This window comes from Petaurus breviceps, unplaced genomic scaffold, assembly GCF_028583685.1.
Source record: "Petaurus breviceps papuanus isolate PSGF00001 unplaced genomic scaffold, PetGlider_PUasm1.0 181, whole genome shotgun sequence".
In the NCBI taxonomy this organism is placed as follows: domain Eukaryota; kingdom Metazoa; phylum Chordata; class Mammalia; order Diprotodontia; family Petauridae; genus Petaurus; species Petaurus breviceps.
The window spans coordinates 10,228,067-10,300,155 of record NW_027185784.1 but is presented as its reverse complement, the minus strand read 5'-3'; the positions used below and the strand labels follow the sequence as shown (position 1 = coordinate 10,300,155).

The window sequence follows — 72,089 nt, the reverse complement described above, 5'->3', positions numbered from 1 at the left end:
TCACACCTTTACAATAACACAATTGACTAAATGGTGCAGCAAATGTGGGATCCTGCTGTATTTATCCATTTGTTGACTATAAAAAAAGTATTTAATTTGGCAAAGCATAATGTCACCTTAACAACTGTCCTTCAAGATGACTCTCCTTCAAGGGGAACAGAACATGCAAGGAAAGCTTCAAGATGATGTGTCATATTTTTTTAAAATTAATTTGTTTGTTTACTTTTAGTTTACAAGATTCAATTCCACAATTCCTTGAGTTTCACATTTTGTCCCCCTCCTTCCCCTCCCCACCATGGTGGCATATAGTCAAGTATAGGATCTGTAAATACTTTCACATTATACATTAGTCAGGTTATAAAGACTGATTGTATCAAATGGAATGAAAAATGGTAAAGAGGACATAAAACCAAACAAGAGAAGGAAAAAGATCAGGTATTTTGCTTCCACCTGGATATAAACTCAGTTCTTTCTAGTTCTTTCTCTGGCTGCACATATTTCTCTCCATCCTGAGTCTTTTGGGATTGACTTATATCACTGCATTGCTGAAAGAGTCCAGTCTATCAAAGTTGGCCATCACACATACATTGTGTCTGTAATTGTGTACAAATTTCTCCTAGTTCTACTCTTCTCACTCAGCATCAGTTCATATAAGCCTCTCCAGGTAAACATGAAGTCCATCTGCTCCTCATTATTATAGCACAATAGTATTCCATAACATGCATATACCACAACTTGTTCAGCCACTCCCCAATTGATGGGCACCCCCTTACTTTCCAATTCCTTGCCACCACAAAAAGAGCTGCTATAAACATTTTTGTACATATGGGTCTTCCTCCCACTTCTATGATCTCTTTGGGATATAACCCTAGGAGTGGTATTGTTAGGTCAAAGGATATGGAATTATTTCCTTTGGGCATAATTCCAGATTGCTCTCCAGAAAGGCTGGATCAGTTCACAACTCCACCAGCAGTGCATTAGTGTTCCAATTTGTCCACATCCTCTCCAGCATTTGTCATTTTCCTGCTTTGTCATCTTAGCCAATCTGACTGGTGAGATGTGATACCTCAGAGTTGTTTTGATTTGCATTTCTCTAATCAATAGTGATTTAGAGCATTTCTTCATGTGCTTATAGATATCTTTGATTTCTTTCTCTGAAAATTGCCTGTTCATATCCTTTGACCATTCATCAATTGGGGAATGACTTGTATTCTTATAGATTTGACTCAATTCTCTGTATATTTTAGAAATGAGTCCTTTGTCAGAGACATAGGTTGTAAAAATTCTTTCCCAATTTCCCACCTCCCTCTTAATCTTGGTTACATTGGCTTTGTTTGTACAGAAGCTTTTCAATTTCATGTAGTCAAAATTATCCATTTTACATTTTATAATGTTCTCTAATTCTTGTTTAGTCATAAAGTCTTTCTCCACAAATCTGACAGGTAAACTATTCCTTGTTTTCTGAGACTGCTTACAGTATCAACCTTTATACCTAGATCATGCACCCATTTAGACTTGATTTTGGTATATGGTGTTAGATAATGGTCTATGCCCAGTTTCTGCCATACTATATTCCAGTTTTCCCAGCAGTTTTTGTCAAATAGTGAGTTCTTATCCCCAAAACCAGGGTCTGGGGGTTTATCAAACAATAGATTACTATAGTCATTGACTTCTGAATCTCGTGTACCTAATCTATTCCATTGATTCACTCCTCTATTCCTCAGCCAGTACCAAGTAGTTTTAATGATTGCTGCTTTATAATACAGATTGAAATCTGGTGTAGCTAGTCCACCTTCCCTAGCATTTCTTTTCATTAATTCCCTCGATATTCTGGACCGTTTATTCTTCCAAATGAATTTTGTTACTATTTTTTCTGGCTCTATAAAGTAGTTTTTTGGTAAATTAATTTATATGGCACTAAATATATAATTTAATTTAGGTAAAATTGTCATTTTTATTATATTATCTCGACCCAGCCATGAGCAATTGATATTTTTCCAATTAGTGAGATCTGACTTTATTTGTGTGAAACGTGTTTTGTAGTTATGGTCATATAGGTCCTGGGTTTGTTTTGGCAGGTAGATTCCCAAATATTTTATAATGTCTAAAGTAACTTTAAATGGGATTTCTCTTTCTATCTCTTGCTGTTGAATTTTATGTGGGTTTATTTTACATCCTGCAACTTTGCCAAATTTACTTATTGTCTCAAGTAGTTTTTTACTTGATTCTCTAGGATTCTCTAAGTATATCATCATATCATCTGCAAAGAGTGATAGCTTGGTCTCTTCTTTGCCTAATTTGATTCCTTTGATTTCTTTTTCTTCTCTAATTGCTACTGCTAACAATTCTAGTACCATATTGAATAAGAGAGATGATAGTGGACACCCTTGTTTCACCCCGGATCTTATGGGAAATGCTTCTAGCTTCTTCCCATTACATATAATACTTGCTGATGGCTTTAAATAGATGCTATCTATTATTTTAAGGAAGGCTCCATTTATTCCTATCCTTCCTAGTGTTTTTAATAGGAATGGATGTTGTATTTTGTCAAAAGCCTTTTCTGCATCTATTGAGATAATCATGTGGTTTCTGCTAGTTTTATTGTTGATATGATCAATTATACGGATGGTTTTCCTAATGTTAAACCATCCTTGCATTCTTGGAATAAATCCTACCTGATAAAAGTGTATTATTCTTTAGATAAGTTGCTGTATTTTTTTTTGCTAATATTTTATTTAAAATTTTTGCATCTATATTCATGAGGGAAATTGGTCTATAATTTTCTTTCTCTGTTTTATCTCTTCCTGATTTAGGTATCAGTACAATATTTGTGTCATAAAAAGAATTTGGTAGGACTCCTTCTTCATTAATTTTCCCAAATAGTTTGTAGAGTATTGGAATCAATTGTTCTTTAAATGTTTGATAGAATTCACTAATAAATCCATCTAGCCCTGGAGATTTTTTCCTGGGGAGTTGATTGATGGCTTAATTTCTTTTTCTGAGATGGGGTTATTTAAGTAATTTACTTCTTCTTCAGTTAATCTGGGCAACTTGCATTTTTGTAAATATTCATCCATTTCCCTAAGATTGTCAAATTTATGTGTATACAATTGGGAAAAATAATTCCTAATTATTGTTTTGATTTCCTCTTCATTGGAGGTAGATTCACCCTTTTCATTTTTGATACTCATAATTTGGTTTTCTTTTTTTAAAAATCATATTGACTAGGGATCTATGAATTTTATTGTTTTTTTTTCATAAAACCAGCTCTTAGTTTTATTTATTAATTCAATAGTTTTCTTAATTTCAATTTTATTAACCTCTCCTTTGGTTTTCAATATTTCTAATTTAGTATTTAATTGGGGATTTTGAATTTGTTCTTTTTCTAGGTTTTTCAATTGCATGCCCAATTCATTGACCTCCCTTTTCTCTAATTTAATCTTGTATGCACTCAGGAATATAAAACTTCTAAGAACTTCCTTTAATACATCCTACACATTTTGGTATGTTGTCTCATTATTATCATTCTCTTGAATAAAATTACTGATTGTTTCTATAATTTCTTGTTTGAGCCACTCATTCTTTTTTTTTTTTTAAAGCAATTGGGGTTAAGTAACTTGCTCAAAGTTACACTGCCAGTTATTTCTGAGTGTGGTGCTGAGTATCTGAGCCCAGATTTGATCCAGGTCATCACGACACTGGAGCTGGTGCTCTTACTCGCTGAGCCACCTGGCCGCCCCTAAGCAATTGGGGTTAAGTAACTTGCTCAAGGTTACACGGCCAGGTGTTTCTGGGTGGGTGCTAAGTGTCTCAGCCCGGGATTTGATCTCCAGGTCTTCTCAACACTGGAGCTGGTGGTCTTACTTGCTGTGCTACCTGGCCACCCCAGACCCACTCATTCTTTAGGATTAAATTGTTTAATTTCCAATTAGTTTTTGTTCTGTCTTTCCATGGCCCTTTATTGCATATAATTTTTATTGTATCATGATCAGAGAAGGATGAATTTAATATTTCTGCCTTACTGCATAGAATTGTGAGGTTTTTATGCCCTAGAACATGGTCAATTTTTGAGAATGTGCCATGAACCGCTGAGAAGAAAGTATATTCCTTTTTATCCCCATTCAGTTTTCTTCAGATATCTATCATACCATATCTTATATATATTAAAATCATATAATCAAGATAATTTTGTTCAGTGACCTTCTGATGAATAACTTTGAGCAAGCCTAAAACAGGGAGAGGTTGTTTAGGGCAGAACTCAGATGGGAGCATTAAGGGATTTCCTATAGATAGCAAGGTTTCCAGGTAACATTATTGCTGATTGCTTTCAGCCCTGGAACCCAAGAGAATCTCGAAAATGAGATTCATAATGGTTCAAAAGGGAAAGCTTAACTACGTTCAAAGAAAAAAAAAAGAATGCTTATTACCTCAATATACAGTTAGATAGACAGCTCCTGTTACTGGTTCATCAGTGTATATATCTTGTCAGATACCATGAACTTGGTCCTGAACTGAATAGGAGGAAAGTGAACTGAATTGCCTTTGGGAAATTGTATGGAGCTTTTAATGACAGCAAGCTTCTTCCTGAAACAAAGCCTCTTCTTTTTCAATATTTATCGGGTGGTGCTGGGCATCTCCAAGTCATGTAATACCACTTGCTCTAAAGAATTAAAGTTGTGGCTCATCCAAGGGGCAATGGAGAGGTACATGGTGAGCCTCAGTACACCAAGACATATTACCAGTGGAGAACTACACAAGAGAAGAGGCACAAAGAGTATCATTAAAAAAGGGGGGGGCAGCTAGGTGGCACAGTGAAAAGAGCAGAAGGATCTGAGTTCAAATTCAGCCTCAGACACTTAACACTTACTTGTCGTGTGACCTTGGGCAAGTCACTTAACCCCAATTGCCCTCCAAAAAGCAAAAAAAAAAAAGTATTATAAGAGGGATGTATGATTGGGAAAAAGAGGTGGGTTAGTCATGTAGTGAGAGGGAGGGGGTTCAGCTAGTGTCCATGCAATGCCAAGAGATCTAGAGCCAGTCAGTCAACAACAAATATTTCAGCACTTAGTGTGAGTGAAGCATGGTGCTAAGGCACTAGGGGTACAAAAAGGCTCTTGATTTAAAGGAGATCATATTTAAGTGGGGGAAATAACATGCAAAAGAAAGCTTCCAGCACATTTGTTGGGCCTCTTGTGAGAGATTTATGGGAGGACATGAACAAAAGTTAAATAAAAATAGAAGAAACAGATAAGTTGAAGTCAAGGGTGTGCTGGAACCAGCTTGTACCAGCATGTAAGAAATGATTATTAAATTTTCAGAGTGAGCATTTACATCTCAGAAATTGGCAAATGCTACAAATCAGCCTTGATTTTTTGTTTTGTTAAATGCTTAGACTTAAGAAAGTTATGGAGAAAATCTTAATACAGCAGATTATACTTAAAAGTGTGTCATGAATACTTCCCTCCTCCCCCCAAGAAAGCTGTTTGTTAAACATTTACCAGTATGCCCCTGGTTGGAATCTACAAGGTTGGAAGGAATATCACATATTCAAGTATGGAAGTTTAAACGTTACTCAGTATCACTTCTTGGTAACAAGGTGTTCTATAAATTTTAACTATATGAATTTTATTCCCTATGTGAAGTATGTGTGTTCAGGAATTTTTCAATTGTAGCTGGCTCTTCATGACCCCATTTGGAGTTTTCTTGGCAAAGATACTGGAGTAGTTTACCATTTCCTTTTCCAGCTCATTTTATAGATGAGGAAACTGAGGCAAACAGTGTTAAGTAACTTGCCCAGGGTCACACAGCTAGTAAGTGAGGCCAGATTTGAACTCACAGAGATGAGCCTTCCTGCCTCCAGGTCTGATCTTTATCTCCTGTATGACCTAGCCGCCCACTATATGAAGTCATTCTTTTTTTTTTTTTTTTGCCTTTTGGGGGGCAATTGGGGTTAAGTAACTTGCCCGAGGTTACACAGCTAGTTTTTTGTGTGGGTGTTAAGTGTCTGAGGCCGGAACCAAACTCAGGTCCTCCTGACTCCAGGGCCGGTGCTTTACTCAATGCGCCACCTAGCCGCCCCTATGAAGTCATTCTTCCTTTTATTTGTCCTAAACAATAGGAAGATAAGTGAATGTAAGATCTTACACTTTGCTTAAAAAAGTCAATTTCACAAGTACAAGATAGTGGAGAGATGGCTGAAATCTGAAAAAGATCTAGGAATGTTAGTGGACTGCAAACTCAAAATTAGTTGAATACAGTGTGATAGGACAGCCAAAAGCTAATCTTATCCAAAGCTGCATTTAGGTACATAGTGTCCAGGATTAGGGAACTGATACTGTCACTATACACTGCCCTACTCCGATCACATCTGGATAAACTATGTTCAGTTATGGCTATCACATTTTAGGAAGGGAGGGTTACCAGCATGTTAAAAGATCTTGAGATCATATGGAGATTGGTCAAAGAAATGGATTAGTTAGTCTGGTAAAGAAAAGACATAGAGGGGACTTGTCTTCCACCATATGAAGGGCTTTCATATGGTAGAGTAATTAGACTGGTTTTACATGGCTCTGGAGTGCAGAAAAAGCAGTCACAGAGAGAAGATTTTAGAGTGATATAAGGAAGAACTCCCTAACAATTTATAGCAATCCCAAAGTTGGATGAGTTGCTTCATGAGGTAGCAGGCTCTGTCTTACTAGATACCTTTACAGTAAGGTTGGATGAGCCTTATCAGTGTGCTGTAGAGGGGATTCAGGTATGGGGATTCAGTGATTCTGTAAACTTGTCTTGTTTAAGTTTTAAGTGTACGAATTCTCACCCCATGTTCTTCTCCCAATCCTGTTATGTTAGGATCTGGTTCAGGTGACTGTGTTCACTCCACCTATGCCATTCACAAAATTTCAAGGATGTTGATCACATCTTGCTCAGATCTTGCTTTACAGGCCAAGTTTGTCTCATACAATAGCCCTCTCATTACTTGGGTCATTTTAGTTGCTTTTTGAATTTTCTCAAGTTTCCTTACATGTATCTTGAGCTGTGCTAAGCAAAACTGTACCAAGTATTCCAGACATAGTTGAATCATAAGAATGGGATATCCTTGTTTGATGATGATACCCAACATTTTGTTGACCTTTTTGACTACACAGTATATTGGAGCTACATCTGCAAGAGCTCTCTACATTGACAATACTACCTTGCCTCTTCTGGGTTTTACTCAATAGCTGAGATTCATTCATTTAATTTTAGTCTAGATCATTTATACATAAGTGTATTACCTTGTATGTGTTCACATTAAAAATAACTTGGCTTTTTTAATGATTTTTCCTCCAGTCCATCCAGTCCATTAATTTGCCCTCCCTGTCACATGGGACAAACTTAGGAAGTTTCACTAAACACTCCATCATCTTCTAGATCATTCCCAAAGTTATTTGTGGTAAGAAGACCACAAATTGGGAATCAAGAAACCTAAATTCGAGTCTATGCTCAATTACTAACTAGATTGTGACCTTGTACAAATCACTTAACTACCCTAAATCTGCCAACCTTTCCTGAAGAGGTCATATGAGATGATTTCCATGTATAAACTTCTTTGTGGCAGCTGGTGACATAGTGGGTGTGTGCTGGGCCTGGAGTCAGAAAGACCCAAGTTAAAAATTTGACTTCAGACACTTAATAGCTATGTGATCTTAGGCAAGTCAACCTCTATTTACCTCAGTTTCCTTAACTAAAATGGATATAATAACAGTATCTACCTCCCAGGGTTCTTGTGAGAATCAAAGGAGACAACATCTGTAAAGCTCTTAGCACAGGTCCTGGCACACAATGGATATTATGTAATGCCTGTTCCCCTTTCCTTTCCCATGCTAAATAAGGCCTGTTTTAAGACTAGAACCTTTCTATTTACATTCCTTCATTTAGAGGAGTGGCCAATTTTTCCCTACCCCTTGTTCCCTATGCCAAATCCTTTCCTACTTGTAACAAAACAATTTCTCTGATTCCACAGCAAATCTAAGTGATTTAGCTATTGTCATATTGTCATACATACAGTTTATGTCAGAGGTGAGATTTAAAAACAGGTCTTCCTGATTATAAGCCCAGCACTCTATTCACTATGTAGTGCTACCTCTCCCACCTTCTCAAATAATTCCTAAGGATACCAGGAATGATTTTCCTGTGTAGACTCTATTACTTTTCCCCTAACAGACTCTTTTTATTTTGTTTTATGATTTCATCCTTCATCATAAACTTCAATAGTTTATTTGTTATAGAAATGTGAGTCACTAGTCTGTAAATTCCCCAGGTCCCATTAGAAGCCTTTCTTTTGAACAAGGGTCTCATTTTCAAAACTACCAGTTCAACTTCACACTTGCTTTTTGTGACAGGTTGCAGGTTTTGGCCAATAGTTCCTTAATTTTTCTCTTTGAATTCCTTTAAAACTCTTGATTGGGTGACATCTATTACTGGTGTATTTTTTTTCTATTTATTTTTAGTAATTTGTTTTAGAGCATCCTGAAGTTCTATGTTTAGCCTAGTCTCTCTAACCTACTTATTTCAGGGGATATGGAAGTGGGAATCTCCATAATAATCTCCTCAGAAAAGATTCAGGAAAATGATTTCTTTAGATTTTTTTGACATCTTCTCATCTTTACTTCTTTATCACCCTCCCATGCCCAATTCCTGCCCCCCCCTCTTTTTTTCTTATGCTAGATGGACTTTTCTATAAATTGTAGAGGTCCTTAAAAAGATGTTCCTCAAAGACTTTTTGGTCCCCTTAATGTCTAGTTTACCTAAAACATTCTATACTTTTGAGGCTGTTTATGATCTCATTTGGAATTTGGAAATTTTGCAAAGATAGGTTTTTTTCCTCCCTGTGAAAACCTTTTTAACCTGTCTGCTTTGAAGTTATGTAGACAGATCTGTCTCCTCTCTCTTCCTTAACACATATGCTTTTTAGAGAGAGTACTGTTGGAAATTTTTTTGGATTCTTTCAAATCTCATAGGGCTACCTCTTAGAAGCACTATGTGAAGTTAGAAGTTAGAAGCCTTTCCTAATTGCTCTTATTTCTAGTGCCTTCCCTCTATTGATTTTATTATATTTATTTATCATATATGTAACTTGTTTGTATATAGTTGGTTGCATGTTGCCTGTGGGCTCCTGGAAAGTAGGGGCTGCCTTTTTTTTGTTTCTTTACTTTTCCAGTGCTTAGCACAATGCCTGATATTTTGTTGTTTTGTTCAGTTGTGCCAGACTGTGACCCTGTCTGGGTTTTCTTGTCAAAGATACTGGAGTCCTCTGCCATTTCTTTCTCCAAATCATCTTACAGATGGGGAAACTGTGGTAGAAAGGGTTAAATGGCTTGCCTAGGGTCACATAGTTAGTGTCTGAGGCCATATTTGAACTTAGGTCTTCTTCTTCTTTTTTTTTTTTTAAAGCAATTGGGGTTAAGTAACTTGCTCAAGCTTACACGGCCAGGTGTTTCTGAGTGGGTACTAAGTGTCTGAGCCTGGATTCAATCCCCAGGTCATCCCGACACTGGGACTGGTGCTCTTACTCGTTGTGCTACCTGGCCGCCCCCTCAAGTCTTCTGATTCCAAGCCAGGCACTCTATCCAATGTGATGACTTACCTTCCTGACACATAGTAGTAACTTAATAAATGCTTGTTGATTTGACTTAAAAAAATTACTGTTTACCTGTACTCACTTTATCCTTTTCCTTTTCAAAATATTTGTGATCCTTCTGTTTCAATGAGAAAAAAATTATTTAAGTTAGGAGATTTATAATCAGAAGGCTCTTGGGAGAATCTTTATAATCAGAATGCTGATTATCAGAGTAACCTTCTTATACTGCCATGTAACAAATTTGCTTAATATTATTTAAATGTACCATGATTACTGTATATTTATACCTAAATATTGGGGTAAGTTTTCTACAATGGAGACAGATCTAATACATGTATCTAAATTGATAAGGAAAGGGACACATGATTTCACTGATATGGGGAACATCTAGATAAGGCAACTCTATCAAGAGAAGTTTTAGTGTCTTCTCTGCCACTTGTAGTCTGAGAGTGGTGCCTAGCGCATTGAGAGCTGAAGTGAATCGACCAGGATCAGACAGCCAATATGTGTCGGAGGTGGGACTTGAACACAGGTTTTTGGTCCCAGAACAAACTCTCTATTTACTCACTTATTGTTTGTCTTTTGTTTTTGAAGAGGACCAATGACATCATGGGGTGATGTCTTGACTTGCATGTGAATTGGATTTAAGTGAGACAAAGTTGTAAAAAGTCTTTAGCCTTACTCTTTCTTCCTGAGTCATTAAAGTCTAAAAGCAAGACAAAAGTCAGGATGACCATCAATGGTCCAGTATGCAGTGGATGACCTTGACATCTTCCTAAAGTTACATCTGACCAAGCTCCAAGTGCTCCACAGTGCTTGCTTCAGTCACCTTCCTGGCCACTGGAGCAAACTGTTCTCATCTTTCCATTTTGATGAGGGAAGTCTTCATATGTTTTGGGTAGACATCCCTTGGTTTGAGGCCTGTAAGTTACCCTCAACCTAGGTTAGCCTGTGTGCCAAGACAGTTTTACCAGGGTATGGCTGCTGGGCATGCTACAGCTTCTTGCAGCCACAGGTGAGAGTTGGGTGATATATGGACACTAAAGGTGAATGAGCAGCCCTGAAAAGGGCCCAACAAGGCCTCACACTGGAGGTGTTAGTCCTCCTGAGCACCTATAATGGTAATTTGAAAATCCTCCCTGCACCTTAATAGGCTGAATGTAATCACATGGAGCCTGTGGTGGGAGGAGTTTGCTGAACAGGTAGAGCAGGAAGGGGTGAAGCAGGAAATGAGTCAGAGCAGTTAGAGCAGAGGGAGAGAGAGAACACAGCTAGGATTGTGAGTGTTTGTTTGTGGGAAGGCCCAAACAGGGGAAAAGCTTTGGGATGGTGTTGTTCCCTACAGTGATAATGTATATTAATTTTTTTGTTGCTATAATGCATTTAGTTTTCTGGTGTTGGAATTTGGCTTTCTGGTAACTGAATAAATGTTTTGCTTCTGTCTTATATGTGGAGAGTCTTTTATATTTTGTGATTCAGAACTATGCCAGCATTTTCATAGTTGCTGTTGGTGCTGTGAATATTGCCTTGGTGATACAGCAACCCATCCGTCCATCCACTGACTACAGCATGCCTTTGGGACACACTTATGGGATATCTAGTGACTAGGTATGGATTCCATAATGAGATGAAATCTTTCTCCTTCTTGTGTGTTTCATATGATCTTCCTGGAAATTAAATAAACACATACATATCTAACAACTTTGATATGTATATATAATGTATAGATATATACACATATAAATCAGATCTTGTCTCCATCTATATCTATATCATATATATCTATATGTATATATATCTATCTGTATATGTACACAATGGAGAAATTTTGGGTTTGCATTAGTTTTTGCTAAGTCCAGAATAGCTATCTATTCTGCTACTTTGCTAATGAAATTTGTTCTTATTTTTACCATAAGCAAAATTGCCAGTTTTGTCAGGTAATAGTCATAGGTAAGTAGTTTATAGATGACCCTACTAATGCGTTTATTGGCCACCCTAAAATTTCAAGCTTAGTTTTTTGTAGGACAGTCTATTTCAGTCTTTTACACAGCTACATAGTATACCCTAATATCAAACAGGTAGACAAGGTAAGAATATGGATAAATAAATAGAAATCCAGAGTCATTACTGGAAAAAATAAATTAAAACATGCCTTTTTGATGGTATAGCATTCACATAGAAAAGATAGCCCATTATTTCCCTCATGCTCCTCCTTGCAAAAGAAATTGCTTAGAGCATCACAATATATGATTTATAGTAAAGTAGTCTGGTTAAAAATAATAAATAACCCACAGTAAACTCATTAGATACACTTTTCCTGTTTCCTCAAGTAACAGTTACCTCTCTCTCTCTCTTTTTTTTTTAAAGCAACCAGGGTTAAGTAACTTGCTCAAGGTTACATGGCCAGTTATTTCTGGGTGTGGTGCTGAGTATCTGAGCCTGGATTTGATCCAGGTCATCCCGACACTGGAGCCGGTGCTCTTACTCGCTGAGCCACCTGGCTGCCCCTAAGCAATAGAGGTTAAGTAACTTGCTCAAGGTTACATGGCCAGGTGTTTCTGGGTGGGTGCTAAGTGTCTGAGCCCGGGATTCGATCTCCAGGTCTTCTCAACACTGGAGCCGGTGCACTTACTCGCTGTGCTACCTGGCCGCCCCTACAGTTACCTCTCATATTAGAATACAAATCAGAAGATACCTGGAATTTTCAATTTCTCAAAAGTTCAGATGAAGCGTAAAAAAAACCCAAAACAGCTGATGTTTTCCTTAAAGTTTGTGGCATGTAGAATTTTTTTGTCTAACAGTGGTTGTCATTTTGAAAATCTGTTATGTATTTGTTATAAATATTATAAACATTTTATGGCTTCAGGAATGACATTCAACTTAATAATTAACACAACAAATATTTGCTAAGTACCTACTAAGTGCCACAGCCTGTGATAAGTGTTGGGGTTAAAGAATGAAAAAGATAATCCCTTCCCTCAAGCAGTTTATAATCTAATGGAGGAAGATGAAACCCACAAGAAACCTGGGAAGGGGAAAGAGATTTATTTCTAATTGCCTAAAAACCAATTATTGTTAAATTTCTGTATCAACAATGCAGTATTCACAATGCCTATGGTAACTATAAATATGCTGATATGGTTATTAATCACAAAATGTAACAGGCTCCCTACATAGGGGACATAGATAGGACATTTATTCAAATACCAGAAAAATGAGTCCCCAAACCAGAAAGTCAAAGCCATCACAGTAGCCAAGGAATTGGCCCATGTAGCTAATGCAGTAAACACCCACATTCCCAAGTCTTCAAAACAGAACAGGCTACCTCAGGCAAAGATCCTCTTCTCTTCACTTATGATAACTGCTCGGCCTTCACGTAGCTTGCTCCCAGCAGCTCTGGCCCCTCACAGTTCCCATCCCTGGAAGTCCTCAGCAGGAGTCCTTACCTGAAATTCTGGTTGGTTAAAAAAAAAAAGGATTTTGCGCTGCCACTGCCACTGCCACTTTCAGTCACTGTGCTGGCTCCAGTCCAGCTCCTACTCAGCTCCGGCTCCTTCCTGCCCCACCTCTTCCTGCTATGTCAGCAAGTTCAAAGGGTATGGAAAATCTTCAAATCCCATTACCATAATGTTTTCCTAATTCCATAACAGATATGGTCCAGAGACCAAGAGCCTAGCTCATCTTACTGCCTTTTTATTTTTGCTATGATGTTGAGAAAACTCAAGTGGGACATGTTTTCAATTATATGAAGGTCTAGGTGGATAAGGAATTAAGAATTGTCTGTGTGGACCAAGGACAGAACTATAGAGGATAACAGTATGGTCAATAGATGGGAAATTTCAGGGAGGCAGATTTCTGCTTGAATGCTTAAGGATGGGCTTCCAAGCAATTGGAGCTGTTTGAAAATTGAATATGCTGTCATCCCAATTAAAGAATTCTTTATGGCTAGAAACACTGACATAGAGGCTGGATTGTGGAGAATATTATATAGGAGATTGTAGAAGGTGTCTTCTAACACAATTTTTGACACTAACATTTGTTGCTTAATAGATAAGCGTTGTTTTAAATGACTTTTAAAGGTCTTTTTCCATTCTTGGGCTCCTTGAACCTTTGTTCATTCTCAGATAGACTTGGAAAGATCAATCATTTAATTAACAAGCATTTATTAACTGCTGACTATGTTTGAGGAATTATGTTTGAATTATACAAAGTCAAGAATGAAATAGTTCTTCTCAAGAAGCGTACATTTGAATGGGGAAGAAAATGTGTACTGTACACCTACCAGTATGCACAGAACACATACAAGTAAATGTCATTTTAATTTTGTTTTTTAATTGTCTTTTTATTATTCTCTTAATAGTATTTTATTTTTCTAATTACATGAAAGATAGTTTTCAAAATTCATTTTTATAAGATTTTGAGTTCCAAATTCTTCTCCCTCCGTCTGTTTCCTCACCCCTTCCCAAGAAAGCAAGCCATGTGATATAGGTTATACATGTACAATCACATTAAACATACTTCCACATTATTCATGTTGTGAAAGAAGAATCAGAACAAAAGGGAAAAACCATGAGAAAGAAAAAACAGTAAAAAAGTGAAAATAGTATGCTTCGATCTGCATTCAGATTCCATATTTCCTTCTCTGGACATGGATAGTACAACTCTTTTGGAATTGTCTTCATTGTATTGCTTTGAAGCAGAGTCTATCATAATTGATCAGTTGCACAATGTTGATGTTACTGTGTACAATATTTGCCTGGTTCTGCTCACTTCACTCAGCATCAGTTTATGTAAGTCTTTCCAGGTTTTTTGAAATTCACCTGCTCATCATTTGTTATAAAACAATAGTATTCCATTACATTCATATACTAAATTGTGTTCAGCCATTCCCCAATTGATGGGCATCCCCTCAACTTCCAATAAGGTAGTTTTTAAAGGGATTGCACTCATAGCAACTTGGGGGTGGGGTGAGAGGGGACCAAGAAATACTTCATGAAGAGAGTAGTACATGAGCTGAGTGTTGGAAGAAAGAAAGACATTTCAAGAAATGGAGGTGAGAAGGGAGTGCAGTTGAGGCATTGTACAGTGAATACAAAGACCCAGAGTAAGCACAGGGAGTGTCTTGTGAGTGGGATGGTCCATAGACAGTGCAGTTGGAACGCAGAGTGTGGAGGGGGTAGTATAAGAAGGTTGGAAAAATAGGAAGGGATCAAGCTATTTGAGAGCCTTACTTATAAAACAGAGCAGTTTGCATTTGATTCTTGAAGATTAGGGAATTCTGGAGACTATTGGGGAGATGGATGATGTGATCAGAATCATGCTTTAGGAAAATCACTGCACCAGCAATGGGGGAAAAGCTTGAGCCAGAGTGACCAAAAAAAGAGATTACTATAGCCCTCCAATGAAGAAGTGATGAGGTGACTTGTGTGAGTTGAGAGAAACAGATTTATATATGGAATGTTATGGAGAAGGAAACAAGATTTGGCAATTAACTGGATATGTGGGATAAATGAGAGTAAGGGGTTGAGGATAACACCAAGGTTGCGAACCTGAGTGACTAGAAAGTTGGTGGTGTTAAGGGGCGGCTAGGTGGCACAGTGAATAGAGCACCAGCCCTGGAATCAGGAGGACCTGAATTAAAATATGACCTCAGACACTTAAAGCAAAAACTAGCAGTGTGACCTTGGGCAAGTCACTTAACCTCAGCTGCCCACCAAAAAGCAAAAAAAAAAAAAAAAGATAGTTGGTGGTGCTTTGGGGAGTAATAAGGAAAGTTTAAAAGAGGGATGGAATGGGTAAAGTGGAATACTGAGCTCTGGATTTTGAGTTCAAGATGCCTGTGGGACATCAGTTTGAAATGTATGATCATTGTTGATGTGCAGCTGGAGCTCATGAGAGAGACTAGGACTCGATATAGCAATCTGGGAGTCTTCTGCATAGATAATAGTTGAACCCTGGGAGTTGGTGAAATTACCAAAATAGAAAGTTTAGAGAGAAAAGAAAGATCACTACAAAGAAGACTGCTTTATAATGAGACCACATCTGTATCCTAGTGTATAGCCTCAAATAATAGTACTTGACCTGGTTAGAATTCAAATAATTAAATTTCAAATTTCAAGTTCAAATAATAAAATTAAATATATATTTATTTAGCACTTAATTTGAAATCAATGCACTATGTTAAGCACTGGGGATACAAAGATGAACGACACAGTCCCTGCCTTCAAAAAACTTAAGAGTCTAACATGGGGAGGAGAATACTATAAGAAATTTTGGGGAAGGAGTCACCAATTTTAGCTATAAGCATGAGGGAAGGCTTCATGGAGGAGGTGATACTTGAGCTGAGCTTTAAAGGAAGAGGAATTCAAAAGGCTAAGATTAGATAATGAGCCTTGAGCTCATGCCAAATGCTTAGGGGTGATGAATGTGATATTTTAGGAATCTACATCACCCAGGACACACAGTAGTAGGAACTGTAAGGTTGTGCCTTTTGTATATTCAGTATGAGTTGGGCTTTTCTACCTATATTAGAGTGTTGTCATCAGTTTTTAAACTCTTTTAACTAAAAATGGGACTGAAATTCTGGACAGTTTCCATTGGAAGGCAACAACAGGATTACAGAATTAGGGGGGAAGGAAGATTTAAGAGAAGAAAAAAAATTAAAGGGCCACTCAAGTTATATCCATTCAGGGCAACTACACTGACAATTCTGTCAATTTTATCACTTCATTTAACTGATACTTGTGTATTGGCTAGTTATTATTTAACTGATCAAAGGCACAAAATAGTTCTTTATTGTTGGGTAAACACTTTTAAAGTCTTCCAATTCTGCAGATGAAGGTATAATGTTTGAATGGTGATAGACAATTCTATTTTTTTTCCATTGAATACGGAATACCAGAAAATGGTTCTGAATATGAAGAGGTATTTAAATACTTTCACTAAAGTCATACTTTGATACCTCATTGTGATGTGGGGGTATTCTTAGTTGAGTTCTTCCATGAGATCTTTCTGGGCTTGAGACCACTTCCTTTTTTCTTTGGGTTTTTACCCATAAGTGTTTTGACATTGTTGTCCTCTTATGAGTTTATCTCTTGGTCTTCCCTGTTACCATGATAACTTTCTCTGGTCAGATTCTTTTTTTTAATTGTTTTCTGCTCTTCACTCCTCCCCCGCTTTTTTTGTTGGCCTCTTTCCTTTCTTTTAAATTTGAGCTCGGTTCCCCCGTGGAAGGAAATGGAAACCTCTGGCTTCTTGTGCTAGTGGTTACAGGTTCTGACTGTTTATCTGGTGCCTATGGGGGATGCTCATGTCTGGTGCTTTGCTGAGAGGTTGGGGTGGGGGCTTGGCTGGTGCTGCTGGAGGCTGTAGGGGTCTGATAGCTTACCTGGTGCTGAGCTGGGGTCCTAGTGATGGTGTCAAGCATGTACTGAAGCCTGTCGGGGTGTTTCTGTGTTTCTCAGTGGCTACACTGGAGCACTTGTGGTTAGGCCTCTGGAGGCTGCCTATTTGCTCAGCTATGGGGAAGCATGGAAGCCTGTGCTAGCTGGCAGCTGCCTGTTAGGTGTTCTTCGCTGAGTGGCTTAGTTCTTGAATTTCATGCTAGTGGGATTCTATCTCTGGGGCCCTCATAAAATTGGAAAGGTTTGGATTAAGGCTTAGTAATGGTTAGAATTATCCAAAGATAACCCAAGGTAATTTCAGAAAGGCTCATGATCAGGTTGGTCTCAAAGTGATGAATTTTCTGGCCACAGTACCTCCTGGAAACCATCCATTAAGTCATATAGTAGTTGCTGTCTGCATTAGTGGAAGAAGTAGCAACATGGATGAAATGTCAAGAAGCATTTAAACATTTTTAAAGGTTGTTAGATAATGTATGTGTATCAAGGAAGGTTGTGAAGTTTTCTCTGGAGAGAGTCATTTCATAATTTTTATTTATTATATTTTATGTACATATTTATTATTATTATGAAGATATTTCATGAAATGCTTTAAAATTTTGTTCTTCTAGATGACCTGACCTGACTTGACTTGACCTCCCAGGGTTCCTAGGATTTTAGGAATTGTGATGCCTAGAGAGTCTTTTTATGCCTATGCAGCCCTAGCCCTACTAGTTTTTATTCTATTTTTGTCAGCAGCCTATTCTTTCCTCCATAGAAATGGTGGGAGATTGAGATTCCATTCATCCTCACTTCATAAACCTGAATATATTCAGTGTACAACTTGAAAGATAACACAGTCAACTCATATCCAAGCCTATGCTATATATTTACTCTCTCACACAGGTGTACCTTGCTCTATTTTCCAAATTCCATTTTTGAAAAAACTTTCCAAAACTAATTCATTGGTCAATTAATTATTTAGGAAATTCTCTAGGCACTACGAGATATGCCCTCTAAATCACTGTATAATTTTAATTACTTATATTCCTTTATCAACACCATTTGAATGAATGGATGATAAAGCATTTATTACATGTTTAATACTTGCCAGGTAATTCTCCAAGTACTAAGGATACAATACAAATAAAAATAAGTCAGATAGTCGCTGCTCTTAATTTCTGATGGGAGAGACATGAGAAGAGTGGCCAAAATGAAAGTGACATGGTTTGGAAATAGCCAGAAAGTAAATGGAGGGCTGGTTCCAGGCAAGAACTGTTTATATCCTTTCTACTGCTTGTTACCTCAATTGATCTTTTAAAAACTTTTGAGGACTCTGAGACCTTTCTGCATTGTTTTTTTAATGCTGTGATATTTCAATATTCAACCTGATACATGATAGAGCTGAGAGATCATGGAATGGATGAAAAAAGATCATATAAATATATACATCACTTGGGACATGTGACTGTCACACTTTCTAGGTTCTCAGGGGAAAATATAGGTTCATTTAAAACAACTTTTCTACCTCTCTCCCTTTTACTACTCTTATTAGCTCCATAATTTAGGAACCATAAGTCCCGAGACCCACCCAAAAACTTCCTGCCTTCATCAATTTACACAGGTGCATCCCAAACCCACATTTGATTTTTAAAAATGGAACTCAGTTTCTTTTTCTTCTCCCAAACATGTAGAGCTTATCCATTCTTTCCATTCCCTTCTTTGGATTCTCCAGTTTGGCTGCATAAGGCCAAGGATGGTCAGACTATTTAGTGAAAGGTAGGGAAGAGTAGAGTAAATAGTTTTTGTTTGTTTTTTAAATCTCCCTAAAGAAAGGGATTTACTTAGCTTGAAGTGCCATTTGCAGAATTTTCAAGAGTATTCTAAGCAGGAAGGACTTTCTAAGCAGGAGAGGGGTTTATCTAGAAGTAGGGCAAGTTTTCACAGGTTGGGCAACTCAAGTAAACTTTTAAAGTTTTAGCCAAATTCAATTCAACAAACCATTTTTTTTTTACTGTCGATATGAAAGAGTTCATATCCTAATGGGAAGGGCAGAACAAGGACACACAAAGACCATGCATGATACAGGGAAGAGGGAAATAAATACAAAAGATGCTGATAAAGTGCTATGACAAAAGTAAGGATGGAGATCACTTTCACCTAGAGGAATCTGGTCAGGGAAAGCTCATAAGGTAGGTCATCAACAGATGGAGATGTTGTTAGGATACAGTAGAGGAAGTTATTCAATAGGCAATGGGGGGGGGGTCCAGATGGATTTACAAGTGAATTTTATAAAATATTTAAAGAGCCACTAATTCCAAATTAAATAAATTATTTGGAATAGGCAAAGAAGGGGTCCTTCCAAATTGCTTTTATGAAACAAATATGATGCTGATACCTAAACCAGGAAAAGTAAAAACAGAGAAAGAAAATTATAGACCAATTTCATTAATGAATATAGATGCAAAAATCCCAAATAAAATACTTGCTAAAAGATTATAACAACATATTAAAATGATTATATGTTGTGATCAAGCAGAATTTGTACCAGGAATGCAGGGATGGTTTAACAGAGGGAAAACTATTAACATAATTGACTATATCAATAATAAAAGTAATGAAAATCATGATAATATCAATAAATGTAGAAAAAACATCTGAAAAAGTACAATGGATTTCTATTAAAAACATTGGAAAGTATAGGCATAAGTGGGCTTTTCCTTAAATTGATAAGAAGCATTTACCTAAAACCATTAGCAAGTATTATTTGTAATGGGGATAAGCTGGAACCCTTCCCAGTAAGATCAGATATAAAACAAGGATGTTCACCATCACCAATATTATTAAATATAGTGAAATACTAGCAATAGCAAGAAGAAAAGAAAATAGAAGGAATCAGAATAGGGAATGAGGTAATAAAACTATCTCTTTTTTGCAGATGATATGATGATATATTTGGAAAATCCTAAAGACTCAACTAAAAAGTTAATGGAAATAATTAATAATTTCAACAAAGTAGGAGAATATGAAGTAAACCCATATAATCAGCATTCCTATTACAAACAGGATCCTGCAGGAAGAGCTAGCTAGAGATACACCATTTAAAATAACTCTATGCAGTATAAAATACCTGGGAATACACCTACCAAAACAAACCTGTCTATGTGAGCAAAACCATGAAAAACTTTGTACACAAATAAAATCAGATTGGAACAAATGGAGAAATATTAATTGTTCATGGGTAGGCAGGGCAATATAATAAAAACAACATTTACCAAAATTAATCTACATATTCAATGACATCCCAATAAAATTACCAAAAATATTTTGCAGAGCAAAAAGAAAATAATAAAATTCATTTGAAAAAACAAAAGGTCAAGAATATAAAAAGAACTAATGGAAAAAATGTAAAGGAAGGATGTTTAGCAATACCAGATCTTAAACTATATTATACGGCAGTAATTATCAAAACTATATATTACTGGCTAAGAGATAGAAAGGTAGATTAGTGGAGCAGAGTAGACATACATTCTATAGCAGCAAACAAATATAGTTACCCAGTGTTTAACAAGTGTAAAGACTTAAATCTTTGGGACAGTAATTCATTAGTTGGTAAAAATTGTTGGGAAAGCTGGAAAGCAGTATGGCAGAAATTGAGCATAGAATGATATCTCACACCATTTACCAAGATAAGGTCAAAATATGAACAGAGATATTACAAGAAAATTGAAGAACATGAAACATATTACCTATCAGACTTATGGATAGGTGAAGAATTTATGAACAAATAAGAGATAGAGTATAGTAAGTTGTAAAATTGAATGTTTTTGTCTTTTTTATAATTAATTTTTAGTTTTCAACATTCACTTCCATAAGATTTTGAGCTTTGTCAAATCTATAAAGAAGGTGAGTCATTCCCTAATTGATAAATGTTCAAAGGATATGAACAGGCAGTTTTCTGATGACTAAATCAAAACAATTTGTAGTCATATGAAAAAATGCTTTAAATCATTACTGATTAGAGAAACGCAAATTAAAACAACCTTGACATATCATTTCACACCTATCAGATTGGCTAAAATGAGGGAAGGGGAAAGTGACAAATGTTGGAGGGGATATGAAAAAATTGGGACCTTAATTCATTGTTGGTGGATCTGTGAGTTGATCCAACCGTTTTGGAGAGAGATTTGGAATTATGCCCAAAGAGTTATTAAACTGCCTATACCTTTTGAACCAGCAATACCACTATTAGGTCTGCTTCCCAAGAAGATTAGGGAAAATGGAAAAGAAACCATTATGTCCAAAAGTATTTATAGCAGCTTTCTTTGTAGTGGCAAAGAACTGAAAATTGCAGGGATGTCCATCAGTTGGGGAATGGCTAAACAAAGTGTGGTATATATTCATGATGGGATATTATTTTGCCATAAGAAATAATGAGTTCAGTGATTTTAGAAAAGCATGGAGAGATCTCCACAAAATAATGAAGAGTGAAATAAGCAGAACCTAGAGAACATTCTATACAGTAATGGCAGTATCATTTGGAGAATAACTTTGAACAAGCAAGTCATCCTGCCTATTACACATACCCAAATTAATCTAAAAGATCTTATGAAGGAAGGTGCTGTTTGAATTCAGAAAGGAATACTGCTGTGGTGTAGATGATGAGTGGGGTTGATTTAGAAAAACACACTAAGATTTGGGTTATGAAGGGAAATTCTATTCACCTGAGAAAAAGAGGAAATAAACATAGTACAGTCTTACGTATATGTGTGAGTAAATATGTATATAAGTGTACATTTATGGACATCTATGTTTATGTATGCATATATCTATCTCTCCATAGCTATGCTTAATTATAGCCTTCTTTAGGGTGGGGAAAAGAAAAAGTAAAAAGATGGGTAGGTAATTTTGAAAACAATGTGTAGCAGTATTGGTTTTCTTGAAATGGAAATTTATTGTTTTATATTGAATCCTTTCTTATGGTCTGCTGTGTACATGGTAAATGTTTTGTTTTCTTTTCTCACTTTGTATTTAAGTGTAAAATAAAAATTACAAAAAAAATAGGCAATGCAGAATCATGGAAGGTTTTTGAGTACGTGAATGACACCATCATAGTGGTGTGGTGAGATCAAACTTGGGTCGAATTGTCTTAGACTGAAGAGGAGATAAGAGACGTTATTAACAATACCCTAGGTGAGATGTCATGGGAGCCTAAATAAGTTTTTTTGTGGTGAGAGTAGAGGTGAAGGTCATTTAAGAAGCCCTGAATATGAACAAACTTATATAGCACTTTACGTAATTATCCTCTTTGATCTTCACACCAATCCGGTAAGGTAGGTGCTATTATCTTCACTTTACAGATGGGGAAACTGAGGCTTTGTAATGGAAATGTAAATTTTTAAGATCTTCCCTGCCCCTAGGCTAAAGTGCACCTGGAGTAGGGGGCGGGAGGCTTGTTTTTCAGTAGATACTTTTTGATTGGCCAGTGGGTCAATAAGGTTGTTACATTCTCTGAGCCAGGAGAAGGCTATATAAGCCCTGATGTGTAGCTTTGTTTTGGGGCTCACTTTGAGAAGTGTTCTGTGGTTTGATCAGATGAGATTCTGGGAAGCCGTTGTTGTAGAGCCCCCCCCCGCCTTTGAAAACAAAACCCAGATGTTGATGAAACCCAGATGTTTTTTTTTACCCAGATTTGGTATGGATGTAATGGTTAGACAGTTTGGAAACTGTCTACTTGATCTGTTTCTCTGTCTTGATAATTCTGTCTGTATATTCTGAAGTTCGGGGTGCTGACCTTTTCCCCCTGAACTAGGTGATATATGTTTGATTAAAGTAAGCTTGTTAACTCGTGTTGAGTTGCTTTCCTCTATCAAAGCAGATCCAAGAACCTGTGCTGGCAGCCACCCTGGGGACGCTTGGAGTGCTTGCTGCTACAGGCTTAGATTGGATGAGAGTCCCAGGGTCAAATAAATATCTGAGGTGGGATTTGAATGCAAGTCTTATTGTAAATGTAGCACGTTATCTTGCTTCTCACCGGGAAATAGAGAACAAATCAACTGATTGGATGTATGGACTGAGGGAGGGATGACTGAAACTCAAAGATAAATCAATTTATAAGCCTGGGTGACTGGGAGGATGGTGACTCCACTATAAAAAGTGAGAAATCACAGGGAAGGGCAAATTTGGAGAGAACCTAAGTAAACAAACATTTCGGAGTTTGAAGTGCCGGGAGCGGGAGCGGAAAATTCAGATAGAGATACCTGTCAGTTGGAAATTAATATGGAACTGGAACTTTAGGGAGACATTGGGGTTAGAGATAGCTTTGAGTCATCTGTATATTAGTGATAAGTGGTAAGAGCGGAAGGAGAGTCAGAATCTTGAGGGCATAAACTCCTTTAAAAGATAGGAGAATAAGGAAATAAGACAGATGAATTAGTGGGTCATTTGTGGTTTTTTTTTCTCCCCAGAACTTATGTTCCGGGTCTGGCATACAGTAGATGCTCAATAAAACGTTTGAGTGACAGTGTCTTAGTAGTCAAGGGAGAAGATATTCCTTCCTCTCAAACCCCAAAGATTTCTGGCTCCTATGAATCGGTTTTAATGCTGCTGCATAACTTTTGAAGTTTAGAAGTTGGCCAAATCTTCAGAAAAATTAAACGACGGCCACTCTGAAATTACTAAATTCCAGGTCACACGGTTCTTACTGAGACAGTTTTGTCTTCTATCTTAGCCCCTTTCTGCATTTTCTTCTTTGGTATGTCTTGGATTTAGGGCCGCCCAGATTCATTTATTCGACAAAAACGTATTCCTTGTCCTTTCTCATCAACCCAATTTTACTGTGTGTGGGGGGGGGAGGGGGAAGGAGGGAGGAACAGGTGGGTAGTCTAGACAGCATCAGTGGGGCGCTGAGAAGCTGCATCACTCCCTCCCCTTTCACCGTCAAGTCCAGCCCTGGACTGCTCCGACTACGGCAGCAGCAGGAGTAACGCCAAACTAGCCTCGCTGCAGCTTCCTCCCTCCTTGCCAGCCCAGCTCACAGCCACCAGCTCGCCAGCAGCCCAACTTAACGTGGGTTCCACGCATGCGCCTTACGCCGAGCTGCCCCGGGAGTGCCGGCCACCCTCCTACTCCCTCCTTCGTGCGTTTGTCACTTCCTGCCCTCTTCCCATCTCCGTCCGGGGTCAGCCGTCTGCCTCCTAGCTCCCTGTCGTCGGCTTCGGAGCCTTGGCTTTCCCTCCCTCCCCCATATCCCCCCGGGCTATCCGCACCGCGGCGGCGGCGGCTGCTCCTGTCTTCGTGAAGGGAGAGAGCGCTTTGAGGGACAGCGACAGGCTGACTCAATAAAGTTCCTTCAAACAGCCCCCTCAAAAAAAAAAAAGGAAAAAAGAGAAGGCCCAAAGGGAGAGGGGAAACCCCCTGTCCCCAGCCCAGCCCCTCCCCTTTCCCAGAGGAGAGAGGCGAGCCCTGCAGGTGAAGGGGCGCCCGGCTCCCGCCGCTGCTGTCGCCGGGGGGTGGCTCCCCGGCTCCCTCCGACTCCAGGCCGGGCCTCTGGAGGGGCGGCGGTCGGGGCGGTTCCCCTGTCAACTGCCGGCGCCCGCGCCCCCGCCCGCCGGCCGGCCCCACTGCGCGGAGGGACGTCGTGAGCCGCCGCAGCTACCTCTCCTGCCGCTGCCGCTGCCACTGCCGCCGCGGCCCCGGCCCGCCGAGACACGGGGTAAGCTGCGCCTGCCGCTTCCGCGTCGGCGGCGGGGATTCTTTGGGAGCGCTGCGCGTTGCTGCGCGGCCCGGGCGGGCGAGCTGGGGGGGTGGGGGCGGACGGGCGTGCGAGTGAACGAGGCCCCGGCTCCCTCCCGCCTCCCGCCGCCGGGGGTCGGCGGGGGGCTGTGCCTGGTTCGGGCCGTCGCCTCCTACGCTAGGCTGGCCCCGGCCGTCCGCCCGGCCTGCCTGCCTGCTTTCCTCCCGCCAGCCCCGGGAGTTGAGTAAGTTGGAGCTAGTTGGCTTGGGTTTTAAAATTGCTAATCTTATTTTTATCGTGACTTGTCTGTCGCGGACTCCATCCACTCCTCCCCCCGATGCCCGGAGCCATGCGCCTGAAGCGGGGGTTGCGGGCAGAGACACCTCGTTCTGGCCGAGGCTCCACGCCTGCTTCCCCACCCCGGGCTTCCGTCCCTCCCTTCCTCTCTCGCTCCTTGGCACAGAAGGGAGGCCCCTTCTGCGCTGCCCCGCGGCGCCGGGGAGGGGAGGGGGCTCCTCATCTTTGTAAGGACGGATGGAGCTTGTCTGAAGGGGACGGTGGGGGGAGCGGGAGGTGGAGGCACCGGGAAGTGGACACGTCTGGAAAACGCAGCTGCAGCTCCCCGGGAGGCTAAGGGTGAGTGACTGGGCTTGTGCTTTTTTCAGCAGAAAAGCCGCAATGAGGAGCTTCGAACTGTAGAAGGAAAGTAGGTCGCACCCATTGAAAATGCCTCTAAGGGACAAATGCTGTCAGACTGACCACCATCATCATGGATGCTGTGAACCAGGTATAGGCCATCCTTTCTTCCCATAAGGCTTGACCCTTTTAGTGTACCTTCTCTGTCCCTACCTTGCCTCCTTTTCCCTTCCCTTCCGTTCAAGAAGTTGTCTCGAAATAGTTATAATTTGCCTGGTGCAAAATAGCTTTGGAGCTTTAAGACTTGCACAGAAGCCAGAGGTTTCCCCTGCTTGGTTCCTTAAAAAATATCCCCCAAGTGCCACATTAAATCATTTCCACAAGATCAGTCACTCAGTCCTTTTTCCTTTATTTCAAAGACAGCTTGAGTAATTCCTCAAACCCTTGTGAATGTTAAACTGAAAGGAAAGGAAGAAACTGCATTTATCTTTTTACAGATTGCTACTTTTAGTCTTCTTAAAAAAGTGAAAAGAATGCGATAAGTTTATGTGAAAGGAGAATAGGATATAGTCCTAGTTTCCTATAAGTTATGCTTTTAAAAAATGGAACTCTGGACTGATTAGGCTAATCCCAGGTTCTGTTAAATACAGTTATTTTAAGAAATCCTCTTATGTTATATATATTTTTAAAAAATCCATTTTTGTATACATTTAGGATGCCTAAGTATTCTTAGTGTATGTTCATCTGACAAAAGTTGGTTTTTTGATTTAACTTATGAACTGGGAGATTCAGTGCTTTTAAGAACCTAGTGATGCCCTTTAGCTACGTTTTCACTTTAAAAAGGTGATACCTAAATTTGTTTGACAGATGTTTCTACTTACATTAGAACAATGATGTGAAGTTTAATTTATTTATAGACATTTATATGTACAGCTTAAAATAGAATCACAGAATAAACATTTTTTTACTCTTTCCAAAATAAAGGCTTTTCTTCCCTCATTATGGGTAGTTGTGCTTGAATGCACAGAAATGTACATACTCTTTGACTATAGCTATTTTCCCCTTACTTATTAAGAAAAAATGTTACCAAATTCATTCAGTTGTTCAGGAATTAAGTGTACACAGCACTTTATATTATTCTCTATGAAGAGTTTGCTGGACCACTTTAGCATTTATATTTGGAGCATTTGGGAGGTGGTACTGATATTTTAACTACCTGAATGCACCAGGTTTCATTACAATGCTGTTCATTTAGGTAGAATGATTTTTTTGCCTAATGGAATAAATGGTGATAGGAAAGATTTTCTGTTTTGGGGGAGCTTTGTAGTCAGCTTCTACTCATGAGCATGAGAACTGGGTTTCTATTTTGTTTTTGTCACTTTACTACTACCACTGCTTAGTCTTTTGGCATATAATAGCTAATTTTAGAATGGGAAACCAGTTTTCTATGTTCATGATTTAATAGCTTTATTGTCTAATAAAGTTAAAACATTGTAATCCATATTCAAGAACCCTAAAACATCCTCAGGTTGCATTCATATTGTGTATTGTGTGAATTAGAAATTGTAGAGTCTTAGAGTTGGGACTTTAGAGTCTATCTAGTTCAAGCTGTACCAGAATAAGAGTTTCCTCTCCAACATACTGACAAATGGTCATCCAGCCTTTTCTGGAATACCTTTAGTGAGGGAGAAGCCACTTTCTCTCAAGGTACTCCATCTCATTTTTTCATAGCTCTGATCTTCAGGAATTTTTTTTCCTTACATGAAAATTTATCTCTTAAATTTACCTCTTCTGCAACTTCCATACATGTTTCTAATTCTGTTCTCTGGGATCAAGCAGTACAAGTCTAATCCCTATTGCAAATGACAACCCTTTGAATAGCTGAACATAGCTATCATGGTCCATCTAAGTCTTCATTTCTCAAGGCTAAACATACCTAGTTCTTTCAACCAATCTTCCTACGATGTTGTCTTGAGGTCTTTTACAATATTCTTCAATTTATCAATATTCTTTCTGAAATGTGGTGCCTGGAACCTGAACATGGGTAATCTAGTATATGTGTAGTAGGACTAATGTAGCCCTGGATGTTGTGCATCTTATAATGCAGTCAGTAAGATTGTTGACTTCCACAATACACTGTTGACTCATATTGAGGTTATAGTCCGTTAAAAAAACCTCCAGACTTTTTTTCAGATGAACTGCTATTTAACTTTTCCTGTCTTGTACCTCTGAAGTCCATTCTTTGAACCCTATTGTAATACTTTACATTTAATTGCTTTTAAGTTTTATTAGATTTGGCCCATTGTTCTAGCTTGTCAAGATATTTTTGAATCTGACAGTCATACGTTGTGTTAACTATCCTTAGCTTTGTTCCATTAAAAATTTTGGAAAGCTATGCCTTTAGCCAAGTCATTGATAAAAATGTTAAATAAATAGTATAAAGCCTAGCACAGATCCCTGGGATTCTCCATTAGAGACCTACTGCCAAGTTGACATCAACTTGAGTCTAGTCAGCCAGCTTAGAACTCATGTAATTGTACTAGTGCACATCTTTCCATCTTCATCGTAAGAGTAGCATGAGAGATTTTGCCATATGTTTTGCTAAAATTCAGATGAATTCAGTCTACATCATTTTTCTGATCTTTTGTCTGTTAACTGTGTTATAGAAAGGAATTTTCATTAGTCTGGCATGACCTTTTCATGGGGAAACTTTTTGTGATCACTACTTTCTTTTGTTGATGTTCATGTATCATCTCATTAGTACTATAGGTTAGAATTTGTTAGGACTTCAAGTTAAGGTCACTGCCTTTAGTTTGTAGACTCCATTCTTTTTCCTTTTTGAAAGTTAGGATAGCATTTTCCCTTATCTCATCCTTTGGGCTCTTTTCTTGTCCTCCATGATCCATTAATATTTCAGTGATCGGGGCGGCCAGGTAGCACAGCAAGTAAGAGCACCGGCTCCAGTGTTGAGAAGACCTGGAGATCGAATCCCGCGCTCAGACACTTAGCACCCACCCAGAAACACCTGGCTGTGTAACCTTGAGCAAGTTACTTAACCCCAATTGCTTAGGGGCGGCTCAGCGAGTAAGAGTACTGGCTCCAGTGTTGGGACGACCTGGAAATCGAATCCCGGGCTCAGACACTTAGCACCACACCCAGAAATAACTGGCCGTGTAACCTTGAGCAAGTTACTTAACCCTGATTGCTTAAAAAAAAAAAAAAAAAGAAAGAAAAAAAATATTTCAGTGATCATACCTGCCAGTTGTTTCAGCACCTTGGAGAAGAAAAATTTACTGTATGAAAAATATCAGAATAAAATTTGTCTATTTTTGAAGTAGATAGCACCAACACAATTGAGTCATGTTGAGCCTATATTCCAGTCCATGTTTGAAGACAATTCAAGTCATTCTCTAAATTGAAGCAGTTTTAAAAATAGAAAATGTATTTTTCAAGGTTACCGTAATTGCAGTGTTATAATAATTAAAGTTTTTCATGTAGTTGAGGATTTTTTATAATACATTTACCTTTCAATATTATCTTTGAAAATTCAAGAAATCATTAGAGGAATTGCAGTAAATTAAAAAATTACTAACAGAAGTCTTCTATGGTACTATCTTTTGGTGCTCTTTAGACTAGGTATTGTTCCTGTTGCTTTCTTTTTGCTAAAATTCTGAGATTTTTTTTTTTATGTGAGGAAGCTAATTTATATTAGCTAAGTGGAAGACTGGGTAGGTGTTGCTTAATTGTAATCCATTGGTTATTATTTCAGGGGAAGGTGTTTTCTGTAAGAATGATCCCCCAAATTTTCCAAAGTTGAGAAGAATGTATTTTGGTGGTAATTTTCAGAAGAGGTCTTGGGAGAATTTATGGTTGAAACATTCTGATTGGATTCTCCCAAAAGTTTGTTCTCTAGGGATTAGAGAGTACCCTAGTTTAATTTATAGGCCATCAATAAAGCTATGGGTGAGGACTGTTTATTCTTAGGCACCTGTTTGGGCTCGACTAGAGGTGGGAATAACTGTCTTAAGAGTAAAGGGGATTGTTTTAGGCTGCTTGATATAGATAAAACTTTATTTCAGCCTGAGGTTGTCTCTGGATTCCTGAAGACTTTCACCAGAGAACTTTGTCTGACAGGTCAAGCCTCAGAAGGCTTTTAATATAGGTATAGTATTTGAATATCTTTCTGAGTTGAGAGGTCATTAGTAGGTTGGCCACCATATGATTACTTTTGTTGGCCTCAGCAACTCAAGAAACTATCTTTTGTGTGCAAAAGGGGTTGCAATCTTCATTAGTGGCTAGAGTATCTATATAGATCAAATCATGGCTTTTTTGAAGTATTTAAGTAAAGTATGGTTGTATTTTTGAAGGATAAAGATCTTAGGGGTCCTTGATATAGGGATAGGGAAGAAAATAGCCTTGCATTTGAAACTTGTTCTGTTGTGCTTTTGTACCTGGAAGGATGCTCCTCAGGCCGTGAATGAAAATATTTTCATTATGAGAGTGGGGTTTTTGGTGGGAGAAAGTGGCTGGCTTTGACTAGGATGAAGTTTGTTGCTTGTCATGGAAGGGATACAAAGGTGTATGAGAGAGGAGCTAGATAAGTAGTATCAAGAAGATAAAGCTCTTCTAGGTTTGGGAGTGGCAGTAAATATTTCCATGAACCTGAGTATGCTTTTAGGTGAGGGAGAAACTTTTTTCTTCTCTAGTGATGACTCCATAGACTGTCCTACATGGATAGTGTCCATGTATGGCAGAATTAACTCAAGAATCTTTGTCCAAATTATATCTTAGTATGTGTGTATATGCCAAACTTTCAAATTCCTTTGGAAATATGGAAAATTCCTGAAGTGAGAAGCACTTCAGGAAGAACATGTTTCTAGGTGTGGATATCTTTCTGGGCTATGTGGGTACAATTTGTTATACCAAAGGAATTACTAAAGATTTCTGGAATATGCCTCCTCAGTGGAGTTCTGTGTTTTAGGGAAGGGGTATCAAGGTGTGGAAATCTCCCTTTTCCTTCCCTTATCTTTTGTTCTTTACTAGAATTGTTCTTATATCCTTAGATTCTTTTCTAGAACTGTTTTCACCTAGAGATACTCCCTTGGGACAAATTATGTGGAATTTTCCTTTTTTTTTTTTTAATACTTCTTTCAGTGAGTCCAACTATCAACTACATCTTATGAATATGGCAAAAAGGTCTCTGAAATTTTTGAACCTTTGAAAAGTTGGAATAGAACTTTGAAAAAATTGTTTTTATTTTTAGCTTTATTTTATATATTTGACCGTTAATGTCATTCCTAATGTATGAGAAAGATCTCTGACCTTTGGCACTTGTCACATATAGTAGCAAAGATGAATTAATGTCAAGAATTTAGAGAACTTGTATTATTTCTCTATTTTTATTTTATTTTAGAAATGTTTGTTAAAACTGGGACATTTTTACTTCCTTAGGAGAATTAAATTGATTCTAGGTTCCCTTGTCTGGTTTATCTTTCCTTTGATTACCGAGGATCCTGTTTGTTCACATTAATTTCAGAACTTGTAGTTCACCAGGCATTCAGAAATGGAACCAATTCTCTTAAATGGAAAGCTTAAAACTTTGTAAGCTCAGGTTCTCTGACAGTGGGTGCACCTCCTCACTGACAGCCCTGCCCTGGTTAGCTTTGCACACTTATTGGTAGTATCTTGTGGTGGCAGTTGCAGTTTGGGGCATGAAGGGAAATTAAAAAATGGGACTGATACTCAAGAGTTTTTGTCAACTACAGTTAATTTTCTACTATGTGCTTTGTTAAGTGTTTAGAAGTACAAGCAACATCTGTATGTCTTTCTGGAGCTTTTAGAATTGTGGTTCACATTGAGGGTCAATGATTTTAGGTTCATGATTTAAATTAAACATAATTATTAACATTGTCTTTTTCAAGAGAAATGTAAGGAATTTTTGTTAAGAGTCATCAGACCTAAAAGTCAAAAGTAGATTTTTGTTTTTGAACTTAATTCCTACTGTAAATATCATTTCCATTGAGAAGAATACTTAGTCATTCTGTGTTGGCTTTTGTCTTATAAAGAGCATACTGTAAGTAAGAGGCATTATAATAATTTTTATAATTATGTATACATATTTGTTTAAAGCCTTAAGCATTGTTATATTTCAGGTGTAATATGTAAATGATATTAATTTCTTTATGGGGATGGGGTGGGTATTGATATCTTTTATACAGTGTATATTCTGGAACCTGGAGATCCTCCTTTGTTACAGCAACCGCTGCAAACTTCCAAATCTGGCATTCAACAGATTATTGAATGCTTTCGATCAGGTATGAGTATTTGCTTTGTTTCAAGATGTGTTTCTTAACATTTATGTAGGAGGAAACAGAAACAAATCTAGAAAAACTTAGAAGCAGGTAACTTTCTTAAAAGTCAAAATTTATATGTTTTTCTTTAAAGGGTACCTTTTCATTTTCATATATGCTTTTTGAAGGTTGATAAAATTTAAAATGATTTGTTCTAGAAACTAGCTTTTTTTCTTCAGCTCTGCTTATATTTAGAACGGTATAATAAAAAACCTTCCAGTTGAAGATGATTGTTTGGTATCTTAGATGGTATCTTTTAGCTTTTCAGTGTAGGTAATGTTACTGAAAAATATGAATGTATATACCTGAAAAGCTGGATTGTCACTTAGTATTCATTGGGACTACATAATTGAAAAACCTTGTCATCATTGGAAAGAATTTTCAATCTTAAGGAACCTCCATTTTTTAAATTTTATAAAAGTTACAAAGAAAAAGGCAGTTTACTTGAAGCTGTTCATTTTGCATTGGTGATGCTCTTTGGCGCATGCTCATTTATAGATTTTATTCCTTAGGATCTTGATCTTGAGTCTCTAGATCGTTCAGCAAGTATTTGTTGAGTACCTACAATGCACCAGGCATTGAGGATATAAAAATGAAAATGAAACCTCCTATGTCAAATATTTTACATTTTTGTTAGGGGAGATAACTTGTACAAATCTAAGTCTATACAGAAGAAATAACAGGTAATTTTGTGGGAGCAGGCATAAGCAGCTGGGGCATCAGGAAAAACCTTAAGCTTTCACAGGAAGATGGGCAGTTCTTAAACCTTAGCAGTTAGGAGTCAAATATAGTCAAGTATTTAGTGTCTACTGGATTTCTGTCACCTTACAGATATGGCCTATATTACATTCTCTATCTTATAGGGATTATGTTCTGTGTTAATGATTTATGGGTCAAATCTGGTTAAATACATAATGTTAAGATGAAAGTCTCTAAATAGTAAGTCTTTGAACACTGGTCCATTTATTTAGAATAATACACAAGAAATTTCTAGTGTAACAGAAGGTGTCCAGATTTCATAATAGGATTTTCTTTCAGCTACCTGAAATATGAAACATGTAATCTATTCTTTAACTTGTTATAGTTGTGCCATGGAAATAAGGCAAGGGATAATGACTTCTTCATCTGTAATTTTCTTAACCATTGTCTTCATCTATAATTTTTTAAACTTTTTCTTCTCAATTCTAAATGAGCAAGTAAGGTCATTTTATACAGATTTTATTTTTTGTGTCATTTGTTCAAATGGTGTAGAATAGATTTTAAAATTAATTCATACTTGAAATCCTGTTATAGATACTTTTACTAAGAACCTTTAGTAAAAGTACCCTTTTTTCTTGAAACAATAATTTCAACGTGAGAAGACTGTTGTCTTCTTGGTATACTCTATATGTGTGCATATATCTGTATGTTTATATACACACACCCATCTTTTATCTGTAAGGCCAACCAGGGACTATCTGAAGATTACAAACTGCAGAGTAGAAAATCTCCACGAGTCCTTTACTTACCTTTGGAATTCATGAGTTGACTATCATTCCTTGTCATTCCCACCCTGTAGGCTTCTGACTTATTATTATCATTATTGTTAATTTTTGTTTTGTTAGACCAGTGTTGAAAATGCTGAATACTGTAATTTGTATTCCCTTGCACATATGAGTTGACATTAGGTGATTCAAAATTAGGCTGTGTGGTACAGAAAATCGAATTTGGGTTTGGAAGAATCTATCCGTTGATTTATAGATTTATTCACAAATAAGAATAATTGCTCACACTTATGTAGTGTTTTAATTTTTGTAAAGTGCTTTTTTGGCCATAATTCTATGAGACGGGTAGTATAAGAATTATTACTAACCCTCTGAGAAGTTAAGTGACTTGCCTATGGTCACACTGATTATAAATGTCTGAGGTGATTTCAAATCCAAGACTCTTAACTCCCAAGTTAACACTTTTTTAATAGTATGTCATATTTCTCACAAAGGTGATTGTGAACTGAGGACTAAAATATTCTAGAGCTGTAAGGCACAATGTGTTGTTATACTTTTTTTTCTTTTGGTTTTCTTAAGTAGTTGAATAATCTTTGGAGGTTTGTCCCTTAACTGAAGTTTAGTTTGCATATTTTTTAATGTAAACATTTTTTGTCATTATATCTGTGAAGTAGAGAAATTTAAAAATAGGTTTTTATATGTCTTGATTTTGAGAGACTTTATGCTTCCTGATGTTTTTCACATGGTTTTACATAGTTATGTATCTGTATTTATATGGGAGCATGGGAGAACAAATACAGTTTAAGTTTATGAGTATTTCCAAGGGCATAGATAGAAATTTGGGGGTCCAAAGTGAAAATTACTGAACAGTCCTTTTAATCTCCATAACTGGCAGTTCCCTTTCTTCTGTCTTTAGTACCTTTTCCCAGATGCTACTACTCATTTTTTTTTCTTTTGCTTTGGAGGACTTTGTTTCCTCTTTGTTGATTTTTCTTGGTTCTCTTTCACCCTATCCCTTTTCTTAGTGGCCTAATGTTTATTGTTGAAGTACTATTTTCACTTCCTTTCCCACATCCCTTCCCAGATCCAGGTCCCTGCCTCAGGTGCCTTTCTCTTACTGGGCTCTGCCCTCTACATTTGGACCACCCCAGCCTACTCCTTAAGGAGTGACCTAGTGGTGTCATGTTCCTTGAACACAGTGGAAAATGACTCTTTGTTCTAGCCCAGGGGTTCTTAATCTTTAGTTGTGTCATGGATCCCTTTGATAGTCTGGAAAAGCTTATTGACCCCCTCCAGAATAATATTTTTAAATGAAAAAATAAAATGCATAGGATTACAAAAGAAATCAGTTATTTTGAAATACATTTATCAAAATATTTAAAAGGAATTTCCCAGATTAAGAATTCTTGTACTCATGACCCTGGAACCCCTGTCTTCCCAACCCTTTTACACCCTTTTTCAGTTGGACACCACACTTTCTGTTCCAGTCAGGTTGATATCTTTTATCTTGAATCTCATTTCTTTGTACCTATACATGCTGGCTAGGCTAGGAGTATTCTGGCATTGGTACCTCTTCTTAATTTGAGGTGGAGTTGACTTAATTTCAAGATTTCCCAGTCTCTTGAGTTTTATTTTTGCTATTTTAACTTCTTGCCTGGTTTTGACTGAACTATAGTTTTACCTCAATTTTTGGTTTCTACTTTGACTGCTTTTCTTTGCTTTTAATATTTCTCTCTTTCTGGACCTCCATTATTTAAGTACTTTCAGACTTCTTATTACCTGACTGGCTTTTGACTCACTGCTCTGTCTTGAAAGGTATTGGCTCCTGCCTACTCTGCCTGAGTGTTGGTGCCTGACAACTGGTTCATTATTTTATGTCTCTCTGTCTCATGTATTTTTTGAGTTAGGGACATCCCTTTCTCTTGTTCCTAAACTTTGTTTCTAGCCATATTTTGGATTTTCTGGTCTGGTTTTCCAGGTCTGTATCTGTGAAATTCCATAGCCCTAGCACAACCCCATGCCTATTCCTATAACTGCCTTTAAAATAAAAAAAAAATTATAATCTTAACATTGGACATCAACAAAACCAGTTTATATTGCCTAGTAACGATTTACATTTTAGATAATGTCAACAAATATAGTATCATGGTTATTTTTCAGTGACTCTTTAATTTTTCATTGTGTTTGTATTTCTATTCTCTTTCATTAAAAACATTTTGGTTATAGCTAATTCTTACAATATTCATCTGATTCTGCTTTGTTTTTTTGCTTTGTATTTCATTAATGCCTTTCTCAATTTCTATGTATTGTTTATATTTTTTATATTAATTGTCATAGTATTCCATGACCTTAATTTACCACAAATTTAATCATTTCCCTGTTATTGAATATTTAGTTAGAACCTCCTTTGAAACAATGTTTTTTCTACTTTAAACTTTATTTAAAACATACTTTCTAAATATTTTAAGCATAATTCCTTCCTCCTCCCCCCCCCCAAATCTTGTACTAAAGTTATTGGAGTTTTAATCAGAATTGTTTGAACTGAATTTGACATGCCCTTTCAGTTACTGCTTAACATTTGGTGAATTTGCTAAGAAGCAATAAATGGCCTATAAATTAGAAATAATAGGAAAAAAGGAGACTGTAGTTTACAAACTTATTTTTTTTAATAAAGCAGTTGGGGTTAAGAAACTTGCTCAAGGTTACACAGCCAGTTATTTTGTGTGGGTGTTAGGTATCTGAGGCCGGAACTGATCGCTGGTCCTCTCGACTCCTGGGCCGGTGCTCTTACTGCGCCACCTAGCCGTCCCAAGATATGTGGTCTTTTTTTTTTTTTTTTTGCTTTAGGAGGGCAGCTGGGGTTAAATGACTTGGCCAAGGTCACACGGCTAATTTTTGTGTTAAGTGTCTGAGGCCGGATGTGGTTTACAAACTTTGTAATTTACTTTTCCTCACAACAACCTTGTGAAGTAGGTAGTATTATTATTTTTATCTTTATTATACACATAAAGAAACTAAGGCATAATGGTTAAGTGATTTGTCCAGGATTATGTTAGAAATAATTTTCAATCCCTTGATCATTTCTCTCCCAGGTCATCTCTGTACTAATCACTCTCTCCTCTTTCCCTATCTTGACTCATTGGTAAACCAGTTCTTTTCTATGCAGTCTTCCTCTCTTAAGTCTTTTGCTCCCTTATCATATCTTAGACTTGTACTACTCCAATCCTTTGTGTTCTTGAATAGAGGTGGAGAAAATCACTATTCTTATTGGGTCTACTACAAATTTGTGTTACATTAATGTCAACTGGACCCTCACTGCTACTAAAAAAACCTATGTATAACCTCCCTTAACAACTCACTCTCTCATTTTCCACAGAGGTTCTTCCAAAACTTTTCATCCCTCCTCAAGCCTCGCATTATTCCCCCTCCACCAAGTCTGTCAACTGAGAACCTTGCCTCTTATTTTGCAGAAAAAATTGAGGCCATTTACTGTGAACTCTTTCTTCTTCTGTCCCATCATATGCCTTCTGACACTCTCTGTCCTCTTTCAACCATGTCACATGATGAAGTGGTCTTATTTCTTCAAGGCTAACCTTCCCCCCTTCCCTACTTGTTCAGGTGATCATTTTCCATCCCTTCTCCTCTAACAGATTATCCTCTCTGTCATCCCATCCCCAATCTTTGACTTATTTTCATTCTCCTCCTATCTACTTACTCTCTTCCTAATGCCTACAAACATGCCCATGTCTTCCCTATCCTGCAAAAACTCTCACTTGACCCTTGTACCCCCCACTAACTGTTTTTCTGTATCCCTTATGTTCTTTATAGCTAAACTCCTTGAAAAGACTGTCAGCAAGTTTCCCCACTTTTCTTTGTTCTCATTCTCTGAACCCCTTACAGTCTGACTTGTGACCTTTTCATTCTACCGAAACTGCGCTCTCCAAAGTTACTAATGTTCTCTTAGTTGCCATATCCAATGACCATTTCTCAATCCTCATTCTCTTGGATTTCTGTTTAAGACAGTCGATCACTCCTTGAAGTTCTCTTCTTTTTAGGTTTTTAGGACACCATTCTCTTGTGATGCTCCTCCTTCTAATCTGGCCACTCTGTCTCCTTTCCTGGACCCCCCTCCAAATCACATCCCCTAACTGTAGTTGTCCCTCAGGGTTCTGTCCTAGGCCCTCTTCTCTTCTCCCTCTAATCTACTTCTCTTAGTGATCTCATCAACTTCCGTGGACTTAATCTCTATACTAATGATTTTAAAATCTACCTGTCTTTCCCCAGTCTCTCTGTTGACCTCCAATCTTGCATCTCCAGATGACTTTCAGACATTTCAAACTAAGTGTCCAGTAGACATTTTAAACTCATTATGTCCAAAACAGAACTCATTATCTTTCCTCTAAATTCTCTCCCTCTCCTACCTTTCTTGTTACTGTAGAGGGTAACACCATCCTCCTCATCCCTCAGGCTTCCAACCTAGTAGTCACCTTGGATTCTTCACTCTCTCTTACCATAGCTAATCTATTGCCAAGGCCTGTTCATTTCACCTTTGCAATATCTCTCAAATATACCCCTTTTTCTCCTCTGACACTCCACCACTCTGGTGCAGACCCTTATCACCTCAAGCCTGGATTATTGTAATAACCTGCTGGTAGGTTTGCCTGCCCTCAAGTCTCTCCCCACTCCAGTTCATTTTCCATTTACCCACTAAAGTGATTTTCCTAAAGCAGAAGTCTCATCATGTTACCCCCCTGCTCAGAAAATTCCAGTGTCTTCCTATTGCCTCCAGGAACAAATACAGAATGTTCTGTTTCATGTTCAAAACCCTCCATAACCCAGGCCCCTAGTCTTCTTATACCTCATTCTTTGTCACAGCCTCTTCAGTATAGTGACACTGACATCCTGGCTCTTTTACAAACAAGACACTTCATCTCTTGGCTTCAGGCATTTTTCTCTACCTGTCCCTCATCTGTGAAATACTCTAGCTCCTCTGTTCCAATTACTGTCCTTCCTGGTTTCTTTTGAGTTCCAACTAAAATCTCTATTTTCTCAGGAAGCCTTCTGTAACCCCTCTTAAATCCAGTGCCTTCCCTCATTAATTATTTCTTATTTATCCTGTTTATTTCTTGTTTTGATTTGCATCCCCCATTAGATTGTAAGCTCCTGAGAGCAGGGGCTGTCTTTTGTCTCTCTTTTTTTTCCTCCCCAGTGTAGGCCCTTAATAAATATTGATTGACTGAAATCCAGGCATTCTGATATCAAATCTTCTTCATGTACCACATTGTACTTTTTGAAAAGTAGGCTAAATGTCTGCTTTTGTCAGTTCAAGGCCATCTACAATCTGATTTGAATTAATTTTTTCATCCTTATTTCATACTTCTCATACAGACATGGTTCTAGCAAAATCGAACTGTTTTTCATTCTCAACCATTCTCTCTTCCCTCATCCTTATCCTACCTTCTACAGTTCCCTTCTTTTGCTTATGCTATCCACTATGCTTGTAATGGAGCAGCTTCCCTCATCTTTTGAAACCTTTTCAATCACAGCCACAATTTAGGTGCTACCTCCTCCATGATACCTTCATTGGCTTCTTTATTCGTCCCCCTAAGTGCAAATGTTCTTTCTCTCCAGAAATTTTTACTAGCACTTTGTCAATCAGTCAAAAAAATAAACATTTATTAAATACCTCTTATGTATATCAGGCATTGTTGTCTTGGATGCTGATATCATGAAAAAATGAAATAGTCCCTGACCCTCATAAAGAGCTTGCATTTTATTGGGAGAGATAATATATTCATCAATATATTTGGAATAGATACAAAATATGTTTTTAAAATGATAATTTAGGGTGAAGAGTACTAGTTTCTGGGGGGAAAAGGAATCAGCAGAGGCTTCATGCTGAAGGTGGTATTTGATCTGAGGCTTGAAGGAACAGAGATACCAAGAGGCAGCTGAGGAGAAGAGGGAGTGCATTCCAGGCAAAAAAACAAAACAAAACACCAAACCAAACAAACTTGGGAGAAGGAATATTGTATATGAAGAGATCAGCAAGGGCAGTTTGGCTACACCATAGAGTTCAGAGAAGAGAATAATGTGAAGGTTGTAAAAGACTCTAAGTGATAGAGGAATTCACCTTTGATTCTAAATGCAATAGGAAACAATTGAAGTTTATTTAGTAGGGGAGTGATGTGGTTAGATTTGCACTTTGGGAAAACCACTTTTGTAACTGTTTGGAAAATGGATTTCATAGGGGGAGAGACTTGTAGGGAAAGTAGTTAAGAGACTGTTGTAATAGTTCAAATGAGAAGTGATGAGACATACTTTATGTTTCACATTATGTCTAGATTGTGGCTGTGTGAATGGCAAGAAGGAGGTTGGATGTGAGACATATTGAAGAGTTAGAAATCACAAGATTTGGCAGGTGCATAGATAATGTGAAATGGGGGAGAGGGAGAAGGCAAGGATAACACTGAAGTGAACTGGGTAGACTGAAAGGATGGTGGTGCTCTTTATAGAAGTTGGGAAAGTCAGAAGAATGGTGGATTTGGGAAAAAGATAATGAGTTCTGTTTTGGACATGCTGATTTTGAGACATCTATGTGAGATTTGTAGACTTGTACTTTGTACTTAAGATATTTGTCCTTCTGTGGTATTTATTTATGCATGTCTTTCCCTTATTAGGTTGTGAGGTCCTTGCATGAAAGGACTGCACTATGGTTATCACAGTGCCCCCTGTACATAGTAGGTGCTTGTTATACGTTGGTTGAATTCAGTTGAGTTTTTGAATAAAAAGTTGTATCTAGTTTGTCTTATGTTTAGCATGTAAAATCTTTAGGGTTGAAGTATTTCCATTAATTTATTATTTAGATATTTAATTAAGGGACCCTTTGACTTCTCCTGTGGTTGTGTTTAATTTCTGGTGTAGGCATGACATATGCATGATTATAGTACTTAACCTTGCTTCCATCAAAGAGCTCTAGATATCTAAAAGTTAAAACATTGAAGAGACTTTCCTTGAAAATAGGCATATAACATTCAAATCCCGAAATCATGATGTTTCAAGATCTTTGCTTAGTTTCCTGTGATGCCTTTTGATTTTACTAGGAGAGTATCCCCAGATCTAGGGAAGAAGTGTTTTTGTATAGAAGTCCTCCAGTTCTTGACACATTGTGGTCTCTGGATTTGGATGTTGTATGCTTATTAACTGCTTTGTAGTCTATGAGCCAGTTAGGGTTTTGTTTTTGTCTTTTAAATTTAAGGTACCAGTCTTTCAGGTCTTCTCACTGTTTTTTCTACCTAACCATATTGTTTTTCCTAGTCCCTGAAATGATTAGGAGTTGAATAGCATATGAAATTTATATCATTCCTTTTAATTTTTGAAAATTATGTGAAGTCTTCCCCTCACTAAAGTCCTATTCCTATGTCTCATTGTGATTTGGAGGTGCCTAGGTTCTCAAGGGCTCTGACAAGTCTTAGCAAGTTGAAAAGGTTAAATGGATTCTGAATGCTAAGAGACTGGTGATTAGTGTTTCATTTTAGACTCTAGTATATATGTTGTAGAGGCATTTGAATTTTAAAGGACCTCGGCTTATTCATGACTGTTGCTGACTTATGTATCCTTGGACAGGTCATAACTACTGTGGGTCTTGGTTTCAAAATCTGTAAAATCAGGGTCTTGGATTACTAGATGATCTCTGAACTGTAAGCTGTAAATCTGGAAGACAGGTTCCAGATATAAAATCCTGTGGTCCTGCTTTTCTGTATGCAGGTCATTTCACTCAGTTGTGTTTGTGATTTTCTGTTATAACTTGAAAAGAAGTCTGAAATGTCAGATAACACCATTGAATTAGTACATCTGTTGGGACTTTTTTTTTTAAGCTGCTACCACAGTTGCTGCAGCTCGGCTTTGGGCTCTGCATCCAGCATGTACTTGAGGGGTGATGGAAGGGAGTTGAAGGGCCTTAGAGGCAATTGTGGTCAAAATATGCCTAGCTCTTATTTTGAGTATTTTCAGAGGATCTTATAGCTCTAATTTAACTTTTGACTTGAGGTTGAGAATCATAGTAATATGTGCTGACTTTTCTCCTTCCTTTTTGTTGAATTTTTCACCTTTTAAAGGGAAAAAAAATCTGCTCCAAAAACAACTCAGGAATCAATCCAGAACATATTTTTGTGTTTTAGGGTTGGTTCCTAGGTCTGGTGCAAAGCCCTCTAATAAAGATGACCTTTAAACAGGTCATCTTCTTGCTATTTTAGGAGTAGTTAAAAATGGACAATTTGAGGCATTGTAACTTGTTTTCGAGGTGTCATGGATAAAAGAATCCTTGTTTTATGAGTCCATGAGAAGATTAAGCTTAATAAGGAACAAGTATCTTTTTTTTCTCTCTAAAGTAGTATGGTAGGGAAGAATGAAGAGAATAACTGTGATGTTTTGCCATTGTCATCACTTTAAGTTTAGGTTTTCAGATTCAGCTTTCGAGAGATTTTTACCACTTTAAAGAACAGAACCTGCTATTAGGGTAAGCTGTCATGAGGTAGTTATGACCATGTGGTCTGAATCAGTAGACTTACTCTGTAGGTGTGTTTTGCTTGAGATAATAAGAAAACTGCTTTTTCTTTACTTAAGGGCAAAGATAGAATTTTTAAAATTCATAACAAAAATTTAGACACTAAATGTATATTTAAAGTAGAGATTCTTAGCCTTTTTTTGTGCTGGGACCTGTTTGGCAATCTGGTGACCCTTTCACAGAATAATGTTACATATATACAATAAAATACATAAAATTACAAAGAAACCAATTATATCGAAATAGGTATCAGTGTATGTAAATATATGTATATGTGTACACATATGCATGTGTGTGCATATACACAATGCATATATGTATGTATATATGTATATATGAAAAGTTCACATATCACAGGTTAAGAACCCCAATTAAAGGATCATACATTTAAAGTCAACTTTTAAAGAAAACAGAAGCCTAAGTATAACTTTATATCTTTCTGACTGATCCTTAATCATTTCAAGTATTTGAGTTCTTAAATCTTGTTCAGAGGGCTTGGTTAGAATGATATGGTAATTCATTTGATTATATTCAAGTCAGTTTGCTGTTTTTCATTTGCCAGTCTTCATCTGCTATCTTCTGATCCAGATGTTCTTAACCTGGGCTTCAGGGACTCCAGATAGATTTAAAGGGGATCTGTGAACTTGGATGGATAAAATAAAACTGTATCTTTATTTCAGTATAGTTGGTTTCTTTTATATTCCTGTTGTATTTTATTTTATGCTTTTACTATCAAAAAGGTCCACAGGGTTTACCTGACTGCCAAAAAGTTCCATGACATAAAAAAGATTAGGAATCTCTGCTAATGAATGGTCTTCTCTGACTTTTCCTACTGTCCATTTAATCGAAGGCTTTACTTTGTCTCGCCATTTTCAGTACTCTCCTTTTATTATATCCCCCTCTTCCTTTAAACAAGCACAGAAAAAACTCTAAACAAAGATATACCTATCTTTTCTTTAGTAAGAAGGAAGTGGTTTTCTTCTCTGCAGAGATGGAAACTTTTTTCCTTCCTGGTTTGTAATCTGAGGAAATTTAACTGCTGACCGTAGTGGTAGGTAGGTGTTAACTTGAAATTTACATACAGTGACATATCATTTAATATTTACTTTCACTATAGTCATGAGATCTTTCATAAGCTCCTCTTTGCACAGATGCCATATTTTCTATAATAATATTTTCTCCCTTTCACTGTATTTCTCTTGTATATTATTTGTAGTTATATTTATATGTTCCTGGTATGTTATTGTATAGTTAATTTTTATCTTTCTCTCTCTGTGTCTATATTCAGTTGTAATAGACATGATACAGAGACCAGTCAAGTTCCTTTAAATTTTGTATCTCTCCCAGTGCCTAGCACAATGCTTTGCACATAGCAAGTAATAAAATTTTGTTAAATTTGGCTACACATTGCTTTAGTTGGAGTCCCTTAAGACTGATTTATAAACAAGGTAGCATCCCCACAGGAACAAGCCAATTTAAAATAAATTTTATCAGTGTTTTGAACAAAAATTTAAATTCATTTCAAAATATTTTGTTCTGCCAGTAGTCAGCAAGCATTTATTAAATAAGTGCCCACTATGTTCCAGGCACTGTGTACTAGTAAGAGAAAGGCAAAAAGTCCTCAGCCTCAAGAAGCTGACAGTCCAGTTGAGTAGAGCTGTTTCCTGGCATCTTATCTGAGTCATTCTGTGTTACATGTGGAGGAGAGGAGGATGTCACTGCAGTAATGGAGCCAGTGAATCCTTATTTCCATATGCAATGAATTATCTATAATATAATTATCTATAAAATTTGTCTCTATCAATCTATAAAAGTCATCTATAAAAATTGTTCAAAATGCAAGTTGATAAGGTATTTTTAAGACTGATCTTTATCACAAGACTTCACAATGCCTTAACACCACTTCGATATACATTTATTTAATTTCATCCAAACATTCATTAAGTACCTGCTATGTGTTGTCTTTTTTGATTCTCCCAACACACTGGAGTAGGCAGGCCAGGTGTTATTCCTGTTTTATAGAACAAACAGGTAAAGAAAGAGAGGTAAAGTAAGTTCCTCAAGGTAAGCACAGAGCCGGGACTTAAGATTTCTTAGTCCATTGATCTTTCAGCTACACCTTATGTTTTTTTTTTTAAACGTTTAAATATTTCCTAGTGGATTCAGACACTTGTAATACAGAGTAAGCTTTTATTGCCTGGTGAACAAAATGTGTCTATCTTGCTTCTGTTGGTCTTCCACTTTGCATACCTTCTATCCTGAAACATTGTGTACTACTTTGATACACTGTAAATTGAAAATATCAGTTGTATAAATTTTAATTTGGTGATACAGTTAATGCAGGAGAAACCTTTTTGTGTTTAGAAAGTGATTCTCAGAGTGTACTCTGAGGATGATTTTTCTAAGATGGCAGTAATTTTTTATAAAAGTTTATTGAGTAAAAGATAGTTTGTCCAGTTAATGGTTTTGAAAAATACATCTATATTCTGGTTGTGGGACACATTCTTAATAATTTATTATGCTTTTATTCTACTGTATAACTCTTGGAGTATCTACTTAAGGTCTAAGGATGATCACTTTAAAAATAACTTTTGTACAGTGCCTTGAAAGCAAAAATTCACAAGGGCATGAAAAAAGGATTATGTATTCCTTAGCAATGTCATTATATCATTCTGTGGCTTAACAGGCCTCCTAAAGAAGATGGAGGTCATGTATCAGAGTACAACAGTTAAACTAGCACACCAATTAAAAACTGTTATTGGTGAAGCCACAATAACTGAAAGCTGTCAAATGAGTTCTACTGTCTGTCTCAGCAACATAATGTCAGGTAAGTATAAAGAAATAAAGCTAGCTCGTCTAGCAGAAAACAGCTAGGTATTAATGTTGTGTCAGATTATGAGCCTAATAATTTAAGGCTGATTCCTGGATTTTTTCTTAGAAAGATCTTTTGATTATCACCCATTACCTACAGACACATAGAGACATACACACATACATATATGTACATATATATGTGTGTATTTATCATCATGTAATGATACAGAATAACCATGGATGAGGTTCTGGGATCTTATGTATTAGAGCCCTATCTGTGGGTGAACTGTCTTATGTGAAAACAATAATTCTTTATAGCAGTCAGAATACTTTAGCTCAGGTTATACAAAATATTATATCCTGAAAGACAGTTAACTCAGGTGCCTGCCACCAACTAAGAGAATAAATAGAAATATGTATACACACATATGATGAATATATAACATATAATTAATATACATTTATAAATATGTATATATTTATAGTCACTCCCCTTGTGTGTGTATATATTTTTTCAATTTTTATGATGAAGTAGATAATAGCAACTGCTTCTTTAGTTGAAAAATAATATAATTCTATAATACTTTAAAATTTACAAAATACTTCAAACAGACTATACCAAAATTTGGCATAAATAATTTCTAAAGGTTGTCTTTAAAACTACAGTTTACCAGTTAATGTAACAAATAATAAGATCAGAGAACATCCTGTTTGACTAACTCTCTAATAATGAATATAATAAAAACATTAGAAAATACAGATGTTTGTTTCTAGCTATGAAATGCATTGTTTTAACAATATCAGCTCTACAGTTAAAGAATCAAAAGCTTGAATTTTAATTGTTCTTTGCTGGACTTAAGATCATTCTATGGGGAAGTGAGAGAAGAGGGAAACTTTCCACTTAGGGATATAAGTAATTTCTTTGCATAAATTAATATTCCCCTAGTATCTCTTTATATTATTTGTAGATATACTAAATCATTCTTATGTTTTCCAGTTTACATTATTTTCCATTTTTTACTCTGTCTAACCTGATTCTGGCTTATGTTTATGTAATTATATAATTTAAAAAATTTATATACTTTTAAAATCTCCTTACTAACAAAAAAATCAGATTGAACTTCTTGATTTGTTCTAGAAGCCTAGTCTTGTTTCAGTTTTGAGTAGGGAATGTGATATGATTCCTTTCTTTCTGGTGGAATCCTCCTGGTGCTCAGCTACATAACATGAGAGAACATTTTTGAGTATTGTTAGGATGACTCAGTCAGAGAAGGAAACTGAAGGTGTTCAGCAGAGTAGTTCACCAGAGTGATATTTATGGTCTCCAATACTGCCTCTTCACCACGAGTTGTTGGGCAGTTATATATTAGGGTAAAGAATACATGTGATCTGGTTTAGCCACAAATTAGGAGTTTGGAACCTTCTTTGTAAAATTATGCTTCAGAATTCATAGAGAGATAGTCTAACAAAGGAGCAAGCAAGGAATTTGTAGTTATGGAGATCTTTTCTGCTTTATTCCATCCTCTTATCTTTCTTGGGCCTTAGTTTTATATTAGTATGTAATGTCTTTGTCTAAAGAACTCAAAGCACTTCTCTCTATTCTTATTAATGTCTTTTTCTAAAGATCTCAAAGCACTCCTCCATATTCTTGTTTATACCTCTAGAGTCCCTTTAAGTTATATGTGAGGTAGAGGTGTGTGTTTTGTTTTCCTTATATTCTACTAATTTATCTGGAATTAGGATGTAAACCTAAATCTCTTGATTTCTAGGAAACAAATCAGACTGGGAATCAGAATTATACTACATACTATGTCACCATGTAGTTGTTTGGCCTTAACTTTCCTGGGCCTCGCTTTTTCATCTCTATAAAAAGGAATTTGGATTAAAGCAGGAGATCTTAATTTGAGAAAAAAAATGTTTTGATGAAAAATTTCAGTAGGAATGATTTCCTTTGTAATCCTATGTATTTTATTTTATTCATTTAAGAACATTATTCTGAGAAGGGATTCATAATCTTCACCAGATTAAAAAATGGTCCATGACACAAAAAAGGTTAAGAACTCTTGAATTAGATGATTGTTGATGACATGTTTCCAGTTCAAACACACTTATTTTACTATATTGTGTCTTTTAACATTAGATAGTGCTACTAATAATAGAGAAGTTATTGGTCATCCATTTATAGTGACATTTTAAGGAATGGCTAGTGATTTTAAAGCATTTTGATTATAATGTCAATGCCGGGGTATTTTTAATGCAATCACAAGCATTCAATTAACCCCTGTGATATGTTCTATGAGAAATATAAGTTCTATGTGAAATACAGCAAATGTATATTCCATTGATATCTTTGAAAATGTTTTTAATACACCATAGAAATACTTACTTGCCTAGAATTTGAAATATTTTAACCCTTAGACCCTAGATGTAGTACATCAGGACAATTGTAGTTTTCTCCTATAGCAGCTGTATAAAGTAGGTCAGTATTATTTGCGTTTTTATGTTGAGGGAGCTGAGTTCACAAATTAGTTCAGAGTTTCAAATCAAAGTTATCTATCAACTTGTCTCTTCCAAGAACCATAGAACCAAACCATCAGAGGGATGCAGGCGAGGGCTCACCTTTGCTACCCTAATTTATTCTTATAAAAAGAAAATAACAAGCACCTGAGATGTATGACTGTTTGGTTCTACCTTTAGATATAGCATTTGCATAATGGATTCTGTAATATCTTCAGAGCCTCTTGGCACCTCCTGGTAAGTAAATTGTAACCAGGAAAGGAGCTTTAATTTTTAGAAATCATTCATATAACTGAATAGCTTTGCTTAGGTCTTAGATAATGTGACCCTCATGTTTGTTTTTGGTTTCATGTAGTACTTTACTCATCATCATTTCTTACCTAATTTTGAGGTATGCATTTAAATTTCATTTGTCTTTCTTCCCTCAGGAACTAAACAACTAAAACACATTTTATTAAGAGATGTGGACACAATTTTTGAGTGTAAATTATGTCGCAGTCTCTTCAGAGGATTACCAAATTTAATTACTCATAAAAAATTCTACTGCCCTCCAAGTCTCCAGATGGATGACAGTAAGTTTCTCTCACTAAAATCTTCATTTATGCATTTTAGAGTTGTTCATATCCTGTAGTTTTGTGCATTAAAACATTATTAGCTTGAAATTAAGAATAATTTCAGCAACCATGAAGAATAAAATAAAATTGCTCTCTCAGTTTTTTTTTCTCCAGTTATCAGGTCAGTCCTTTTTGATTAGTAGTCTCCACTTGATTTTTTCTAAATAACATTGTGTGAAATTTTTTTCCACTGGTGCAGATCAGCTCATCTGTAATTTAGTCTTTTCAGAGTTGCCTGAGTCACTTGCAGGGTTAAATGATTTGTTTATCTTGGTATAGCTAGTATATGTCAGAGACAGGACTCCAGCATAGGTCTTCTAGATTCTAATTCAGACTCTCTGAATTATATATCTGAAATATATGCTTCCCCTCAAATATATTTGCATTAAGATTTTATATGTTATAGAGTATGTGTGTGTATATATGTATATGTGAATGATACCTAAATGAACTCTGGCGTTTGGTTTCAAGATGTTTTTTTTTTTTAATGCTACTTTAGAGTGACTTTTTTTTGCTTTGTTCTTTTCTTTTCATTCATCTTCTATATAGGATGATTCACTAGAGGAGGGAGGTAAAAATAATATGAAGTAAGTTATGAATGAATGGGAATTGAGTCAAGGAAAGGAAAAAGGAATTAGTGGCTCTAGGAGAAAACTTGCCACTTAAAATGTATTCTTTCCTCAGATTTTGGTTTTGCTTCTTCTTATGTTTGTTTTATTTTTATTTCATTTAATGGGGATGGTAAGAGATATGTACCTTGATTTTGAAGTACCTTAATTTTTTAAAAGTCTTTGTTTGAAGATTTTGGTCTGTGTACAAAATTCACTATTTTTGCTTGTAGTTGCACTTGCCAAATGATAGGTAGTATAATTGCAAAAATAAAATTAACTATGGATTAATTTACAAGTATAGAAATTTAGAGAACCATCAGTTTTTAAGTGATTGACTTTTTAATTGACTAAATCTATGAATTTCTCAGGATTGAGTTAGCATCTGTAGTGGTATTAGTTTGTGTTTTAAAGAATTAATATAAGTTCTTTGTGCTGTTTTATTAGGTAATTAACTTGAAAGGTAATTTCCATTGTTTAATATTCTGGAATTTATTACTTTGTGGATCTTCGATGTATTGACCTTAAAGAAAATTTTTTGATATAAAGCTTACCACATTAACAGTAATGAATTGTTTTTTTAATCTTGTATTTTGTGAGTGAAGCAAATTTAAAAAATGCATGCATATTAATGTTCCCTCAAATACTCTAACTTGCCAGTTTCTTTTTCTACTCATTTTCTATGACTTGCTACTCTATTCTACCACAGCTATACACAGATGAAGTCATACTCTTGATTTTGCCATCACTTAAAATATTCCACTTTCATGGTCATGAACTCCAAAATTAATATTTTACTAGTCTTTCCATATATCTTTCTTTATCCTCATTGGAGCCTCCAGTCCCTTTATATCTAAATAGTTTCTCAGTCCATCACTCCTGCACTGTCTATATGCCCTCCTCCTTTTCTAATAGTAACCCTCTGATAAACTAAGTCAGCTCATACTAGTGTCTTCTCTTGAATCACTTGTCCCTTTGTCCTGTTACTAATCATACCTTGCCAAAATCCAACCCTCGGTTATTTCCGCCATCTGCCTCCTTCATTCCTATTCATTTACTTCTTAACAGAGCTGGAGAAAATATTAATCACAAGTTATGTTATCTAATTTCTACTGGATATTCACTGCAGTAAGTCCGTACTCCTATTTAATTGGTTCTCTCTCCCACTCACCACAGTGGTTGTTCCCAGTCTTCTTGTTTCTTCTCAAGCATTTCATGGTATCCCTCACTTCACTCTCTTAGCTAAGGACCTTAACCTCATATTTCACTGAAAAAAGTGAGGTAATTTGTCAAGAACTCTCTCTTCTCCTCTTCTTCTCATTTCATCATTTGTCACCATAATTCCCTACTGTTTCTGTTAGCCTCTGATAAAGAGGTCATTCTTGTGAAGACTAATCTTTCTACATGTATCCTTTATCCTGTCCCTTCTTGTCTTCTCCAGTAGATTGGTTCCATTGTCATGGGGTTCCACTATATCATGTATTTACAAAATTATTTACATATCTCCTACATTAGAATGTCAACTACTTGGTGGAAAGGACTATTTTTGCCTTTCTCAGTGCTTAATATAGTGGCTTGCATGTAAAGTGCTCAATAAATGTTAGTTGATTCATTTCACCCTGGTTTAAGGTGTACTTAATAGACTGTAGAGAAAAACAACTTTAGTGAACATTAAGTTCAAGGCCATGTATACAAAGATGAAGACAACTTTTCATCCCTGATATCAATGAATTTACAGTCTTTTTAGGGATATAAAAACAAACAAGTAATCATAATGCAAGTTAGAATATAATAAATATAATATAAAGTTTAATGATACATCTGAAGAGGAAAATACTGCTTTTAGCTGGGAAGGTCAGGAAAGGTGTCATGGAAGAAATGGCAGCCAAGTTGGACCTTCTCAGATTGGGCAGGATTTCAACAGTTGAATGTTGGGGAGGATGGAATCCCTTTCAGACAAGGGGGATTATGGGAACAAAGGAAGAAAGCAATACAGAGTGAGACAAATTAGGGACATACTGAGTAGCCTAGGTCAGCTGGAGAGTAGAGTATGTGAAGGGGAGTTTCTTAGACTGGAAACCTCTCCTGCTCTTGTTTAGGCTGTCTACTTATATATTTTTTTAATTCTTAAGATATGATTTTAAATATACCAAAGTAAATTTCCTTTTAAATTAAAAGGCAGTTAGTACTTGGATTTTTTAAAAGTTATTTTTGTTGATGATGAGGTAATTAATATATTTTTAGGCCAGACTAGAGAATAGAATTAATTAGGAATCTGCCCAATTAAGTATGTGCTTTTATTTTGCAGTATTCATTCCAAAAGAAGGAATAATATCTTATTTACAGCTAACCACCATACCCATTATACAGGTGCAAATGTTAGAGAAGGAAATAATAGCTACAAGAATAAAAATTAGGGTTTACAAGCTTTATTTTGGGGCAGTTAGCACAGTGGATAGAGCACTGGGCCTGGAATCCTGAAGACTTGAGTTTAAATCCAACCTTTATACATGTACTGGGTCTGTGGCCTTGAGCAAGTCACTTAACTGTTTGTCTTAGTTTCTTCATCTGTAAAATGGGGATAATAATATTGCCTACCTTCCAGGATTATTGTGGGGATCAAATGAGATCATTGTAAAGCATTTAGCACAGTGCTTGGTCCATTGTAAGTGCTATGGGTTAGCTTTTATTGTTGATTTAGTAATCATAACTAGGCTTAAGAATGACCAGTGTTTATAAACAGTCTATACCAATGTCTTATTATTAATAGTTCACAGACAATTCTTTTTTTTTTTTTTTTTTGCTTTTTGGAGGGCAGTTGGGGTTAAGTGACTTGCCCAAGGTCACACAGCTAGTTTTTGTGTTAAGTGTCTGAGGGCAGATTTGAACTCAGGTTCTCCTGGGTCCAGGGCTGGTGCTCTATTCATTGCACCACCTAGCTGCCCCACCCCACAGACAATTCTTGTACAAGTATATTTTATCACTGCTTAGGGTAGAATTCATGCATCAGTTAAACGAAACTAGCTAAATTTCTAGAATAATCATCAGTAGCTATGTGTTAATCATATGTTCAATAGAAATATATTATGTTCACTAGACTGATTAGGACTGATTCTAATAAATGGCTGTGATTCATAACATACTTGTTCATGTATTCTCATGTTTTCTCTCAATTTTAAAATTTCTTTAATTTTGCATAATATGCTGCATAATTGTTTGGTCTCACATAATTAAAATGGATTTCTTTATCTTAAATTGGCTTAATGGATGCTCTTTCCATTTCGGTTTATACATTTAAAACGTTTCTTTTTAAATTCTCTATAGTAGTTCATCCATGCCATATTATGTTAATTTATCTTTGCTGTTCTAGAAATATTCTTTAAATATTCCATATTAATATAATGCCTGGCACTTAGTAAGTTCTTACATGCTTGTTGACTGATTGCTAACAGAGTATAAAGTTTGACTTATGTTATATTGTTCAGAGAGATCTTTTTTGCTTATGTTAATTTAAATTGATGGAAGCAGAATGTCATAGTACATATGGTGCTGGGTCAGGAAGACCTGGGTTCGAATCTTGCCTCTACCACTTACCAACTAATAACTGTCTTCCTGACCAAGTCATTTACCTTCATGTTCCTCTCCTTTCACAGATTAACATGAATTTATAGTAGTATAATTGTACCCTCAGAAGTGGAAAAGCAAGTATTATACAAAGCTGCATCTATTACTGGAAAGTTGCATGTTTGTGTTAAATTGGCAATTTAAATGAAAGCAAAAGTGAATTAAATTTACTAGTTGTACTTTGTGAAATACTGGGGAGTCTTATAAAAAATAAAAAGGACCAGGTGATTTAATAAACATTTTTGCAGATGTTCATATTGTCTTTTAAAATATGAACTAGAACAAACCTAAAATGGTGTTTTTGTTTTAACAGACCTTCCTGATGTAAATGATAAACAAAGCCAAGCCATAAATGATCTCCTAGAAGCCATTTATCCAAGCGTGGACAAGCGAGAATATATTATTAGGCTAGAACCCATAGAAACTAATCAGAATGCAGTATTTCAGTATATTTCGAGGACTAATAATCCAGCTGAGGTCACTGAGTCAAGTAATTCTCCTGATCAAACTCAAGTTCAGATGCAAGAACCTAACATTGAACAGTCCAAAACAACTCCAGTTCCAGATACAGAAACAGAAATTGTAGAGCCCCCTCCTGCAGAAACAGTTGCCAATGAAGCAGTACCAACTTCTGATGAACAGCCTCAGGAATCACACACTGACTTGGAAACTTCTGATAATTCTGATTTTGGCCACCAGCTGATTTGTTGTCTTTGTAGAAAAGAATTCAACTCCAGAAGGGGTGTTCGTCGGCATATCAGAAAAGTACACAAAAAAAAGATGGAAGAACTAAAGAAGTATATTGAAACACGAAAGAATCCAAACCAGTCCTCTACTAAGGGACGCAATAAGAATGTTCTAGTAACATTGAGTAGGAGTTGTCCAGTATGTTATAAATCATTTGCTACAAAAGCGAATGTAAGGAGGCATTTTGATGAAGTTCATAGAGGACTGAGGAGGGATTCAATTACTCCTGATATAGCTACAAAGCCTGGGCAGCCTTTGTTCCTGGATACTGTTTCTCCTAAAAAATCTTTTAAGACTCGGAAACAAAAGTCTTCTTCAAAGGCTGAATACAATTTAACTGCATGCAAATGCCTTCTTTGCAAGAGGAAATATAGTTCACAAATAATGCTTAAAAGACATATGCAAATTGTCCACAAGATAACTCTTTCTGGAACAAACTCTAAAAGAGAGAAAGGCCCTAATAATACTGCCAACAGCACAGAAATAAAAGTAAAAGTTGAACCATCAGACTCTGTAGAATCTTCACCCCCTTCTATTACCCATTCTCCACAGAATGAATTAAAGGGAACAAATCATTCAAATGAGAAAAAGAACACACCGGCAGCACAGAAAAATAAAGTTAAGCAAGACTCAGACAGCCCTAAATCAACGAGTCCTTCTGCTGCAGGTGGCCAGCAAAAAACCAGGAAACCAAAACTTTCAGCTGGCTTTGACTTCAAGCAGCTTTACTGTAAACTCTGTAAACGCCAATTTACTTCCAAACAGAACTTGACTAAACACATTGAGTTGCACACAGATGGAAATAACATTTATGTTAAATTTTATAAGTGTCCACTTTGCACTTATGAAACACGTCGAAAACGTGATGTGATAAGGCACATAACTGTGGTTCACAAAAAATCATCACGTTATCTTGGGAAAATCACAGCCAGTTTAGAGATCAGAGCTATAAAAAAGCCCATTGATTTCGTTCTAAATAAAGTGGCAAAAAGAGGCCCTCCAAGGGATGAAGCGAAGCAAAATGATTCAAAACATGATGGAACTTCTAATTCTCCCAACAAAAAGTATGAAGTAGCTGATGTTGGCATTGAAGTAAAAGTCACAAAAAACTTTTCTCTTCACAGATGCAATAAATGTGGAAAGGCATTTGCAAAAAAGACTTACCTTGAACATCATAAGAAAACTCATAAGGCAAATGCTTCTAATTCACCTGAAGGAAATAAAACCAAAGGTCGAAGTACAAGATCTAAGGCTCTTGTCTGGTGAGGAACAGTTACAGAGTTTTGCTTCCCCCTACCCCCTTTCAAACTAAAAAATGTCATTTGGCCATAATTTATAGCAGGTTCCATTTTTAACAGCTTACATGGCACCTATCTGATAGCAGTGGGAACTGAGGAGAAATGTACATATTGCATTTACTTCAGTGACCTTTATTCCACTGACTTGGGAACAAAAGTTAACTCCAGAGCTTATCTTCTACAGGACAATGCAACATAGCTATAGGTAGCATGGAGCCAGTGCTATTCTTTTAATATTGTAAAATATGTGCATTTATATTGGCTTATGTTTATAGTAGAAGACCTCTGTTTTACTAACTTTGCACAGATTTGATTCAGCAACTTAGTCTACTAATGAACTTTATGCAGGAAAGTCACAGAGATAATAGAATGAAGACTTGTGAAGGCTATAATTATAGGAAAAATCTTTTAAGGCACTGTAATTATTGTAAAATTGATTTGTGATGGCTAAATAAAGTGCTACACAGAAAAATCTCTAAATTAATTTAGAATAATTAGCAGTAATGAAACAATTATTAATTACTTTTAACATAGAGTTTCAAGGCAAGGGGAAAGCTTAGGAAACAAAAATTTGAATTTTGTTTTTTTTGTAAGTTTTTTTTTTTGGTTACTGTTTTTTAGTTTTGTTCTATGGAAAAAATGATAACTTAGTCCCAGAATGTTTTAGTTTTTCCCCTTTTGTTCAAATAAACTTTTTGGTGATTGTTTCAACCTAATTAATAATTTTACCTCAAGGGTTTTTTTTTTGGTTTTACTTTGTTTTTATATGTGTAACAGGAAGTAGGTTAACATCCCTAACAGGGAAGAAAAGAGAAATTTTAAATATTACATTTTAAGAAAGTTTTGGAATAAACACATTTTTAAATGCAATATAAATTACAAAATAAATTACCTCTCCTCTACTTCTTTTTGCAAGTACATGTATTTTAAAGAATTTATTATTAATTCTTGAGTACCCCCTGAATTGAGGCTTCTGATGAACATTAATTTTTGGATTCAGCTTCTAAAATGGATAACTCAATTTGATTATTGAGTAACTTAAACTGTATGTGCAAGCTTAAAGTCACAAACCTTTCCTTCTCTTTATGTGAAATACTTTAAATGAAATGATCATTTATTATTCATTTTAACTATTGTATAACTTTAAGGTTTTATTGGCAAACTCAAAGGTGTTAATTTATTCCCATTTCTCCTCAGATAACTTCAAGTGATGTACGGAAAGGTTTGGAGTTCATTTGTGTGGAAAGACTTTAAATTGGTGTTAGAACCACTAACGTCTTCAAATGGTACTATAAAGAAAAAAAGAAAAATATTTTCATAAATATTCAACTGTTACTGCTGTTTTCTAACTAAATTAATAACATCTGACTACATGTTTCTAAGGCCATTGCCTCTTCCAACACTTTCAAGTGGCTATGAAGTTAACCTTACTCTACCTACATCATAGTTTGTCTTACCTTGTGCATTGGTCTACAGGCTCATCCTACTGTATTTAAAAACAAAACAAAGCAAAAATGCAAAATTTGTTTTCCCTTAAAGACCAGAAGCTTTAGGCAGTCAACAACCTGAGGGAATCTCTCTACTGGTGGTGTTACTTGACAAAGATGTTCTATCATTGTTTCATTTTATTTGGCAAGATTTTCATCCAGTTTGTGTGCATGATTTCAAAATTTTCTCCAGTGAATGTATGATAAGAACAGTCTGTTAAAACAGAGGAACTTAAGTCTGCTGAATATTAGTACTTGTCCTAATGAAAGTTTCATGGTACTAAAAATAATATAAAGTTCCAGTTCATTTTCATGCATGGATCATAGTAACACCTTTAATTTCTAAACATCTGAGATTTTTATGAAAATCAAACATTCCCCTATTTTTCTTTAAATTTTATACACAAGCACTTTAATGATAGATGCAACTTAATTTTTCAGTTTCTATTTTTTCAAATGGGCAACACATTTACTAATGTTAATATGAAGGTAGTAAATATCTTACTGATATTTTATATTTACAGACAATCCATGCACAACCACTTCTTATGGTGTTAGTCTTATTTCTTTAAATATTACTACACAGGGAGGAAGAAAAGAGAAACCAAGAAAACTTTTTTCTCTCAAGAAAATTTTAAGTAACCACTTTAGATAACATTTGATTTTTGCTATAGGATTTGCAAAATAATGAATTCTTTTCCAATGAATTCTTTTCCAATTTATAACAAATCAAGATTTTAGGGGAAAAAAAAAACCTATCATTACAGATTTCTTGGTAGGTTTCTGTGTACCAACATTTTATACTTTTTAGGAAAAAATATTTTGCTTTTTAGAAATTTGTGTCAAATTATCCTGATTTCAAAAGGTTCAAGAGAAAATATACCATGTTTTTATAATAGGTTCATACCTGTAATTAGGAGGGACCCTGTTTCCATTTACTTTTTGTATAAAATCTAAAAATGTTGAAGATCACAAGGTCATAAGAATAAAATGCTTCTATAGATAGAAAAAACATTTAGCCTTCCTAGTGCTTTGCACTAAAATATACTGTGAAAGGAAACTAGAAAGACTGTAACGGTTGCTGGAAATGTTCTATATTGAATGTACATTCTTTGTTTGGACAAATGTACTGTATGTGATGGAAATAAACCAGACTCGAAGTCACTTCAGCTAAATGTGCTTCAACAAAGGTGCATTGGTTGAACCATAAATGCTTATTATCCACTTTATTCAGTTACTATGGGCAGCTGTACTTAAACTATATCCTTCTGTTAGCTTTGTTTTTAAACTCTTGAAGTAATAATTTTTTTTAAATTTAAAAACAAATCTACATGTGGAAAACATCTACTTTTAGGTATGATTAACAAATGCACTTCTTTTTAGGGACTCAAATTTAAAGTTAGTATTACATTTCTAAGTAATTTAGCTGGTTGAATATTATTGAACCTGTGTGTTTAGTTTTTGAAGGTACCTCATACATATTCACTAAATGTACCCCAAAATACTTTCAAGTTCCTAATTTTTAATCAGTGAAACAGTGGCAGTAATATATGAGGATTCCCTGAAACTTTGAGGAACTTCCTTGATACTGCTCTTCCCTCAACTGTAATCTGCCTTTTTCTTTATTCTTTTACTACTTGCTATACATTCTTTGGGAAAGAGCCTAGTCTGCAGGGATAGCTTGATTTTTGGAATTTCCTTTTCCCACAGGCTTCCCTCAGCTGATCTGCTTCAGAGTTATTCTAAAGATGTAGAGCAGGCAGAAGGAGGACAAGAAAGGTGCAAAACGTTCTTAGTTGGGTCACATAGAAAATAAGCAAATAATACAGGCACAGGATTTGCCTTTAGAACCAGAAAAGGCAAAATATTGTTTCTTTTTTTAAAGTTCTAGCATAGTACATCATAAGAAAGATGAGTTCCAGGGAAGCAGCAGAAATCTAATAAATTAAGAAAGGCCAAGAAATTCAAGAGAAGTAATGAGAGATTCTTCCTATTTCTTTCTGGCTCATGCCACTGCTTCTTAAAGTTCAAGATTCTTTTTAATTCTGTTTTTGAACCCAGATAAGGTCTGAGGAGAGACTCACAAATTTGTTCCAGGAGCATTTATATATGAAATGTAACTTTTTATGTGCCTTTTAATTGTAGGGGAAAAGAATTATTATAAATAGGAAGTTACTAAAAACTTATTTTTCCCTGATTTTAGACTCGGTACTGACTACCATATATGCCCAGCTTCTTGGTTACTTTAGAAACATAAAGGTTTCACTTAAAGATTCCAGTTATCTGATGTATCTTTTACTCCAAGTTAAGATGAAAGAGGGGAATTTGGAAAAGCAGATTTATTATACAATGTAACATGAAGAGAAACCTAGGAAGCATTGCTAATATTATCTTATGGAAGGATACTTTTATGGGATCTTTTACATACTCTGTTAATACATAGCAAGCAGTTTTTATTGAGTCATTGCTTTATCTTTTATATAAAGAACAAAATCTTTGATGAAAAGATGAATGACTAACATTTACTTTTTAGCTTATCTCATCATAGGGAGTTGATTTTTGGTTGAACTAATTTGATTTTGTTGTTAAGAAATAAATTTGAATACTTTAGAATTACATTATTGTTTATAGTAATCCTAAAATGAGTATGTGTTTTCCTCAGACTTCTGAGTTTTACAGAGGTTAGAGATATATTAAGTGAAGAATCCTGTAGCTTCACCATAATTTAAGATTATGGGGATGGGAGAAGAAATTTCCTTGCAGCTGTTAATAGCCATTGTATGTAGACCTAGCAGCTTCTTGACCATATTTGGAGATGTAGAGGATGTCTTTTTAGGAAGCTTGACTATGGTGGATGAGCTCTTCTACTATCAGATTTGATGGCAGTAATTCCATTAAATATGCTAAATAGATTTTTTTGCTCCCTGAAAATTCAGACTATGAAAGTGTCTGGACATGACAATAATGTTACCTAATATATTTAAGACCTTTTATTCTAAGTCACTGAAACTTTTTTGCTGTATAAAGCATTAGCTGTAAAGACTGTAAAGTGTGAATCAGATGATGGCAACTAACATACACATACCATGAGTGGGGTCAGCTTCTTCTGGGAACTTTTCCTAGTCTCTTTCCTTTCCTTCAGATCATTAAAAACTGAAAAAACATGTAGGAAACAAAATATAGTCAGGAAGAACTATTTAAATGAAGGCTTTGATCTAAGCCCATTCATTGTGTACCAGGTATATATTAGGATGTTACATAAAATACTTGTCCATTTCCTCATCCAAACATTACCCATGTCCATCTTTACCTCAAAATGCTTTCTTTCCTTTCCTTCTTATAATACATGTAACTTCTCCCTCATTCCTTCTAACTTTTTTGTTACCTCCTACATCTTAACTAATTTACATAAAAACAGTATGGGGGAATGGAAAAGGAGTAAAAGATGTCCAAGAACGGGAGGCATTGTCATCAGTTTCATTCCCCACTCCTTCAGCTCATGCATGCTATTTGGAGGATAGCAGTTTTGAGCATCTTAATGACCTGACTCACATATATTTGCTATAACTATGCATATCTGTAATTTATGTAGCTAACTGAAGACGGACATATCTGAGTAAAATTGCCAAAATGGAGTGGATGATATTATTTGTGCCCATAGAGTAGCAGAATTGCTTTGCTTTTATATATGATTTTGAGGGTTAGGGACTGTATCTTCAGATTAATTTTGTAAAGTTACTAGCACATTGTCATGTACACCCAGACACTTGAATAAATATTTGATGATGAAGAGCAGGTAGTGATCTTTTCCATCTCAAAAATAGTTGGTTATATGCCTTTGTGATTTTAAGGTTTTATTTCATTTTAAAATGGAAAATATCTATAAATTACATTTATTATGGGAAGTACTGCAACAACCAAGGGAGGTGAAAGATTATGAAAAGGAGAATTCTGAGTTCAAACTGATATGGTAATTTATATAGTGATTTATCATTTTTAAAATGCTCATCAGGTATTTTGTGGTAGTTATCTCATTTTTGCATTTTGTCTTATGGGGATAATATATATATATCTTATCTAAATGTGAAGTTCTTTTGTAAATATCACCAAGAATATATTATTATATTTAAAAATTTGTCGATTTGGAACAAAACTTGTCATTTTGTGTTTTAATGGCTACCTCTGCATTTCATTGTGGCATGAAGACAACTGGATAGATTTTATTTTGGGACCATTTCACAGTACAGTACAGTGTTAAGTAGCTTAATTGTCACTCATGAATACTGTGTTCCTTCATCTGTGAAAAGCATTAGAAAGTTTATTCTTAAAAGGCCACTTCAAGCACAGTCCTTTCAGTGTCTGCCTAAAGAGTGGTAGAAGGCTTTTGCTATTTTGGATCATGTGCAAAATGATAACATGGGACAAATGATAATGAGTTAGTGGGCAATAAACAGTTAATAAACAGTTCTTAAGAGTAAAGAGTTTGCTGTAGTGCAGTACTTGTTGAAATTGCTAGATTGTGAAATGTGTGTATTCTTTTTTTTTTTTTAACGCAGTTCTAATTGAATTAGGCCTTTTATTGGTATATGTACCATAAGTGAATCCAAAGAAATAATACTTATCAGGAATATCTTGCTACCCATACTCAGTTGTAGCCAAGGAACCATTGAGAGAGCTTTGGCAAATTCATGGAGCACTTCTAAAATTTATCTTAGTGAGCCCAGCACCAGTGCCCTGGTACCACACTGGTGCCAGATATTTTGAAATTTTGGTTTTAAGGGCTTGCCACAGTTTCTAGTATTATGTCATAAACCACTTGGCTCAGGTTTGAGTGAACTTGTTTCCTGATTTGTAAGTTTTGATGCTGGTGCTCTGGTCACTAGCATGGGGCAAACTGACTTATAATAAATGCTACTACTCAGATACTTGCATCAAATGTATAGGGTATATTCTTAGTACTTAAAGTCTATGTTGTAATATTCAAGCCCAGAATTGTGATGAAATGAAAAGTCAATCTATCTCTGGGATTTCCCTGAAATAAGACTGACTTTAAGAAAGATGGATGGTTGTTTCTTTGACTTTATTATAGTTGTCTTATTTTAATAGGGGTTTTCTTTCTCTTTAGCTATAGAAAATAGAAAATTCAGCTAGGAAGCTGTCTTATCGGTGAAAAAACATCTGACGATTCTACTTGGAGTGGAATAGGTGATTTGCTAAAAGATTCCTACTATCTGCTTTTGTTTGGTAGTTTTTATGTTAGGTGAGGAGCTGGAGGTAATGAACCAGAAGTCTTTTTTTTTTCTACTAAGAAAACCACAATGAATCACTAGGTAGAAAAACTACGTAGGTTGAAAGTGGGGGTTGAATTACACTGAAATAAAGATTTTTCTTTCAGTAACCATTGCTGGGAGAGAATTGAATTATACCTTATCAGGTATTTATTCATTATTACATTAGATTTTTAATGTTACTGTTACCTTTTATTTTTGGCAGGAAAGGTGTTAGATATTTTTATCAAGGGGAACATAAACATATCCATTCTCATATTAGTGTCTCTAGGGCAGTAGTCATATCTTTTGTTTGCTTACCCCCTCTCCCTCCATCATCATCAACTATTTATTGAAGTCCCTTAAGGTACAAGAGTCCAAGTATACTCTGTAGGATGGTTCAGTTTCCTCTTGAGGAAAAAGCAGGACAAATAGGAAGTCCTAATACAGCACAAAGACTCACAAATAGAGACTTTGTAATGCTTTTCAAAAATTAAAGCCTGCAAAAATATCACTTGAATCATAGATTTTGATTGACATTCTTCATGTTTACTAGTGTCACTCCTTCCCTTTCTTGGGCATTTTTACTGCCTCATATTGAGGCTCCTCCCCATCTCCACCCACTACACATTCTATTAAAAAACAACAACTAAGAAATGAAGTAGATAGATAATGTTAGAAAAGTCAGAAAAATTTTGTCATCTTTAACTTACTGCATCATAAAAAAATCTCTAATTAATGTTTAAGTGAAAGTGAAGTTTTAACCATTGATGTTCTCATGTTGGGGATCAAGGCTGCAGTGAAAGCCATTCTTCAGAGTGCTTTTTACTGTTGCCAAATGATATGCAACTCTCAAACAGAACAAAGTCACTCTTGAAGGCATCAGTAAACACTCAGATTGCTAGTTACCACCAAGCCCTGATGTGTTAGCTCATTAAAGGCAAGTGAAAGGAATCCATGTGAAGATATGTAATACATAGAGAAGATAATATAATTCTCTTCCTATATATAGGAAGAGAGTTGTACTTAATTTTGTGAAGTAATGTTAATGATCTGTAACTATGCCTTTAATAAAGATCATGATGCAAGAGCTCATTCTTCAGGAACACTTGTGAAATCTTACTTTTGATCAGAATTTGTCATTTGTTTAGCATTCATAGCTGACATCCAGAATACCTATTGTCATTTACAGTGTTGCTTATTAGAATCTGGTTTGACTTTAAGTCTACTCAAGAAAGACCACTATATTCCTTATAGCATTTCCATTAATTTCTTTTGTACTACTCCTTAAGGCTGTACTAGACTGGTCACAATATAAAATCACAAATTGCTTCAGACATTTGTTGTTCTAGCTTTCTTGCATATAATTTCTGTACTTCACCTTACTATACAGCAGCTGTTGAGTGTCTTACTGTTAACCATTTTATAGATACAAGAGTGTCCCATGTCATTAAAATCATTTTAGTGTTAAGCCTATTTTGCAGGACTTGGTGATCTTAAAAATACTGGATTTGGAGTCAGAAGGACTTGGGTTCAATGTTCAACCCTACCACTTACTAGATTTGTGCAAACTACTTCATTGTCATGAGCCTGTTTTCTCATGATTTGACTGCATCTAACTTTAAAGTTTTGTGTTCGTATGCCTTCTTTGTTTTCAGTTGTCCTGTTTTTTGAGTAGGCTTAATAGTGTTATGGAGGCCCTGTTTAAGAAACTTGTGGTAGGCCTAATATTCACAGCTGTATGTTAGGTTAGGGAGTATCATTGCTTCTATTAATACACCTTAGGGGGGGAGTATCATTGCTTCTATTAATACACCTTAGGGAATAGGGTATTTTTTTTCTGTTAAAAGGCAAGCCCAAATACAAAGAAGCTTATCACTGTTTGACCATCCATCTGGTGAATTTTCAGACCATATCAACTTTGTAATTAAAAAAAAAGCAGCAAACAAAATGGGATTTAATTCTATGTGGTACCTTTCCACTTATGTAGTGACAGAGACATGAATGGTAGAAAAAGGGGTGGGGTGCTAAGAATCACAATATTTATACTGTCTATAAATATTAACTGTTGATAGATACTCTTGTAGCCAGTGAGCAAACATGACATAGGAAGTGAATAATATCTGTAAATGAAACTAGAAGACAAAAAGAAAGCGTTAGCTAAATTGAAGAATGGCTCAAAGATTCTCTTAGGAGAGGCCAATGAGTTAATGGAGTTGGTTTTATTATATATTAGAAGCAACAAACATTTCATGAGACACTTGATCATCTCATGTTGCAGTTCTCATGATAGCATTTGCAAAAAAACCACCTTGAAGATAAATGCAGCTTATACATTGCTGCAAAGAATGGAGGTGCAGAGAATTAAAAAAAAACAACTAAGTCACCTACTTAAATTAACATATATTTTGGTACCTGGCAATTTTAATGCAAAGGTGCTTGTGGGGAGGATGGTGACAGATACATTGGAAAACATGATTCAAGAGTAAAACAGAAGAAACCTCATATCCTGTATATCAATACTCTCTTTAAGAAGCGATTTGGGAGGTGCTAGACATAGTAAGGACCAAATAAGCTCTAAAAATTAGATTAATTATATTTTGAAAGAAATGACTGGTCAGTGATGTCAGTCATTTGTGAATTTTCTATCTGTGAGCAAACAGACCAGAGTTATATTAAAAGTCAATACCAAATTAGTCAAAAGAATAAAAATGGAAACATAGCACACAATTGAAGGCATACTCAACTGACCTATGTCAGCAGGCTCAATGATGAAATATGGGAAATGAATAAATAAGCAAACATCAGATACAATCATTTTCTGAGGAAATTTAACTCACTTAACTTATTCTCCACAAAGAGAAGACCCAAAGATACTTGCATCAGGTTCAACCAACAAGTACTTGGTCTTACCAAATGGAGAGAGATTGCAGCACCTAAGGGTAACTGGTTTATAATATATATTCATTTGTAAACTCAGAGAAAAAAGATTATTAGCAGTATTGTCTCTTTAAAAAGTGCTAGGAAAAACAAGCTTAAAGAAAGCTTGAGCCAGTTAAGCCTAATCATAAATGGGAATGAACCTGGAAGGAAAGCACCAAATAGGAGAAATGGAAAATGTCTGTCAAGAGTTCACTAATAGACTCCTTTCTCAGTGTTAGGGAAACCACCACATCACAATACCTGATGTGTGATGAGGAAAAGTAGTGTGGCCCTGAGGAAAACAGGTAGAAGCAGCAACAGGTCTACAAGGATTTTCTCTTTTTTCATAGATCCTTTTAGCTGAAAGGGGATAGTGAAGACTCACAGAACTTAAAAATAAGTGGTAGAGTATCGGTAACTACTGATCCATATGCTTACATTCCCACATAAAATCTTTTTAAAACCTTTCTGAGAATAATCTACACATGTATCAAGATCAGCTTTGGGGAAAATGGGAGAAAGGAACAGGCAAGTTTTTTTTTTTCAAATGAGATTCTACAGTAGCCCACATCTGCAGAAATTCAGTTAATTGAAAGGTACTTAGAACACGAGATTTCACTGCTTATTGTTGACTAAAAAAGCTTTGATTTGGTAGAACAAAAAAGTTGTTTCAAAGGCTCTCCGACAAAATATTTCCTTGGGCATTTGTAAAAAGTGCCTAAGATTCCTTTGCAGTTTTAGCAGCAGAGGAATGTGTTGATTAGTACTATCAAGGCATAAAGTATCACAGAGACTAGGAAGGCCAACTTTGGAAGGTCAAGAAGATTTGGGTTCTAGTCCTGCTTATGACTTTGTAGTGGCATTGTGACTTTGGGCAAATCACTTAATCTCTTAGTTCTTCATTCAGTTGTTTAGAACTAGAAATTCTATATTGATCTGCATAGGTGGAATTTCTATTTTGAGGGTTTTGTACACAGATGAAACCATAGGTTCAGAAAAGGAAAAAGAAAGAGGCATAAAACAGGAGTGAGGGTTGTGTTTATAGAAGATTTCACACTTGCAGAGGATAGAGTCCAAATTGTGAGTTACTCCATATTCTCTTGGTTTTGGTTGGCATTGTGCTGCTTGTATCAAGCTCATGAGCAGTGCAGAGCTTTTAAAGTTAGGCTTATTAACACGTAAAAGCTTATCACCAGGAAATGCATCATCATGAAAATTGCTTCAGTTTTGTTACTCACAGTTCATCAGTATTTACTTGTTATTGCCCTTCTGATTGGAGGGCTGGAAGGTAGAGCAAAACTCTTTTCCCATAGCTTCCCTTTATAGAGGGATCACAATCCCAGCTACCTCTTTATTTGCTACCATTAGCTTCTCTGCTTGGTTTTGAATTCATAATTATACCAGATAACATGATTGTACCAGATACCCTTGTCCCTCCCCACCCACCCTCGCCGCCTTCTGCTTCTTGTTCAGTTTCTTGAGATCAGAGACTTAAAAAAAAATTATCCTTAGCACTCAACAGAGTGGTTGTCACATAGTAGATTTTAAATAAATAGTTATTGTATCATCATATTGTAACAATTGCATCAGAAATATCAAATGAAGGAAGAATGTCCTTTGTATTTAGATGGATCACCTTTAGAGATGGTTCATAAATTCATACATATCATATGACGCTGCAATTGGTCAATGATTTGGGCCCAGAATTCATTAGGAGGGGCAAAGTGGCCTGGATTATCTTGGGAAACAATTTAGTGCTTTATCCCAAGCCTCTTACAAAGGTCCATCTTCTCTAACTTTTAGTGTTGTATGGCTGCAAGCATGAAATAGTACAATCCCAAGGTTACCCCAAGGGCAACTGAAGGCCACCACAGGGCATGAGTATAATGCATCATGTTACCAAAGAATTGTGCAGGAAGAATGCAAAGGATATCTTCAGAGTACTGTATGAATGGAAAAGATGGGTCAGTCATGTGAGAGTAAGAGACACTTGCTCCATTAGAATTCATCCATTGTCAATAATTCTTTAGGAAGGCCCCAGCACTTTGGGTTTGCCCCTCCTGTGGAGGATTTGGAGGAGGACTTGGAAAAATTATGGATATGCATGAATGGTTTGTATTATGCACAGTTGGAGAAAGTACCCATATGGATAAGACTACAGATCCATTGAAGTATTGAAATAATTGAGCCTGGGATTAGTTCCTTAATTTGATAGCTTCATAAAGATTTACTGGCATTCAGGATATGATCTCTACTACTTTGTAAGTCAGTCTGTTATTGGACAATAATATTAAGGAACAGAACTCATGTAGTTTCTAGCTTTGTATTTTGATATAGAATATTAGGTTGTGGGTCCAAGAGTACCTTCAAATTCAAGAGTACCATTAGTCTGCTTGTCTTACAAAGCAATCCACAGTCAGTTTCATGCTTTGTATGTACTAAAGTAATAATTCATATTGTTACAGCCTTCTAACATTGTCAAAAGCACTTCACTTAGAGCAACCATCTGAAGTAGTACAAGAATTATCCTCATTTTACACACTTTTGAGAAATTAAGTGGCTTGTAAATGTCTAAGGCAGGATTCAAACTCAGTTCTGATGACAAATAGAGGATTCATTATTACACATTGTACCCAATGCTCTCCTGCAACATTCTTTTCCAAAGTTACTTATAACCTTATCTCTCAGGCAAATGACTTTCATTTCAGTTTCCATCTTCCTTGACCTCTCTGCAACATTTGGCTTCTTCCCTGCCTTCACGACAATTGTTTTCCAGGTGACAATCTACTTTCCTGGTTCAATTTCTATGACGAATCCTCTTATCTCCTTTGCTAGTTAAAAACAATAACAATAATGATAGCTTAACATTTATGTCGCACTCACTATATAACAGGCACTCTGCTAAGTGCTTTATAATTACTGTCTTACTTGATCCTCACAACCACCCTGGAAGGTAGGTGCTATTATTATCTTCATTTTACCAGTGAGAAAACTCAGGTAACTAGAGGTTAAGTGACTTGCTCAGGGTCACACAGTGTTTGAGGCTGTATATGAACTCAGTTCTTCCTGACTCCAGATCCAGAGTACTCTGTCCATTCTACCACCTAGCTGCAACTCATCTTCCCTCTGCTCATTAAATATGGACATCCTTTCCTAGGTTCTCTTCCCCCCAACCCACTTTTTTCCCCTGTATACTTTCTTTTGGTGATCTTAACCAGTTTGTAAGGACAGTTATCACTTCTATGCAGATGACTTCAAAATCAGTATCTATCAACAATCACTCTCCTCTCTCCCCTTTAAAAACAAAACAAAACAAAACTTTTTTTGGGAAATTTTACTTTGTAAAAATACTTTTACTGATAACTTTTTTTATACCACCTAAATTTTCCTCTTCAATTCCCTTTTAATAATGACTAACTAATATTCATGTAATACTTTAAGGTTTAAAAGGCACTTTACATGTATTATATTCAGTTGCCTGCTGAAAACTACTTGAATGGATGACTCGTTTGCCTCAGTCTCTTTCTTGAACTTTAATAATGTATTCTTTATTTTTAATTTTTTTATCTTTTTAAATTTTAGACTTAAATATTAAAGCTTAAATACAAAGAAAAAGAAACAAACTTCAATATTAAATACAAAATAAGAAAAGAAAAAGCATGTCATGTGTACAGCAGAACGTAAGAGGGATTAAAAATATATACGTAATTTCCATTTCAAGAAAGCATATGTAATAAATGCTATGCATTGTATTGCATCTTTTCTTTGCTTCCTTGTCAGCTTTCTTTTGTTCTCTGCTGTGTACTTTTTACTTTGTTCCTTTTTCCCCTTCCCTCCCGTCCCTCCCCTGAAGGCTACAATGAAGCATGGATATATTTTATATAGATATGTATATATATATATGTATACACACACACATATATACATATACACATGTACTTAAACATATACTTTCCCTAACAAATTATATTCCTGATCTTTGTTTTTATGTTTGTGCATATCTCTTATTTCCTATCCCTGTTTTACTTAACTTCCCCACCCCCCCCCGGATCCCTTTCTTATCCTCTGGTTCCCATAAATCCATTCTCATAAATCTAAACACCCCTGCTTTGGCCTATTCCCTCATCCTTCCCTCTAAAGATCCCTCCCTTAGCCTCCCATTCCCATTAATCTAAATACCCTTCTATACTCCCTTTTAACCTTTTCCCTCACTCTCCCCTCTAGAGATCCCCCCTTTATCCGCTCTCCACTCTATCCCCTTAGAGTTTTATTTCTTTCAGAATTTAGAAGACTTTTATACTCTTCTAGATTTATATATATTGTACCCTCTTGAACCCTTTCCTGATGAAAGTAGGTTTCCAGAACTAACAGCTCTCCTCCTCAATCTAATTTCTCTGTGTTGGTTCTTCCTTTTGCACCTCATTTGCATAAGATAATTTTTTGTTTTAACAATTCCTAAACAGTTACTTTTTGAAGTCATATGCTCAGGTATACCCCAATCTTTCTTACTAATTACCCAAGTACTAATAACAATCTTAGACATATATTTTACATTTTACATACATAACAGGTAAACAGTCTGTCTTTATTGAGTCCCTTGTAGTTAGTCTTTGGTATGTTTATTGAGTCCCTTGTAGTTAGTCTTTGATATTTACTCTATATTTCTCTTGGTTCTTGTATGTCAAATCTTCTTTTCAGTTTTTTGTAAACAAAGTCCAGAAAATCTGACAGTTCATTAAATATCCATTTTTTTTTCATTCAGGATTTAGCTTTACTTGGTATGATATTTTTGGGGAACCCCAGTTCTTTTGCTCTTCGATATAGTGTTCCAAGACCTATAGTCTTTTAGTGTCACTGCTGCTAGGTCTTGTGTGATTCTGATTGTGGTACCACAATGTTTAAAATGTTTTTCCTTTTTGCTCATAATATTTTATCCTTGAGCTGGGGGTTTCAGAATTTGACTACAGTATTCCTGTGGGTTTTCTTTGTAGGATCTCTTCCAGGTGGTGATCAGTGGATTTTTTTATTTCTACTTTCCCCTCTTGTTCTAATGCTTTAGGATTATTTTCTTTAATTATTTCTTATATTATTGTATGAGGATTCTTTTTTTGATCATAGCTTTCAGGTAGTTCAGTTATTCTTATGTTTCTTTTCTTGATCTGTTCTCCATATCAGTTGTTTTTCTTATGAGATATTTCACCTTCTATTTTATTTCATTCTTTATATTTTGTTTTATTACTTCTTGATCTCTTATAACTTCAATGGCTTCTCCTTACCCAATTCTGCTTTTCAAGTTGTTTTCTTCCTTAAGATTCTGGATCTCCTTTTCTAATTGATTGATTCTCTTTTCATAATCTTCTTGGATTGTACTTATTTTTTTTAGTTTTTCTTCAGTCTTTCTCATTTGATTTAAAAACTCTTTTTAAAGTTTTTCTGTGAGTTCTTTTTGGGCAGGTGAACCTTTGACATTACTCTTTGGGGTAGAAGAGGGTTTCTTTGCTTCAGTGTCCTCCTCTGAAGATGAACCCTGGTCATCTTTATTCCCATAGTAACTCTCAATAGTTGGATTCTTTCTCCTTTGCCTGTACAATTTTTTTTATTTGTAGTAATTTAGCTTTTGTAATCACCTCTAGTCCTGTGGTATGGGGGATGGTGCCTCTGGCCTCAGGTCCTCCTTCAGTTCTCCCCTCTGGCCTGGAACTTAAAATCTCTAGCCTCCTGTAAGTACCCACAGCCAAAAGCATCTTCTCCCTGCTGCTTCTGCACTCAGTGTGTGATTTTGCAAAAAAGAATTTGCAGTTCTTTTGAGAACTGTTTGTTCAAATCCTTTAATCAGTTACATATTGGGAAATGACCTTCTGGTCTTATGTATTTGTGTTAGTGATTTTCTCTCATTTGGCACTTGGTTATGTATTAATTTATATTGTTTACATTTTAATGTTATAAGCCTCTTAATCCACAAACATTTGAGTGTATATTATTTATTCAATAAATATTTGTCAAATTCCTATTGTGTTCAGAACACTACTAGGCATTAGGGAAGATTAAAAAAAAACCAAATAGAAATGATCCCTGCCCTTATGGAGCTTGCAGACAAGTAGGGGGATAAAACACAAATGGAGACAACTGTATAATGTATCACATGAGTACATTAGAGAGTTATTGAACAAAGTACTATGTGAAACCTGGCATAGGGTGAGAGATTGTTACTAGCAGGGAACATAACAAAGTGAGAGTGTTTGTGTTTGTGTATGGACAACAGTGAGAGTTGTGAGTTACTTTGTTTAAGGAGTAGAGGAATATATTTTAATATAGGACGTATGGAGAAAAGTAATTGAAAGCTAAGATGGTAAATTTTGGAGAGCATAAAATTCAAGGCAAAGAAATTTTAGTGGGCAATAAAGAACTTCTGACAGTTTTTGAGTAGAGGAGTGATATTACTCATTCTGTGCACAAGGAAGATTAGTGTGGTAGCTGTGCATAGACAGGAATGGGTAGAGAGTAGAGACAGAAAAACTCATTGAAAGACTTTAGTCCAGATAGATAGTAATGACTACTGTAATAGAGTGGTGGTGTTGTGAGTAGAAAGGAAGGGATTGGTGGGAAGTATGGTGGAGGAATAATCCATAGTGATCCAAGAATCCATGGTGATAATGTGGATATGACAGGTAAGGCAAGAGAAAGAGTCAAAGTAATAGCCAGTTTTTGAACATAGGAGGCAGGGTAAGTGGTAAATTATAATATATATATGTATATATTTCTAAATATGTAAATATATTACATATATTTCTGTATATATATATTTATATATAATATGTAGGTATATAATACACATGTGTATATGTTTGGGAAATACTCAACTTGAAATAATCTCTCACATTTATATAGCATTTTAAAGTTTGCAAAGCATTTCTCTTCCAACAAAGCATATACAGCCATACCTTGTTGACATTACAGGTTTGATTCCAGACCACTGAAATACAGTGTCGCAAATTTTTTTGGTTCCCAGTGCATATAAAAGTTATATCTACACTACACCATAGTCTATTAAGTGTGCAATAGTATTATGTCTCAAAGAGGCAATGTACATATTTTAATTAAAAATAGTTTGTTGCTAAAAAATGCTAACCATCATTGGTTATAACCTTCATATGGTCATAACCTTCAGCAAATGATGATCTTTTTGCTGGTTGAAGGTCTTGCCTTGATGTTGATGGCTGCTGACTGATCAGGGTGGTGGTTTTTGAAGATTGGGGTGGCTGTATTTTTAAAATAAGACAATATTGAAGTTTTCCTCATAGGTGGGCTCTTCCTTTCACTTGAACACTTTGAGGCCAATGTAGGGTTGTTAATTGGCCTAATTTCGATATTGTTGTGTCTTAGGGAATAGGGAGGCCGGAAGAGAGGGAGAGAAATGGGGAGTGGCCCATTGATTGAGTAATCAGAGCACACACATTTATTAGTTAAGTTCACTTATGTGGGCAAAGTTTATGGCACTCCAAAACAATTACAGTAATAACAAAGATCATTAATCAGATCATCATAAAAGATTTAATAATAATGAAAAAGTTTGAAATATTGAGAGAATTATCAAAGTGTGGCACAGAGACACGATGGGAACACATTGTTGGAAAAATGGCACTGATAGACTTGCTCAGTGCAGGGTTGCCACAAACCTTCGATTTGTAAAAAATGCAGTGAAGTAGGGTACCACAAAAGGTGGTATGCCTATATTACAGACAAAGGCACTGAGTTGGGGAGAAAAGTAAAAGGTGTGGTCTCTACTCTTAAGATACTGTCTAGTTAGAAAGACCATTCCTAGAAGAGGAAGATAAAAATAATCGGCTTTAGCAACCTTTCTGCCAAATGAGTGATACTGATATGGTAAACTGCCACAAATTTAGCCAAGGGAGGTGTCATTATAGTTTGTGGTCTTTGGGGAGAGCTTCATGGAGAAATACTTCATTTGGGCGCTACAGAAAATGTATCTCTCTATCTAGAATGTAACTTCCTTGAGATAGCCTTATATCATCCAGTAATTCCTTTTTTTCCCCCACAGCAGATAGAGCGCCAGGCCTGGAGTCAGGAAGACTCATCTTCCTGAGTTTAAATTCAGCCTCAGACACTTACTAGCTGTGTGACTTTGGGCAAGTTGCTTAACCCTGCTTGCCTCAGTTTCCTTATCTGTAAAATGAACTGGAGAGGGTAATGGCAAAACCACTCCAGTATCTTGGCCAAGAAAACCATTAATGGGGTTATGAAGAATCAACACAACTGAAATGACTGAACAGCAAAAACAACAACAAGGTCCTCATTTATCAGGAATCATAAAAATAATACACACAACTATAAATGTTTACAAAATACTCAAGCTTTTCCTTTTAAGTGCCATAATTTAAAACATTTGCTAACATTTTGCATG

The 72,089-nt window shown here is 36.0% G+C and overlaps 1 protein-coding gene across 4 annotated transcripts; it reads left to right on the top strand.

The window, feature by feature from the left end:
- Positions 1-24,558: 24,558 nt before the first annotated feature.
- ZNF800 (zinc finger protein 800) lies at positions 24,559-56,653 on the top strand. Of its 4 annotated transcripts, XM_069087142.1 has the most exons (6): positions 24,583-24,712; positions 25,399-25,520; positions 31,588-31,683; positions 47,529-47,672; positions 52,260-53,955; positions 55,189-56,653. In XM_069087142.1, coding segments are annotated over exons 2-6 (1,998 nt in total). In that variant the 5' UTR covers positions 24,583-24,712; positions 25,399-25,459; the 3' UTR covers positions 55,190-56,653. The 4 variants fall into 4 exon arrangements, with proteins under 4 accessions (XP_068943241.1, XP_068943243.1, XP_068943239.1 ...); XM_069087140.1 differs by having other exon boundaries at positions 24,559-24,712; positions 25,402-25,520; positions 52,260-56,653; XM_069087138.1 differs by having other exon boundaries at positions 52,260-56,653.
- Positions 56,654-72,089: the final 15,436 nt, after the last annotated feature.

Excerpts from the sequence above, each read along its gene's own strand:
- ZNF800 (XM_069087140.1), top strand. The coding sequence starts at position 25,460 with ATGCCTCTAAGGGACAAATGCTGTCAGACTGACCACCATCATCATGGA. Across the intron at positions 25,521-31,587 it reads TCATGGATGCTGTGAACCAG|TGTATATTCTGGAACCTGGA; the intron begins GTATAGGCCATC and ends TCTTTTATACAG. Across the intron at positions 47,673-52,259 it reads AAGTCTCCAGATGGATGACA|ACCTTCCTGATGTAAATGAT; the intron begins GTAAGTTTCTCT and ends TTGTTTTAACAG.